Source organism: Akebia trifoliata, chromosome 7, assembly GCF_017979445.1.
Source record: "Akebia trifoliata isolate Shusen 1 chromosome 7, ASM1797944v1, whole genome shotgun sequence".
Lineage (NCBI taxonomy): Eukaryota > Viridiplantae > Streptophyta > Magnoliopsida > Ranunculales > Lardizabalaceae > Akebia > Akebia trifoliata.
The window spans coordinates 26,134,267-26,184,748 of NC_141381.1; the positions used below are offsets into that span (position 1 = coordinate 26,134,267).

General features: G+C 35.4%; 3 protein-coding genes and 2 pseudogenes across 5 annotated transcripts; 1 reads left to right on the forward strand and 4 right to left on the reverse strand.

Annotated features, from left to right (window-relative positions):
• Positions 1 to 1,509: 1,509 nt before the first annotated feature.
• Positions 1,510 to 2,696, forward strand: LOC147398608 (TLC domain-containing protein At5g14285 pseudogene; annotated as a pseudogene).
• Positions 2,697 to 5,058: 2,362 nt separating this feature from the next.
• On the reverse strand, positions 5,059 to 12,858 carry POLA2 (DNA polymerase alpha 2). Its single transcript, XM_086447865.1, has 16 exons — positions 12,783 to 12,858; positions 12,598 to 12,673; positions 11,941 to 12,072; positions 11,055 to 11,424; positions 10,873 to 10,968; positions 8,761 to 8,840; positions 8,253 to 8,328; positions 7,988 to 8,164; positions 7,057 to 7,161; positions 6,869 to 6,964; positions 6,704 to 6,796; positions 6,540 to 6,578; positions 6,380 to 6,421; positions 5,997 to 6,127; positions 5,779 to 5,905; positions 5,059 to 5,515 (listed from the first exon to the last, which is right to left on the reverse strand). The coding sequence occupies exons 1-16, from the start codon at positions 12,856 to 12,858 to the stop codon at positions 5,357 to 5,359; spliced, it is 1,875 nt and encodes a 624-aa protein (XP_086303991.1). The 3' UTR covers positions 5,059 to 5,356.
• Positions 12,859 to 15,544: 2,686 nt separating this feature from the next.
• LOC147398610 (lysine histidine transporter 2-like) lies at positions 15,545 to 21,857 on the reverse strand (annotated as a pseudogene). The gene is made up of 8 exons (XR_015179959.1): positions 21,696 to 21,857; positions 18,567 to 18,724; positions 17,066 to 17,451; positions 16,586 to 16,979; positions 16,379 to 16,484; positions 16,195 to 16,286; positions 16,027 to 16,095; positions 15,545 to 15,929 (listed from the first exon to the last, which is right to left on the reverse strand). The product of XR_015179959.1 is annotated as a lysine histidine transporter 2-like (transcript).
• Positions 21,858 to 33,855: 11,998 nt separating this feature from the next.
• LOC147398611 (uncharacterized) lies at positions 33,856 to 37,512 on the reverse strand. Its single transcript, XM_086447866.1, has 2 exons — positions 36,462 to 37,512; positions 33,856 to 35,461 (listed from the first exon to the last, which is right to left on the reverse strand). The coding sequence occupies exons 1-2, from the start codon at positions 37,167 to 37,169 to the stop codon at positions 34,148 to 34,150; spliced, it is 2,022 nt and encodes a 673-aa protein (XP_086303992.1). The 5' UTR covers positions 37,170 to 37,512; the 3' UTR covers positions 33,856 to 34,147.
• A 3,967-nt stretch (positions 37,513 to 41,479) lies between these two features.
• On the reverse strand, positions 41,480 to 48,450 carry LOC147398612 (uncharacterized). 2 transcript variants are annotated; one of them, XM_086447868.1, is made up of 2 exons: positions 46,753 to 48,450; positions 41,480 to 43,048 (listed from the first exon to the last, which is right to left on the reverse strand). In XM_086447868.1, the coding sequence occupies exons 1-2, from the start codon at positions 47,462 to 47,464 to the stop codon at positions 41,739 to 41,741; spliced, it is 2,022 nt and encodes a 673-aa protein (XP_086303994.1). In that variant the 5' UTR covers positions 47,465 to 48,450; the 3' UTR covers positions 41,480 to 41,738. The 2 variants fall into 2 exon arrangements, with proteins under 2 accessions (XP_086303994.1, XP_086303993.1); XM_086447867.1 differs by having other exon boundaries at positions 41,480 to 43,052; positions 46,757 to 48,445.
• Positions 48,451 to 50,482: the final 2,032 nt, after the last annotated feature.

Genomic DNA, 50,482 nt, shown 5'->3' on the forward strand with positions numbered 1-50,482 from the left:
TGTTTGATACAGAGGGTGTCTTTACAATTACATTATCTCCTAAGATAAACGAGATGTTTCAGACGATATTTTGAAAATCTTGGCAGCACTAGTAAAATTCAACTAAGTCAATCGGAATTTTGAAGATTTTTATTAAAATAATTAATTTTTTTAGAATTTAAAATTATATCATATAAATAAAATATGATTTTATAACTAAACATCTTCTAATCAATCTTATTTTATTAAAAAATATAATTATTTTAACTTAAAAATATATAAATCACTTATTTTAAACGGAGTTAAATGGTTTGTCTCATCATGTCAAATCGAGTTTTGAAAGCATGTGATCTACAAGCCAAACTAATGATTAAGTGAGACATAAATTGTTTCATTCAGATCTTTTTGATAAAAAGGCGAAAAAGATTATGGATTATTTAGGACTTGGTCGAATCATATGCAAAGCTCATTGTAATTCCACATATCCTGCCATTCTCCATTGATTGCTTACTTTGTCAACCCAGGATTATATTTCATGAAGAAGTTTTACACCAACCATCATCTATTCGTTTTTTCTTTAATGACTTATTATATGGCCTGTTATAACTGAGAGTCGTGTTGGGGGTGACATCATGATTTTAAAACTCGTCTAAGATCAAGATGTATTGCCCAAGTTAAATCGGTATCGTGACTAGACGAGACAAATGCACAAACCCTTTTGAGATAGTCGCGTATCACGAGATAAACGAGACAACAGGTTTTCAAACTTGAAACCCTACGCTCTCACTCCCAAATTGATTTTTCTACATCTTTTTTTGGTTTCATTTTTTAATAAGAATCATTTTTGAATTTTTTTAAATGGTTAAAAATCATTGTTTCAATGCTAAATGAGATGAGACGTATCGTCCGAGTTTACTCGATATCTGAACTAAACGAGACGAGATGTGAAACTGAGTTTTTAAAAAACATTGTCTCAATGCGATTTTATTACATTTCTGAAGTAGAGGTATGCCTATAATTGTAGATATTATTTCCTCGTACGACAAGTAAACACATCTATGATTATCTGCTCATCTCGCATCGTAAATGTAAAAATCGCAATAAATCCAATCTCACCCCAGCGTTAGTGTATAACTAACTGACTTACATGTTGTGCAATTATAACATTTTTTTCAGCTCTCCAATAATTGAAATTTTACACCAACCATCAATCATCAAATTAAAAAGATTCTACCAATTTTAAAATATCTTCTATCTAGTAAACAATTTCAAAAGGAATGGTGTATTGTAAGTAAAAGTTGGTGTGCCAATAGAATCACTATCTTCACTCTCCCCCAGTTCTGTCGTTCGTTTTCAGAAGTTTGATTAATTAAATGCCACGTGTAGCAATCTTAGTGGTTATAAAAACGAGTTTTAATTAGGTAGTTAGAAGTCAAACAAAAGCAAATATGGTGGACCCGATTTGACTCCCACGTGTCTTCCTTATCTCTCTAAGACGACAATATTCGACCTTTATCTCTCTAAGACCTCAGTAGAGCTAATTTACCTTTTCAGGCGTTTCGAAGCTCTGCGATTCTCTCAGAGATTCGGTGAAACGTTTCACAATAATATCTGGAGATTTCTGCAATTCTTCTTCTCTTCTCTCTTCTCTCTCACTCGAAACCCTAACTCTATTTCAACCAATTCGAAGTTTTTTGGATCGAATTAATTAGCTCTGCATCTTTCTTAGTTTAATTCAAGCTCGATTTCAAATTTCTGAATTTCTCCAAGACTTAAAAACCACATGAATTGTTTCTGATTCTTTGCGCCTCAGAAACCCTAAAAATTCCAAATTTCTCTCGAAATCTTTCTCAATTCAGCTCTTGAGTTTTTAAAGAAACAATCTTTCTCTGTTAAAACTCCATGGAATCCATAACCCCCACTCGTCCAACCCTCCCCATGTTCTTCTCGATATTTCTCATAATTTATCTCTTCTCCTACTTTGTGATTTTTCGAAATTGGAACCCAAAATACCGCTCAGAAGCTTCAAGTTGCATAATTTCTTTCTTCCATGGAACTCCTGCTGTTTTCTTAGCTATTTTTGCAATTTTGACCCAATCTCAACGTGGGTTTGCATCTCCAAACACAGATTTCCAAAACACGGTTCTTGAATTCAGTATTGCTTACTTCTTGATGGATCTCGTCCATTATTTCACCTTCTTTGCTGACGATCTCCTCTTCATTGCGCACCATTTAGCGACTTTGTTCGTGTTTGTGACTTGTAGATACTTGGTTTCACATGGGGCTGTTGGAATCCTTGTTCTTCTGGTTCTTGCTGAGGTAACAAGTGCTTGCCAGAACACGTGGACTCTCGCAAATGCTCGAAGAGCAGAGGTACCCAGTGCAGCTAAACTGTATGAATTAATGTCTCCTCCATTTTATGTATTTTATTCTGTTGTTAGAGGGTTTGCTGGGCCGATTTTCGTTTACGAAATGTTGGTTTTTTATTTGAGTGGAGAGGCAAATAATGTGATTCCAAGATGGGTTTGGGTTTCTTGGATGGTTGTAGTTATAATGGCCATTTCTGTGAGTATTTTGTGGGTTTCATGTCTTTGGTTGGAGTTGTATAAGGAGAGGAGTGGGAAATTGGAGAAGAAATTGAGCTAAAACATGAAAGGGTATTTGTTTGTTAGGTTACAATAATTGCTGAAATGAGCAATTTTGGGGGAATTATATGACATCGATTAGTTTCTTCTTTGATAGATTGTGAGTATGGTTGGTTCTAAATCAGAATAATGGATGATGGGTTTCATTGTGATAGCTCAATTTGTTTATATCTCTGTATTCTGAGCACAATTTGATGTAAAAAAAGATGTTTAGAAGCCCATTTGATCATAATACTAAACTAAATACTTTCGTTTTTTTAATGTGGGATTTTATACATAATAGAATTTGGTGATTCATAAATGTAGAAATTCGAGATTTGATGATAATATCTTCATGTTATGATTTTATATTGTTTTTAATAGTGCATTATTTTTTTTAAAAGATGTTGATGAGTAATTTTTGTTGGCATCATAACATGTATAACTATGTTTGAGAACATGTTATATTGGACATATATAATAAATTAAAATAATTTTTTACCTTTATGTTTCGTCCTTATTTCTTTCTCATTTTTTTCCCTGAAGTTTTCCCTTGCTGTTTTAAACCCGTAATCCGATTTTGTGACTATACCTGTGATTTTGTAACTGCCTGTTGCCTTACAAATTAAACATCAGACAGAGGAAAATAGAAAGTTCTTTGTTATCCTATAAGGACCACTTTATCATTCAATTAAGGAGATCATCTCTTGTGTCTGTCATGCCAACTGTTACACCTACGAATGATCTGGACCGGGGGGACAACAATACTGTTGTGTCTTGATTAATTTCGTATGGAGTCTATGCGTACTGCAATAATAGCGCGCACCAGCACACACACACACACACACACACACACAAGGTTCAGATTCCTTACTTGAGATGATAGATATGATGCACTTATTTGGTAGGTTGTGGTGTTATCTAATTTTCTCCCAATTGTTTTGTTTCTATTGCAATCATCCGTGCTATGTGTGATGTGTAAATATCAGAGAAAAGAATACTTGGCAGTAATTTATTCATTTCAAGAGTAAATCCAATAGACAATAAATTGAGACAAGGTCGATTGAGATGATTTGGACATGCAACAAAAGTTGATTACAACTCTTATTAGAAGGAACATATGAGTTGAAGGTTCTAGCGAGAGGAACACTCAAAAGATTATCAAATCCAACACAACAGAAACAAGATTGAATTTAGAATAATAATATATGAAAAAAAAAAGTCATTTGATTTTATTCATAAATAATTTTAGCTATATTCAGTTTAATGTAAAAACTTTTGTTAAAAATATTTAATTACAATTTTGTAATAAATATAAAATAATTAACTGCGTAGGCTTTAACTTATTCAAATATCAATGTGTCTTTCTTATTTAAAATATAAAGTAGTAATATTAACTAGTAACTAACTATGATGTTTTTCCTATATCAATATGTCTTTCTTATTTGAAAATATGTGATGGTTATCCCGTTTTGTTATTTTTTTAATATAAATAATTTGTATATATTAAATCATAGTTTTAGAACTTGTCGAGTTGGCTTGAAACTCGACTAAGCTGACTTGACTTGATTGAATATTGAGGTGAATTGGTCATAAAATATGAAAAAAAATCAACCAGCCAAGTTAAATAATTTTTTTTTAAAAAGTCAAGTCAAACTCAGTTGAGTTAGGTACAGAGTCAAAAATGAAATTGTATTTCTAAAAATCCAGATTTTTCTCCCCAAAATCCATCTAAAAACCCTTATTTAAAAAAAAAAAAATTCAGTATCTTCAAGCTGTTTAACGTATTCTACCTCATCCTCAATCCCTTGGTTTCAAACTCTTACAAAAAATCTTGATTTTTTAATCCAAAAAACCACCATCTTCAAGTTCTTCAATTAGACTCAATCCAAAGATTTCAACCTGTGAGATAAAACTCTTGATTATTTCAATGGAAAAGCCATCATCTTCAAGTTCTTTAACCAATTCAACATGTCTTCATTTGATCGGCTTCAATCGCTTGAAAAAAACTATGTTTGAACCCTAAAAATTCATCTTGTTTGCTATTAGAAAGGTTATATGAGATAAATATTAAACTTGACGATGGAGATTTTAAGGTTAAGGAAAAATCAAGGGCATTTCTCTGGATGAGGGTATTTAAGTTATAAAATATTTTAATTGGACTAGAGCAAGTCGACTCCCCGAATTTTCAAATTGACTTGACTCAATGGACATTCAAGTCAAGTTTAAAGTTTTAAAACTATGTATTAAACATTATTTAAAATATTCCATGCTGGTAAGGCTTACACCTCAAGGCACAGACCAGCCTAAAATATCGTCTCAACAATATAAAACATTGGTTCAAATGATAGATTATAAGAAAAAGAAATACAGATTCAAAATATGTAAACATTGAAAATCTATAATCAACTGATATGTTAACAAATAAAATCATACTAACAGAAGAACCAAGGGAGATATCCTCAACCCACAATCATCCACTCCACTTTAAGAAAAAAAACTTGCCTACTATTATTTTGTAAGGCAATCACCTACAGCAACCTTTTTTTTTTTTTTTTTTTTCCTGAAATGAAGAACTAAGTTGGCCAAGTTGAATGCATCCTAGATTAAATGAATCGGTTCACTGCAAGGTTGATTCAGACTTCTTTCCATACCCCTTTCAACGAACCTACCCTACCCATTTGTAGGCCATCTCCTGAATCACCCTGATGTACATATCAACTACATTCCTGTCAAGCCTTCATTCCAAAGAATTATATGCGGATAATAGAGGCATTTGTCGTGTCAGGACTCCCACGATAGTTAAGCTCTACGAAGGTACCCCCTCCAACACCCTTAGCTAATCTCCCGGGATTCACACCAATGCACTTTACTTGCTCTTCTGCACCTGTCCTTTCCCCAAGGGACAATACCTGTGGAAACACAAACAGTTATGCTGCAAATCCTAATATATGTTAGTTAAAACAGGCTACTAATTAAGAAAAATGCTTATAAAATATGTTATAAAATCAATGGATGGTGTTGGCGCACTTCATGCACGAACCATTATGTATGGATGGTGCATTATACGGAATGCTTTCCGTCTTTCTCATTCACTATTGATCGATGGAGAGAATGAGACACGACGATGGGTCTAAGAAGTCTTGAGAGTTTAGCACAGTTTTACGATCACTACCTTCACAAAAGGAGCCAGGTCTGAAGGCAAGATGAGAATATCTGGAATGGAAGAAATCTGTAGAGCTTCTGGAGCAAGAGAAAGATCTAGAGGAACATCCTCTGAGGGAGGATATAGAGGATAAAAGCTGTCCAAAAACAAAACAAGTATGTTTGAATGTCTGAGCTACTAATTATCATTTAAGTGTATAACTTCCCAGATTAATGCCTAATACGTGCCTGCGTTGGCCAAGTACATGTGTCGCAAGTCGCCCCATTCGATCCCTAGATGATCCATCAGCTGGGATTCGCGCTATCTCCTCTCCACTGAGCTGTTTTAGAATATCCACGGTGCAGCAACCTACCTTGACCTGAAATCCCAAAAAAGAGAGTACTTCAATTACAACCTACACAAGCTTTTGTCCATAAGAGTACAGTTAAGATCTCTTAAACATAGAACATATATGGACTCTAAACTCGGCTGACACGGGCAAGTCCCTGACTCATGCAATAACTCAACCATGAAACAGTTGACCACCCAATTCTCCAATCATGTTAGAAACATTGATTTTAACAAACCAAGGAAAAAATAATAATCAGATATCAGCGCACAAAATCCGTACCTTGTTTGCATTGAAACGTCCTGGATTTGTAAGACTAGTAATCTGGTCAAGAAAGTAAATTTGAATTTAGTAAGAGGCTGCAACTCTAAAGAATAATAGATGATTGAGTAGAGCCAATAGTACACAATTAAAATTTTCAAATCCAAGAAACAAAATGTACCATATGATTGAGTTCAGATGGATGGATATCAAATGCAGGCTGCAAGACCAAAGTTTATAAAATTTGAGAGTTAATATTCTGAATTAGATTCTATTTCCATCGCTAGTTGAATGATTAAACAAAAGGAATAAAATAAATTTAAGAAATCCTGCAATAAACAGCACCTGAGGGAAGACAAAGTCATGGCCAGCATCCCGTATAGATGGCACAAGAATCACACGTGCGGCAGAAGCCATATACTCAACATAATCTTGCAACTGGTTCAGGAAAGATAAATTTAGGAAGCAAAACATTTCATATTCAAAAGAATTAAAAGTTGGAGTACAAACCCTTCTTAGAATTTCAACATGAAAAATATCATCAAAGCTTCTATCAACGGTTCCTGTCTTAATCTCTGGATGTTCAGAATCAACAAACGGCCCGAGCTGCCAAAAGTTTCAAGGTGAAAACTACAACTTCTATAGCCAAAACAGAGAAAGATTCATAGGTTAACAAACTGAACCAGTTTGGGTCTCACCAGCATAAGCAATTGAGGCTGTTTTCTGCTTGCATAAGCAAGCAATTCTGTTAGAGGCTCAAATAACAAGTTGTCACTTGTGGTGTAGGGACCTGCTGCAATAACCTGTTGCCAATTTAAGAATCTATTCACACTTGGAAGTAAAAGAGAATATATAATGCAAACCAAAGTAGTAGGTCTTTTAATGTATACAATCAAAGATCAAAGATAAACAGTTGTATGAATCCAAAGAGGTCTATGTTCTCAAATCCCATCAGCCTAGATATTGTTAACTTCTAATAGACGTGTCTTTTTATTCAAATGTGTTATTGAGAAGCCGTAAGATACATTGGAAAGCTCGTTCCAAGACTACAACAGATGTTTCACAACTTACGTAGAAATTCTAATATTTGGAGTGTCAAAACTATGTTGAAAGTTTTGGTATAATAGGACAAAAATTAGAGGTATTAGAAAAATATCGATGTTACTTCAGATGGATAGCTAAGATTTGATACTTAGGCCTTTAGTTAGGTTTTTGGATTTTGTTTTATTATAAATAGATAGCTGCAAGAACAATGTAAGGAGACTTGATTATTGAATGAAATTAACCTTTAGGACTATTTCAGATTACTTTTTCCTAGATTTCCTTCCAAAAAATTTGACTTAAAAGATGATTGAAGTTTTATATGGTGTTCCATTATCAGCTTAGAGGCAGGCAATAAAATGTCAGTACCACAATTGCTTCTGCCACAATATTTATATCAAGCACATATCCAATGGTGAAGTTCATAAACAATGAGAAAGTACAAAGCAATAGAAAATATCATGGATACAAATAAATGACATTCAGTTTCTTTAATCATTCAAAAAGCGCATTAAGCTATAACCGTGTTGTATTTATTACCCTCTGATGGGATCATATAGGGTGTTAATCTAACACATATTTGCATACCAAAGATAGCTCAGTTGCTGTACTGGAAGGAGAAGCTGGCAGAAATTCCTGGTCCATAGCTTGCTTCTTAGCTGGGGGCAACTCCACATCAGGGGAAGATGACGAAGGAATAAAATCAACCACTTTTGATGCTATCAAACAATGTCCACTAGGATTGTGCCCCTCGATGCCCACCACCTATACCACTTCTGAAACTATTTTAGTCCTTGACCTAGCTAAGAATTTGAACCTATAAGTCATGGGATATCTATTACTAGCATTTTACCTGGCCTGGGAAAAAAGAAAATTGAGGTAATTTCTGTAAGTCGAGACGCACACGTTGACCCCCGGAATGCTCAACACTGTCAAAAGATCAGAACCCACGTTTAACAAAAAAGCTAAATAATGAACCATTGCAACAGGCATGTACAAGTGGTGTATCAGCGGTTTGTGACCCATCATTTGAAGAGTTCAACAACATCAATCTTCTAACAAAAAAATCTATTCCATCCGACAACTGGCATCACGTGTTCTTGGATCGGCACATTTATTATTTTTTATGACACAAGGGGAAAAATGTTTCAAACGTGATTTTGCTAAAGATCCAAAATGCAAGTTCATCCGACTGGACATACGTGCCACGTATCTGGCACAGAAGGGAGAACAACTTTTCCCCACCATACACTCCTTTAAGGTATTCCTAAAAATTAATATTCATGGATCTATGTAGTTATTAAATTACACTATACGATGTAAAGTACACACAAATTGGTGAGACAAAAACAGTTCAGTACCTGCCTTGTAAAAGGATGGACTTCTCATTTAGATGACCTTCTCCATCACAACAAACCATTCCAATTGAAAACACACTTTTCTGAAATTATAAATTCTATCATCAGTACAAATTTTAAATGTAAACCAACTCATCCAATTAACAGCTGGAGCAACTAAAGAAATGACGATCCTTGTTTGAAACCAAAAGTGAATATATATCTAGTCCAAAAAAAATAGCACATACGCTTAAGAAAGATAATTTGGATAAACAGAACAAAAATTACAAGTTAGCCACCAGTAAGAACTTAAAAAAGGCACCTGATTGCAGCAAAAAGTGAGCAAGGATTCCTAAACCGGGATGGATGGATGAATGGAGGGAAAGAAGCTAGTCTAGAAAAATAGATTTATTTGCCCACTTTAGGGACTTTCAGATGTACAGTGTGGAGTTTGTTTGTGTATTGACAAGGAAAGTCAACATTGTATGTCTACAAAAGATGGAGATACAATTGTGCCTCAAAGATGACTATGGCATCTCATACAAGGAGATGAAAATCCAAGAAATGGTAAGAAATAGTGGTAGTGAAAAGTTGGATAAATGGCATTAGAAGGGTTGAGTGTTAATGATAGACCTCTGTGAATTAAATTAGTCTTTAGAAGAATAGCTAACGGTATTAGAGCTTATGAATCCAAAGTAAGACTAGATGAGAGCACTAAAAGATGACTTTGGGAAAATATATATGGTTTATTACAGAAATTCCAGGTGGAGAGCAGATATTTAGAGGATGGGACCGAAATGGGCATGAATAGAAAGACAGCTAAGGAAATGAGAAAGTGCAAGAAGTACACCTAGAGCCAACGGAGAAATTCTGAGTAAATTATAAAAGGAATATAGGATTTGAACACAATTGAAGATACATCCTTTACTCATACTTCTTACTCGGACAACTAAAGGAGAAATTCTGAGTAAAGATGGAAAAATCTCCTTATGGTCTTTAGTGACTTTTAAAAAGCATAAGTTAAAATACGTAGAGAGGTAATATGGAGGGCAATGAAAAAAAAAAAAAAAACCCCAACGAGTACATTGTCATTATCAAAAATCATTTCTGCTAAAGTGTCAACTGTCCTAGGAAGAGTTGGTGGTGAAACAACTTAAAATTTGCAATGGGCTTGAATCAAGAACCTGCATTAAATCCATATATTTTCGCATTGGTTATAGATGAATTAATTGTTCATATTCAAGAGCAGGTTCCTTACTGTACACTATTTGCAAATGATGTAGTCGAATGATAAAGCTAAAGACGAAGTCAATGCAAAACTAGAATTAGGGATAAATAATATAAAAAAAGATTTTCAAATAAATAGGATGAAAACATGGTATATGCAATAAAAACTTAATATGGATACTCAAAGGAAAGAGACTTAATTGTGATTGATTGGCAAGGATGACATTTTAAAAAAAAAGCAACTGGGGCTTACACCATGAGGCCTCAAAACGAGACTTTCCCAACAACATGCCCTAAGGCATTTTACAAAAGCATAAAAGCTAGTGAGACACACTTTGTCCAAAAGATGCATGGATTGCACCTGTTATATGATTGCCACATAACAAACTGAAATGGAAATGTTTACAAGAACAATAGGACCAACATGCTCTATGGAACCGAATGTTGGACATCCAAAAGAACATGTTCAGAGAACCAGAGAATAATGATGAAGTTATAGTGATGGATAAGAGGAAAAAGTAGAAAGGGATAAATCATAAATGAGCACATTCAAAGGAATCCGAGGATGGCCCAGTAAGAAATAAAATTGAGACAAGTCAGTTAAGATGATTTTGATGTGTCTAACAAGACCAGGACATAACGCCCATGAAGATAAAAAATCGAGACCAAGGCTGACAGAAATGATAGGAAGACACATGTCATGACAGAAAATATAGTTTTTGTAGAGTTGAAGGGAAAAATTAGATTCATGTTACCAAACACAAATAGTTGGAACGAGTCAAAGATGGCGATGAACCCACAAACAAGTTAGGGGGAGAGAGAGAGAACTTATGAATCGGGGCCATTATAAGTCCCACCAAAAAAAATGCCGTAAAGAAGTGAAAATTCCCCAAATATCCAATCAATCACCTGTGAAGCCACTGTAGGGTCCATTGGTTCCTCGTAGAGTCCAGAAGCAACAAATGCAGTTGCGTGCCTTCTAATGCGATTCTCAAGGGAATTAAACTAAGTCAACAAAAAACTATTAGAAAAAAAGTGACAAAAACAATTAGATTGAAATAAATCCCTTTTGTATAGTTAGGATTGATTACCCTATCTTCAATTCTGTCGTACATGAACCTGCAACCAGGTTGTGGACACGATGCCTGAACTTCCAAAGAGCACCTTTCACCAGGCTGAACCCTCCTAATGACATCATCCTCGTTGTTTGCAAGCTCGTGTTCTCTTACTTCATTCTCTATCTCTGGCGACTTATTGAAAGTGGATTGCACGATAAACTTGTTTGTTCGTTGCCCAAAAGGGGTCATATGGTTGCTGGAAAGTTTTGATGGTTTCCCAGACGAGGCCCTAGTCCCATTCGTTCCAGGTGTTGAGTCAAGTGGCTCTGCATATCTTTCTTGTCGGTCTGTTGGAGTTCCTATAACACCCTCTTTGGTATCCTCATGCTCGTCACTTAGAATCCTATATAATGGGATCTTATCAATTGGATGAAATTGTATTTTTTTATGATTGTCTATTATACAAAAACTTGTTAAAAGTCAACATGAGAATAGAAATATTGAAAATTACAGAAGGGATGGAATCTATTAAGGATCTATAATGTCCAACCCTTAATCACGAATAGGCAAGCTCGCTTTTTTTTACTCTTTAAAGTGTGATAGAAAAGCTTAAATATATGCATTTAGCAATAATAATTGAGATTTATAAAGCTCTGATCCCTATCTCAATCTAAACACATGTAAAAGAGAGAGGTGACTTTATGCCCACTGCAATGGTGGTTAAAATGAAAGTTCACATTCTTGATGGACTTCACACAACACCATAAAATCAATCAAGAAAGCCTTATCAGAACTATTTGGGGTCTACAAGATGAATCCTGTTCCATCCCTCCACTCTATCCAAGGCCAAATCTTCTGTTGAGGTATCAAGCACAAAAATTAAAAATAAAATGTACAAAAAACTAAATTTAATGCTCACATGTCGACATCATTACTGGAGTAGATGTGCAGGTAAGGCTCCTCTTTAATAATTGCATCCTTTTGTACACTTTGTAGGTGTGACAAGAAACCATCCATATGAGCATTCTGTAACACCGTTCCGCTTAGTTGCCTGTCAAAATAATACATATTAGACAGCATGTCATCCCCAAAACACAACAATTTCCCTTTTACGGGTTCTAAAAATTAAAAAAAACTAAAAAATTAAATAAAAAAATCCTATTGTGTGATTGGGGCACGCCCTTTTTCGACAAATGAGCACCCACTTGTGAATTGGCAATAATAGTTAAAACGCATTTCATGAGGGAAAATTTCTCTGTTTCCATAAGAGAAGTACAGCAATTATAAAAAAGTGAGTGTTTCTCTTGATCACTTCAGTTTTGCAAATCCAACACAAACACCCCAAAGTCAAGCAGAGATTCATTAAAAATGAACGAACTTTTCTTCTTAGTTTTCTTTATATTAAGATCTCAACCAAGTTAAGTATCGATTCCTACCAAACAGAAAAACTACAAAATCAAGCAGAGATTCATTAAAAAAACCAACTTTTCTTTTGAATTAAGATATCAAACAAGTTAAGTATCGGTTCCTAGCAAATCGACTTTCTACCAAACAAATAGAGAACAAGGGAGTTCACCTGTTGAGATAGTAAACCTCCCAGCTTGATACGAGATCTGAAGGTCCAAGCTTGTAATTTATGCAGAAAGTGAGACCTAATAGAGGAGAGGAAGAGAGAGAGATGTGAGATTTGTAGTACTGTAGTTAGGGATTTTGAAGGAATTAAAATGGTAAAAAGGAAGAAAAATGAAGTAAAAAACTTACATTTCTTCAATATTTCCTCGTCTTTGTCGAGAGAAAAACCGCTCTTTTCGAATTCAGCTTTGATCTCTTCTTCCATGGCGATCTAGGATTTGAAATCTCTGAGTTGCAGAGAAGGAGAGAAAGTGACGACGAAGAGTAAGAAATGGCGGGAAATTTGCTTTGGGCGAATAAGTATGTGTCGCTAGGGCGGGAGAGTACATTTGTCAAATAAAATACCTCTACTTTTGAATATATTACAGAAGTACCCTTGGCAAAAAAAAAAAATTCCTTAAAAACTTCTAGTGCCGCACCATCTTTTATTCATAACACATCAATTAATGAAATTGGGCATCTAACCCATGGTTTCAAAACTCGTCCAAGACCAAGACATCGTGAGTTGTCTCAATATCACCGGCAATGAGACGAACAGACAAGTCAATGTATTGGACAAGATTTAAAATCCCCATTCATTTTTCTCATTGTTGAACAAGACGTCTTAATGTATTGGAAAACTCGTTCGAGACGACTCGATCTCGTTCACAAAACGAGTTTTAAAACCATAATATATAACCCCCAGTAAGAGTCCAATCAATTATCCCATTATACCTTGTTGAGAATTGTTTCTAGTAATTCTCACCAAATTACCCAACTCAAGACCCAAATCCCAAATGAGAGTCCATCTTAGGGACTTCTGTCAGTTTCAAAAATCCAATTCAATCAAGTGAGGAGTAAATATTCAAGAACTCTGTCTTTCTTTCTCTCCCTTTTAACAAACTCTTTTGAGAATGAATGAGGGTTAAGTGATTGGCTTTTGAGTGAAAGATTAATGTGTGTGATATTGAAAACTCAAGACAAATTATTTACCTCTAGCAAATTAATTGGGGTTTTGTTAACACGTGCCCCAAGCTGCATTGAATGCACCTTAGAAATTGAAATTCCTACCAAAAATGCCCTCAAAATATTTTTTTTTATCAAAAATACCCTCAAATGCTTATTTCCAAAGTGAATTTAATGTAGCTTAACGTGTGTCCCCACACGTTAACAAGACCCAATTATTTTATATGAAAGATATGCATTTTATAACTAATGAATAAAAGTTAGCAATACAATCCCTTTTCTTTTCATTTCTTTTATATTTTTTTAGTGGATTTCAATTTATTTTCAATCTTTTACCTTCCCCATGCCTTATTTTTCCTTATCAATGAGTATAATTCATATAATATGCATGCAAATTATAGAGAATTAATGTTGCTTGATAAATGATAAAAGATAATAGTGATTGAGTATACAAAAATCCATAATTTCAGATCTTCCTCGAGATCTAAACTTGATGAATCTTCTTATCCATTTGACTGTCTCTTCACCACAACCTTTCCGACGATCAAGTTAGTGTTAGTAAAAAAAAAACATCACATTTAAGTGCAATTTCCCGTTTTGACTTATCCTATTACATAATTTATCTCATCAATCAATCGTGTGGTTGAAACAATCTAGGGAATATTCCACGCCCCGGATTTTTCTAGAATAAGATTTGATTTGTTGTGTTGGAGATAACCTACCGACCCATGGGCATATTATGAGGACGTCCGACTTTCTGAGCTTACCTCGTAGTGGCAATTCTTGGATCCTCAGAACAACAGGTTCATACCTAGAGGTTGATCCCAAGATGACACATGGCACTATCACGATTTTTACCTCCTTGGTGATGCACCGTGTCAAAATCAAATATAAGGATGGATGGTTTAAGGGATCCTAGGTATTGTTTAGATAAGTTTTCTCAATTTAAATCCCTTAGAAGGCTAGTGCAAGTTATCTAATAAAATCTAACACCATAAATACATTCAATCCGATGATCTCCACTTTCATCATTGATAATCACCATAGAGAGACAATAAAATCGCACGATCCAATCGAATGTTCTTGGAAGAGATTATGATTGACTTGATCAGATAGGTCACATGCTTTGACAAACTCCACAATAATTAGGATTTGATATAGATGAACTTCCACAAATCTCCACGACGCGATGGATGGTTTATGATGATACGAACCTTTTAATCGATGAGATCAATAATTGATATTAGGTGCTATCAATCTCACTCCTTATTGAAAGGCACATGTGACTACAAGAGAATGTGTCACACCATAATCAAACTAGGGATAAGGATGGGTGGTTTAAGAGAAAATGGGTTGTATTTAAATAGATTTTATTTTAAATTCTTTGTAAGTTTTTTTTTTCAAGTTATTCAATAATTGATGGAACATAACTATTTTATATCATGTGCAAATGCATATTCATTCATCTCCCATCAATGGACATCATTACCATATATAATAGGACCTCAAATGCCAAGAAAGTCTGCAATTCATGTCCATCATTATCATTGTCGAGATTGGATTTTTTGTCCGTTATCGTTCATTATCACGATGGATGTGTCTTTCATTATCTTTGATTTATTTCATTTTCGTGGATGGTTGCCATAATGGGACCTCAAATGCCAAGAAAGTCCGCAATTCGCGTCCATCAGTATCATTGTCGAGAGTGGATCTTTTGTCCATTATCTATCATTATCATGGTCGATGTGTATTTCATCGACCATCAATTTTTGATATTTGGATTTTAAATATTTACATTATATTTAAATATATTTATTCATTATATTTAAATATTTGGATTTTAGAATCATTAAATATTTATGAGAGAGAGAGAGAGAGAGAGAGAGAGAGAGAGAGAGTTAAGAATTTTGAAATCCATAACAGCACCATTGCTAGAAACACACATGAAAGAGAAATATGTAATAAAGAAAACATATAAAAATGTAAATAGTAACATACTATGAGCCTATAAAAGATCTCCTTTTCCATTTGGTTCAATGGCCATATTTCCTTTTTCAACATAATCCACATTCCCAAACACCACAAATTAAACAAACCAAGGAGATCTCATAGATTAATAAACCCTGTTTGACTAATTATATCGATGGCCACTACCAGCATCTTCGTCATCAAATTCTGATCTTTCGGATGACCTCCAAAAACAGATCGCTTCCTCTGACACAGAGAAAATGTTCATGAGAAGAACTTGTAGTCCTTGGATTGAAGGATGATTTGCCTTAGCCCACCAATTGGTGATAGAATCATCAAGCAAAGACCGAGAATTATGCAAATCTGTAAACACACGAACCCAAACTATATCATCAGCATAATCATTCAAACGACAATGCAAACACACATAAAAGGGTAAACTATTTTGATTCTAACATACCCAGTTTGCAATCCAAGATAAGCTGAATTTTCTTGGCTTGTAGATCGCTAACCACATGACGCATGGGAGCTGCAAAACGGGATTCAAGAGAGAGATTTAACATTCATTTTGATTGTTATAGTAAGAAATAATTGTTCTAGTAAGAAAGGGAGAGAAATCATGGCTTACAAAGTATGTAGTTGGGGCGAAAGCGAAACCTCCAAAGAATCCAAGTAGTCCTCCAAAGAAAGGAAAGATTATAGCGACCAACATTGTAAATGCTGCATTCGAAGAAACACATAACTATATTAAATATCACTACTTTTCTAGACTTCACAATTGCTCAATGAAAGAAGAAGAAAATATTACTCACCAACATATAGAGTTCGTGCAATCAACCGGAGAGTGAGACCAGGTGGGAAATGCATCTTCTTCACCAATACGGTTTCCATCATGTCAAACACGGGCATCGCATAAATCTTAAATACACAAAAGTGAAAAAAACAGAAATGTCAGACAAAACATGTAATAGCATATGATAAAGGGTGAGATACGTGTCGGGAAGTATGTGAAACCGCACCTGATAACTTCCAATAACATGGACAACAACAAACATGTTAGCCATCACGATTAGCCAAGTGGGTTTCTGGAGCGAGATGAGGATGTTGTCCTCAACAGCGTTCCCAAACATCCAATACCCAATTAAAGCGACGGGGAAGTAACATAAAGCAACAACGATGTAAGCAACAACGACACCCTTCCACATAGGTTTCTTAGATGGCTTCTCGGGTGTAGAAGGGATAGTAGCTTGGATCTCCAAGACCACATTGTGCCCTGCATAGGCGAAAGCTACATCACCCAATCCGCTAAAGAAGTTAAAGACGGTTCCTGGTGTGGTCGTAGCTTTGTAGCTGTAGTCTACATTTGGTTGAACCCCCTTATGAACAGAAGCTGTCCAAGCAATCGTAGAATAACTGTCGAAAAACAAATCACAAACATTAGTAAAATAGAGAGAAATAATAAATCTGAATAGCACAGGAATATTTTTAATTAGTGATACCTTAGGGACATGACGGCTGCAGCCAAAGACACGATCGAGATAGAGTTGAAGTTGGGGAGTTGGGCGAGAACATAGTGACATGAGGCGAAGATCATGATGAAGTAAGTGAGTTTGATATCTTTGCAGGGATCTTTGCATACCAAATCATGAACCTTCTTCAACGATCTTCCTCCGTTACCATGTAAACTATGTCTACACCAACTTCAACAATTAGTTGTTGGGGTACAACGATCCATAGCCCAAGTTTTTCACCAAAGGCGTGCTGACCCAACTCGTGGTATCGATCAAACCGCTTCCCTGGCACCATCTCGTGCATCTCAACCATTTGCCATAACGTGTACAAAGTGATGACCCATGATATAACAAGTACAGCCACACCGGGACCCCTAAACATTAAAAAAAGATAATTTGATTAGCGTTCTAGACATCCTGCATATACACATTTAATAATAAAGAGACATGTTCGGTTTCATTAAAATGAAAAAAAAGAAGGGAAATCAAGTCCATGGGATAAATAGCCTCAAATTAATTGAAATCGACTAAAAAGCAGTCTTAAACACATTTCGGACGCTTGATTTGAGGTAATCTTCATGTTAATTTGTAGAATAAATTATCTAAAAAATCTGTTATGACCCCAAATAGATACGTGTTTAGCCTTTTGAATCGTTACCACCAACGTATTTTTGGTGTATTAGTTGAGTTCATATCATTTGGCATCAGATCCAGCATGACTTCTCGAGTTCAAAGCTCAGAAGGAGGGATTTTGGGGGAAAAAACTACCAAGGACCCAAAAAAAGATGGGTACCAAAGTGAAAGCCCACGCATAATGGGCTACCATGGATGTTGGTTACATTGTGTTTGTGGTATGTTATGACCCCAAATGGATCTAGGCTTAACTTTTAGAACCATTGACATCTAGGTATTTTTGGTGTATTGATTGAGTTCATATCAGAATCCAAATCGAGAAACAACCTCGAACAACCATCAAAACAATCCTATTATGCAATCTTTTTTAAACATCAAAGTATAAATATCTCTTAATTAAATCCATTAATTAAAAACACCAAAAGAAACTATCCTGATCAATATAGAAACTACAAAAACATAATTCTTACACAAAATAATGGCTGAAAACAAAACAATCTCATCTATCACCATTATTGAATCAATTCTATAAATTTACCATAGTTTAATTTATAGAACTGAGATTATAAACCCATAGTCGACTGAACAAGCAAAAAAAATAACCCTATTAAGCAATCTTTTTTAAACATCAAAGTACAAATATCTCTTAAAAAAGTGCAATTTTTTTATTATTTATTTTTATAAATCCATTAGTTGAAAACATTTAGAATCTACCAAAAAACAGGACTTTTACACAATAATAGCTATAAAAAAAAAAAAAAAAAAGATCCAATAACAAAACAATCTCATATATCAACATTATCTAATAAATTCTATAAATTTACCATAATTTAATTGATTTTTGAATCAAACATACCATCCAAGCTCTGACATGGCATAAGGAAGACTCAAGACGCCTGCTCCAACCATAGCTGTGACATTGTGAAAAGCAGAGTACCACCATTTTGCATCTCGTGAAGAAGTGATCGGAAGCCATTCATCGATCTTCTTCTCCTTATCGGATCTTGTGTCGGCCTGTGCAGCATTATTAGCCATTTTTCTAAATCAAATTCAACACCAACAAAAGCAAAACAAAACAAAAAAAAAAAGATCCAACACCCAAAATTCTTCTTCTTAATATAATCAAAAGAAGCAACTTTGGAAGTGAATTGGAAGATTTCAGAATTCTTTAATTGTGACAGTTTCCCTTTGAAAAGAGAATCTGTGAGTTAGGAATGTTGGATCGTGTATTTAAGTCAAAGAAGATCCGTATCTTTTTCTAACCGTTTAACGACCCATGACTACGAAATTACCAGACTATCCCTATATAAGGCAAAAACTTTGAAGCTGCCCGCCTCTTCAATTGAATTGAAGGAACCTTATTCTTTACATAACACGTGGATCCTCCGATCAGCCAATGTTTTCAAACTGATGACATAGTCCTTGACCTCGGTCTTCAATTATAGACTAATTAAAAATGATTGCAATGACCTCATCTTTTAAAAAAATGAAGTAAGCGGGAGAGGGGCGAATTTTATCATTTTGATTTAGTCCATAGGAGAAAACTGAGGTCAAAGAGGGAATGTTAGTAGTTCAAAAACATTGGGTATCTTAAATAAGTAATGATTCTCTGATGCCCCTCTACACATGCCTCCATCATAAAATCGTAGATCATTTGCCTCGGGATATGTATAATCATAAATCTTTTTCTTCTGTATTCCGAGACAAATGATATATGGTTCTATCGTAGGGGCATAGGGAGGCGTGTGTCTCATCTCAAATATAGAGAGCTGTTATTAACACACTAACTTTTTCTTACAAAACACCAATCCTTGTGAAATTAGAGAGTTATTTATCATATATATATATATGGCAGATTTATCAAAACATGCACAACTTTTAATTTATTTATCAAAATGGTACACTATTCAAAATATTTCCGAAAACGGTAATTTTACCATTTTCGGAATTAATTTTTTTTACCAAAACAGAAAAAAACAGTAAAATATATATTTTTTTTACCGAAAATACCCTTTTATTTTTTGACTGAAATTACGAACATAAAATTGATTTCATTAAAAAAAAAAAATTGTAAATACATATGATTGTTGGATTACCGAAAGTGAGTGAATCCTTTTAGTTGGATTTTCATTTTTTAAGGTTAAAATTGTAAATACATATGTAAAACAAAAAAAAAAAAAGGGTATTTTCGATATAAAAAAATACATTTTACTGTTTTGGTAAAAAAAATTAATTCCGAAAATGGTAAAATTACCGTTTTAGAAAATATTTTGAACAGTATACCGTTTTGATAAATAATTTTGAAAACTGTACCGTTTTGGTAAATTATTCTATATATATTGGTGTGTTAAAGTAAAAGTTGGTGTGTCAATAGCAACTCATCAAATATATTTTCCTAGAAAAATATAAGAGACCATGTGTCGCACAGAGGGGAAGGGTAGGTTCTTGCGAAGTTTTCCAGTGCGAGTGGGTCGTTAGTGACGGTGTTCTGGTAAATTGGAAAAGTGTTGAAAAGGTGTCCCGATTCTGTGAATCAGAATCCCCTTACTTTTAGGAAAAAGAAACTAAAAAACAAATTCTTGTTGAGGTTTTTTGAGTTGTATACGCCATCATGATTACTGGGCCCCACAACTAGTGGATACGGCAATTAACAGATCCTGATAAGTCAAATAAAAAGAAAATTGATCCAATGGTCTGAATTTAACCCAACAATCTTCTTTGTGTGAACTCTAATACATAGTGGGGTCAATATAAGTTATTTGTTGCCACGTGTACGACTGAGGCAGCATGATGTAAAGTAGAAGGAACTTGGGATTGTGCTCTAAAGTCTAAACCCGGGGTACATTAGAGAAAGGGACTTGACAACTATGACATGTGGAGAAACGTAAACAACGCTGTTCGTTTGTTCTAATTTATAAAAATAGAGCGAGAAGCACATGATCATAAAAATAGAACATATTTCTCTGAAAATAATTTCTACTTATAGAATGCTGAGTCAGCGTTACATTAAAATCAACCAATCGTGATCACAATATTGGTGGGCCATCAATTGACTTGGTCAAAGTTTTAAACCCTTGGGTGTCGGGCTTTGGCTTCATTTTAGCCACGTCGATCGTACTCGTTGATCTGAAATCTCAACTACTCTCACGGTGCTGGGAGCTACGATTCGAATATTTTTATGACACGTGGACACGCGTTTTCTAAGAGGCCTGTCCAGAGAAGACATTTAAAATGTCTGTCCAGAAAACAATTGATGAATGTTGATTGAAGATTAAGTTCCAACCTTATTAAATTTACAGGAAAATTCTCGGAAATAATATCTCACCAGAAATTGTGTGGCTAAGGTCATATCGCACATCTTGACGTGAAAGTGAATAGGATTCATTGATGTTTTTTCACTCGCATCTCGAGAAAAAGCATCTAGGATTCTCATGCACTTTCATGACAGGGTGTGCGATGTGAGGTCGGATCTCGAGGTCACTTCAACATTATTATTCTAAGAAAACTAGACAATCAAGAATAAGAAAAAAAAACAAAGGTATGTCATTTGGTCCAACGACGTTGGACACTGGAACGGCTGAGATGGAAAGAGAAATACAAGTTTCCTAAGTACAGGCTTTCTAAGGATTGGAGTCTATAGGGGATCTCTTCCCATCTTTAGCGATTTGTTGGATCTCTAGAATTTTTCAAAATCAAAAGGAATTGAGATTAAAACAGGATAAGACAGGAACCAAGATAGGTAAAACTGGGATAAAGAGTCTCAAAAACCCATTTAAATCTCTAATAAACTAAGATAACTTCAATTGCCACGCCAACTTTTGCTAACGCCACCCAAGATGTGCGCTAATTCTTCGGTGATTTTCATATGAATTGGGGTGGCATTAGCAAAAGTTAGCGTGGTAATAGAATCACTTTAACTATTAAGCGAACCAACCAATTCAGAACAAATGCAATTAGAGAGAGAGAGAGATGGGTCTTATCTTACCTTATTGGAGACATAATTGTTCTCATCAGGAGCGTGAGTTCCCATGGATGTAAAGATTTGCAGAAACACTTAGAGAAGAAAAGAACAGAGAGAGAGAGAGAGGAAAATTGGTTAGAAAATATGGAGGAGAGGAGTATTTAAAAAGAAAAAAAACCGTGTTTGAATCTCTGAGAAACTGAGAATAAGAGATCTTGAGAGTGACGTTAGTTTGACTTACAAAGTCTTTGCAAACCTGTATTTACTTACTAAAATCCCAAAATAAAGAAAAAATAAAAACAAATAAAAAAAAGCGAGACAAGACCTTTTAGCCTGGCAGGCAATAAAAAAAAAATTATTGAAGAAAAAATCAATTTATAATTCATCATTAAAATTGCCCTGATTTTATTTACAATAACCAAAATACCATTGTTGAATGGGTGTTTGGTTGTGGGTATAAGTCGAGAGGAGCAGCCATACTCAAAACCATATGTATTTTGCTGATATATATCGAGATCTGTAAACACCAAAAATCAGCCTATCCCAAAACTTTTAACCCATGTAGGACAAAACACATAGGGCAAATAGTAGGGTGCTGAACATTTTCATATATATATATATAGGGTCAGGATCCATGTACACATATATCTACTCATATATCTATAATATGTTTTGTCTTATTTGGACTAAAAGTTTCAGATTGAGCTGATTTTTTATGAGGATGATCTCTATGACAAGTAAATCGTCCTCACTAAAAATCAGTTAATTCTAAAATTTCTAACCCCATATTTATGAGTTGAAGAATTATGGACCATCATCTTTTGTAAATCATTTTTGACAAGGTTAAAAGTTTCAAATTGAGCTAATTTTTGGTGAAGATGATCTCCTCGTCATAGAGATCATACTCACCAAAAATCAGCTCAAGGCCCTAGATCCCTTGACTCCTAATAATGACTCATAAAAAAAAAACATGATCCCAACCCTTTAAATGCAAAATCCAATGGTTGAGATTTATCCTTAAGATAAGTATCTCTGAGATTTACGTTATCAAGGTACTCATAAATCTCAACCATTGGATTTTGTGTTTAAAGGGTTGGGATTATTGTTTTTTTCAGAGTCAACGGATTCCAACCCTATTTTTAATTAGCCCAAGAAATTATTTTAATACTTTATAACGTAAAGTATTTGATTTGGTTTGATTTGGTCATGTGCAAAGTAAGTACGGTGCAAGACATATGATCTAAAGAAGGAGAAGAATATATTTATATAAAAAAAAAAACTACTATGAAATAGTGAAAGTGAAAGTATGTATAAACACATTTGAATTAATAAAATACATGACTTTAAACATAATTAAAATGAAAGGATAAGATTAGTTCACATAGATCTAATTTTGCGATTCAATTTATTTATTTAAAGAGTCGTGCTAGAGTGACTTCAACTTGGAACGTCATGAAGTGCCATATGAGGTCCCAGCTTGAGGTTACTTCAGCATTATTCTTGTTTAAATTTTGAGTCGTGATGGAGAGACTTCAAGCTAGAACCTCATACCGCACTTCTTTATGTGAAAGTGGATAGTGATCCCTTGGGAATCCTTGTTTATTCTAACCATTATTTGGATGATGTAACTTTTTTTTCTGATCAGTTTTGTGATGATGATTATTGTTAGAGCAATAGGAACTCCTAGCACTTTCCAGAGCTTGATTGGTTGAGAATTTCCATTGTTGATTCCCAATAAACATTTTGGTTTGTTCTCGAGAAATAGAGCATTCCACCATAAAATTAGGAAATCAAAACGGTGGTTACATGCATTCGAAGAGACTAACGTCTGATGATGCAAGTCAACAATGCATGTTCAAGAAACCCAACACGAAAGAATGATCACTAACAAACTTTGATACGTGTTAAGACATGTATTGGATTGCCCTGAGAATTTTAATCTTATAGAGGCTAGGGGTGTCAATGGATCAATTCTAGTTCAGTTCCAAAGGAATCAAAACCATTAAATTTTTATGATTTATTTTCTATTTGTTTTGACTCTCGAATTAATGGAGCTGAAATTGGAATCGTCAAAAATTTTCTCCGTAAAGAATTTTGATTCTCGATTCCTATTGATTTTTATTGGTTTCAATTCTTATCATTTTGGCTTCAAAAGACCTAATTCTAATCGATTCCAATAAAATAACATTCATAACTGGGATTTTCAAATTTGATTTCGGTTTGGTTCTAATTAAATGGGTACGCATTGAAACTCCTAGTAGAGGCAACATATAATAATTTACAATCCAATCGGAGAGGCGATTTCATCAGGCCTTAATCCGATAGAATCGAGGGTTAGCTACTATATAAAGGATTAGACTCATGAGCAAATGCATTCAATTTTGGATCTAAGACATCATTACTTTGCCAAAATTAATATTGACCTGATCATCATATCACAACGAAAAATTAATGAAGCGGCATGGAGAAAGATGGAAGATTGTTCAATCATATTGGAAAAGGAATTTTGAGCCCATAATTCTCTTAGTTAGTCCCACTTATCTCTCTTCTATCGCAACCAAATGACTCTCTTGTGTTGAGTTTAGTCTCGCATCGGACACTCATTGCCTTGTCTCTCTCGTTATAAGCTCTTAGGCTGCTCTACTCATTACCAATTGGTTTTGAGTTGGACCCCCAAGTTTATCATGGTATTAGAGCGAACTTTTCTCTCCTCTACGTCATCCAGTTCATATCTCCACACACTTTGGCCCAGTCCGGCCCATACGTTTAAGACGTGTTGAGTTTAGTCTCACATTGGACACTCATTGCCTTCTCTCTCTCTCTCTATCTCTCTCTCCTTATAAACTAATGGGCCTCTCCACTCATAGCCAATTGATTTTACGTTGGACCCCCCAAGTTTATCATCTAGGAGGGACTATTGTCGTGACAACAATATCATACACAACCAAATTATGCATCAATTTCACTTATATATGTATGTCCTAAACATATTGGTTAATGAATATATCTTAACATTTTAAAAATAAAATTAACATATCTAGTCAGATCATTATAAGATTATAGACCATGGACCCTTTAAGGGGTGGGCACCCACAAAAGAGAATCTTATGGATTGATGCACTAATGGGCTACATGTACATCTCACACATCATATAATAGTTATGGTGGGCCACAAACCTAAATCAGTTGGCAACAAAGTTAACCTACCCTATTGTGGAAAAGAAAGACATCCTGTATTGCAAAAATTTACAGCCACTCAAAACTACTTTTATGGAATAGTTGTGATCAAACCAAATCAAATTTTCATTTTGAAAACCCCACAAGTCACAGTGAAAGCGAATGGTAACCGTATGATGTTTTGTTTGGCAAATCTCATTTTCACTCATGAATAGAAGGAACGGCTAAGATTAGAAGATATTTCCTATTAGAGAATTTCATGGATTTGTTTCTTTCTATTTCTCCCAATCACTCTTTAATAAAAGTTCCAAGCAGACCACATACCAATTTCATCTAAACCATCTAATCTAAAATCAATAAAGCAATTTTATTAAATAACATTAAATCTTGTACCATGTGTCCCATATCCGATATCATCTTAAATGCGGTAAAAAATTTCTTGACCCGGCTCTCATTCCCGAACCAAACATCTTCCTCTGAGTTCCATCGATTTATTTATGGATGGATACTCCTCGACAATCAAGTTAGTTAATAATTTGACAAAGTAACAAATAGATTTCATAGAAATTACACGTATTTACTTTCAATGGTACATCTTTTTATGGCGAGGTTGGTTATCTCTTAGTAGTCTTTTTGGCTTATTAGAGCCATTTTTTCTCTTATAGATCATGATCGTACATGTCGTCATTCCATAATTTGGATATCATGTTGATTTTGTTAGAATACCGATTTTGCTTGTTGTCAAACGTCTTTCTGAAGGATTTTTTTTGCCTAATCTATACATAGAAAATTTTATTGTTAGAGATTTTATTTGCTTGGAACGTGGGCAATTGTATTTTCGATTATGAGTTTGTCCATATCGATGGATGTTTGATTGCCATGCCCATTGCCCCGAGTGTCAAATATTTGATCACTCGATCAAATATCAGTATCACATCAACCTATTGACTCAAGGTTAATGATTTACCGACTCGATTTTGTTCACTCAATCTGCACTCGATCACTTGTGTATCTCAAAGAAAACGATCTATGATTCTGTGCCCTTATCACGTCAATCGAGTACAAATCGAGTGAAAAAAATAATTTTGAGTCAGAAAATCACTACTCTGGGATCAATGTCCCCATCTAAGAGGTAGGCCATCCATTGATTAATGCAGTTCCATCGGGGCCTAGTAACCAATCAAACATGTTTTATCAGTCCAATTTGAGTGTTTAATACATTAATATTCATACTGATAGGCACAATTATTTGAAGAGTCATGTTGGGGCGACACAGGATTTACCGTGATTCTCACAATTCTGATATGAACATGCATACATAACCATAGATGATTTTTACTCGTATCACAAGGAAACACATCTATGGTTATGTGCACATCTCTCGTCAGACTTGTGAGAATCGCAGTAAATATCTTGTGTCATTCCAATATATTCCTCATTTGAAATTTGTTACAGTTTTCTAAATCATATTTTATCCCCAAAATGACAATCGTTTTATTGTTTAAATGATCGATTTAATGTCCTCATCACGAAACACCAGTTGTTATTTCATTTTCCATGTGCGTTGACATTTAGAATGTGCTACAAGATAAAATTACGAGAATATCCCTTTTATCTAGTCAAAGAGTCTAAAACTACGTTTAGTGGGTCGTTGGATTGAGTTCAAATTCCTTCTATTACGTAAAGGAACGTGGGAGTCGACTTTTTATTACGTGTCATGTCGTCGACAAGCACACCTTTTTAGTCTTTTCACATGGCCCAAGTTTTATAATTTATAACTTTATATAGGGTGATTTAGACATACCACCCTACGTTTTGCTGAATATTATAAGTACCCCCTCTGTTTTGAAACTGATGACATGCTTCCCTTTAAAAGACTAAGGAGGAAAGATTAAAATGCCCTCTACTTTAATCTATAGCTCATTTTCTATCTTGCCTCATTTTGCAAAATATTTTAAAATTTTCTATCCAAAATTTCATCATTTTATACTTCTTCAAAAATTATATCTTACTTTGAGATTTGAATGTTGAAGACTTGAAGTAGATAAAATCTTAAGATAGATGATGAGAGTTAAATTTTTTATTCAAAGAGGTTGAAGATGACTGATTTTTGAAGAAAAAAAATATGGGATTTTAGTTAAAGATTAATGGTGAGGGTATTTGAGTATTTTCCCCTTAGTCCATTTAAAAGACTCACGTCAAGGGATGCATGTCATCATTTTCAAAACATAGAGAGGGTATATCTAGTATTCAGCAAAATATAGGGGTATGTCTAATTCACCCTTTTATATAAGGTTTTGTTAACATGTGTCCTAAGAACACACGTTAAGGGGCAATAAATATACCTTGAGGAATTGAATTTTGTATCGAAAATACCCTCAAACATATTTTTTTTACCAATATACCCCCAGATACTTATTCTCAAGGTGTATTTATGCCATCTATTTTTTGGAGGGTTTATACAAGCATCCTTGTGGCAGTCCGCATGATCTAAAATACAAATCCCGATTTTCAATCGATGGGATCATTTTTTTTTCTTCAATAATGAAAATCTGAAGATTGTCTATCTAATCTATCATTTTTTTATGTTTTCGAGCATTGTATTATGTGTCAAAGAGATTTAGATGCTCAAGTTAGATATAATACTTAAATTTTGAGAATAATCAAAAGATACCCCACAACATGGAAAAATCACATATTTAGGCTATCGAATTTTTCATTCTCAAATCTTTTTTTTCTATGGGTTGAAACCCTCATATTCATGGAATATGAGAGAAATTTGACAGTTCTAAGCCATCAAATTTGGGGAACATAACAAAATTTCAACAGTTCAAGTTCGTCGAAATTCAATTTCTAAAATTTGTAAGCCTTGTACAATTTAATTTTCTCGTAAAAATTTTCAATTTTCATGTAATGCCCTATTATAGAAGCCACCATCTCGATCAACTCCCAAATCCATCCTTGAACATTGTCAGGGCAACAGATCTGGAGTCAAGATCTTGTAGTATATCAACGTCACAAATCCCTAACAAGCGAGACAATATCTATTTATCATGGAGGGGAGAACATTAAGGTGCCACAAAAATTTTGAGTCTAACACAAATTCGAAGAAAGCGCAAGGATTCAAATCAAGACTTCTTGCTATCGTCGTTTTAGATAATGTTTGATATCGAGTTGACTCATCTAAGATTGAATGATCTCATCATGTTTTCAGATCAACTTGATTCAGCTTTTATTGACATTTTGGCCTTGACAAGGCCCTAACTCGGATCCGATTCACTTTAGGTCTTAATTTTGATTCATATTCACACAGGACATAATAAGTATAAGATGTATTTTATTGACTCAAGCTAGTCAACTTGTGAGCTACAAAGTTGACTCAACTCTGTCGACACCCGAGTCAAGTGTCCAAAACCACTGAAATTTATATATCATGGAGAAGAAATTTGGTTTCCTCTCACTTACTTAAACCTATAGAGGTGAAGTGAGAGCCCTCCTGACTTATTTTTATTAGTAAAAAAGTGGCATTTGGAGTAATTTTCCAAGATACGAGGGGCATAAAAAGGTAAGGAGCCATGAATAATACATTTATGAGAATAAAAAAAGGGAAAAAAAGACGCGAAGACTAAAATTAAAAAAATGATTGAAAATGGACCGGTTAACGGGTCAAGCACGCTGTTGTTGATGCTTGTGTACACTTGGCTTGCGTTTTCACTGCAAATGGTGTTTGAGAGTGGGACCCACCAATCTTTTGAATCTTCTTCACTAATCTTTGAATTAAATGAATCTTTTGTCTGGGTGCCTGTTTGGTGGGTCCAATCTATGTCCACTGAAGTGGGTTTATATAGAAAATTTAGAATTTTGGGTTGGGCCCAGCCCAAGCCCTATTAGGCCAAATGCACCTTTAATATCTCACGTGGACAAAAGAATCCAAAATCCCTCTTATCCAATTATATCTTTCTCTAACTCGACAAAAAAAAAAAAAAAAAAAGGTTGACTTTTTTGCCCTTTCACACCCAATCTCTCAAAGGTGTGGTGAGCTGGTCAATTTGTGCCTATTTTGACTAAATATTCCGTTTTTCTAACTATCTTGCAATTTAAGTGGAGTGTGGGACTCATTTTGGATATTTTCTTGTCCAAAAACATGTTGGCCCCACATTTTTTAGACCGTTCTCCTCCTTATATTTTTTATTTAGGCAATTAAGATCTACCCCTCCCATTTTTAAGTGAATATTTGAGATACCCCTGTATTTTCAAACTAATGATACATCCCTTGACCTTAGTCTTTACTGTTAGACTATCAATAAATGACATAAACACCCTCATTCTTAACCTCTACTTTCCCAAAATTCACCCACTTGTACGTCTATGTGAAAATTTTACTTTCCTCTACAACCTCAAGATTCCATCTCCTTAAGCCTCCACACATTAAGAAAACAAAGATGATAAATTTTTGGTAGAGAACTCATGAAAGATCAAAAAAATGAAGATCAAGGCACTTAGGTCATTCTATTAGTCACTTGTAGAAGACAAAGGTTAATGGTTTTGTCAGTCAGTTTGAAAATATTGGAAATATTCTCAAATATTAATCCAAACCCACAAACTATATTGTCTAAACTACTCATTTGCTTTTTGAAATTTCAACAAAGATTCAAATCAAGAATCTGTCGACTTCATCTTATAAAATTGAGTCAACATTCCTTCATTTGATCAATTTCTACGGCTATAGCCGCTTCACTTTTCGAATTTTGTTGACCACATCTATATATGCTTCCAACCCACTCTACTAATGAATTCCACTTAAAAAAACAACGAAGTAGATAATCGAAACCGCTAGCAAATTTCATTAAATTCAATATAAAACATAAAAATAAAGAAAATAATCGAAAATGTCGTTATTTAAAAAATTATTTGGATAACTCACTAAGTAACACGGCACAATTATTTCATATAGTGTTGGAATTTTCTAAAGAAATGGAAGTCTATGTGAATGACATGAGCGTTCTTGGCATTATCTTGATGATGGGTACACCTAAGAACTTTGATTTTACAAGTAAATGGTTTCTTATTCTTGTAAGTTAAATTAAGTGGTTGGTTTTGGATAGGTTCTTAAACCATGACATCATGGAAAGAAATTTATCACTAATTTACACCCATACATCATTATATATAATATGAAATATAGATGGAGGACTTAACAACCTTAATACCTACCAAAATCTAAGTATCCAAGCAAATAATTCAAGTGTGAGCTACTACTTTATGACTTTAAGAGAATTTTCTACTTATAAAGCAAGCAAGAAAAGAAACTAAGATGAAAAGTTCAAGTACAAGGGTACAATTATTTTCCTATTATTTATGATCAAATATTCTTATTTTAAAAATCAATAAAAGAAAAAGTAAATACTTGTTTGATGGTGACAAGAAAATGATGAAAATAATTATTTTATCGTTGACGACTCTTGCACTGAAACATAATAGAGAATTTTAAGCAACTATGTTGTACTTTTACATTTCGATTCGACTAAATATTATATTGGGTTTACTGAACTCATCAAAAAATTAACGAACCACAACGACTGGGTTCACAAATATGTCGATAGGTGATTTACTATAATTGACTAGTGAACCATACTATGAACTAATTCGCTTTGTATTGATTTGGGGGGTGGTTTGGGACAAATGAATTTCATAACTTAGGGTGTGTTTGATTGCAGAGAAAATATTAGTTGACAAATCATTTGTCAAGCAAATCCTTTTCTATTGTTTGGGTATAATAGGAAAACTTATTTTTGTTATTTGAATTGTATAAAAAAATCAAATAAATATTATTTAATTTTTTATATAATAATTATATAAAAATAAATCATTTTTTGGGGAAAGATTTGAATTATTACACCTTCAATTTCTTAAATTATTAGAGAACTATTATTGGCACCCCAAATTTTTTAGAGAACTACCATTGGGACCTTACATTTTAATTATTCCACCCCAATTTCTTAAATTATTTATCACACCCTAATTAAAGATTAAAACACATTCTTCAAACATTACAAGGGTTTGGCTCAAATTATAATCTCGACATTATAACATTCGTTCAAATAATTTTAGTAGTTGTTTACAATTATGATTAGGCTCGCAAAATCATAAACTTAAAAAAAAATAGATAAAATCTAGAAAATAATGATATAGTTTCTTTTGGCACTATATCGTTTACTTATTATTTTCTTTTTTTATTTGGTGTGCCAATTGCAGCTCTCTAACTTTATTTATAAAACAAATATTGATATAATTTAAAATTAATTAGTCAATTAGAAATTTACAAAAAAAAAAAAAAAGATTGATTTAGATAAATTTTTTTGATAAAATAATTAATTTTTAATAATTTAAATATTTATTTTATAAATAAAATCATGATTTTATTTTTTGTGTAATTTTTGATTTTGTTTAACTTTATTTATAAAATAAAGATCTATTTTGTTTGATTTGCCGTGTGCTAGCAAATCGTTTTCCAAGGGGAGGAGGGTAAGAAAGTGATTTGCCGTTAATGAAGGAAAATCAGGGGTGTTGGCAAATCGTTTTCAAAGGGGAGGAAGGTAAGAAAGTGATTTGCCGTTAATGAAGGAAAATCAGGGGTGTTGGCAAATTATTTTATGTGCAAATTTAAAATTTTTGACCTGTCAAACACTTGAAAATTGTCCTTTTCTACGTAATTTTAATTTTTTTAATTTTCCGTGCAATCAAACATACTTTTAAGTCTGACTAAATCCATTCTAAGTCGGGCTTGAGATGAAATGGGCTAGGCTATTCCTTTTTATGGGCCTCTAACTAGTCTAGATTAGCCCAAGTGTATTGGGAGAGAACGTGACTCATGCCGACAACTTACAAACGCAGAAATCCAGTAGTCTATCTTGGCACTATTGGGCTTTAGTAAAAGGTGTCATATTCCAGACCTTGTGTACAGGTAACTGCCCCATGATGAATCATACCCAGTCCAAGCCCAGTGTATTAGACCATGGGCCACTTGGGCTGAACATTATAAGCCCACAAATCTGCCATTAACAATTAGCTGGTCAACATTAATTTCTAAATACTATTTAGTATTCTGCTCATTTTCTTTTACTAAAAACTAAAACTGGTTATGTTCTTGGGATTTAGATTGAAGAAATTCTATTGGGAGGGAGCACATAGACAACCCACATAACAGACCCAAATTTAGTGGCTTATGTACCCATATTTCAAACCCAATAAGTAATCTATCCAGATCTTACTAGGGGTACAACTTGATCCGGTTCAAATTGAGAACCGAACCAAACAGATAGCTTTGGGGTGGTTTGGAATAAGTTGTGGTTTGGTTTGGGTTAAGAAAATGTAGAACTGATCAATTCGATTTAATTTTCAATTCAATGCTTGTATAGAACCGAACCAAACCGACAGCCGAACCGTTATAAAATAAATAAATAAATATAAATTTATAATGCATTATTTTAGACAGTCCATGAAATTTATTAACTTATCACGGATAGATTAATGCCTTTTTGTTATGGATAGATAAGCGGTTTATTATATGAAATTTCATGTTTAGACGTAGCATTCCCCATATATATATATATATATAAATATGCTGCTTCCAAGCACGTTTATAGGATATTGGCAATCCATAGAACTGAACCAACCGACCTTAGTTCAATTTGATTCTATGGGCAATTCGGTTTGGTTCTGGTTCTTATTTAGTAGAACCGACCTATGTTGGGTTTGATTTCAATTTGGATGGCTAGATCTTACTAGACCCATCTTGTTTGATCCTCTAATCTCAACTTGAATGTTTTGAGTTCCCAAGAAGCTCATTTCATGCATTATTCAGCTTGAATAACAAATATAAGAGGGAAAAGTAGACCTCAAGCTTTGCACCTATAACATTTAATGGGTTGAGATATTAAGTTAAATCCTTGCAAGTGAGAGTCAGGTTCCTTTACAAAAAAGGGTTGGATTAACCCTTAAAAAACATGGATTTGACCAAAGATTTTTACCCACTGAATAGCGAAATCCTGCAAATAAAGCATGTAGAGCAATGTCTAGGCTAGAATTCGTCGGGACTATTCCAATGTGTTCTCCTAGACATTGAGATTCTTCCTCTCTTTTTCAGATACAGCATCGAATTGTTAAAAAGCTAGTATCTAGGCTCCGTAAAATTCTTCCTATAGCATTAAAAACAGAGGAGAACGACATTGAATTTTCTGAAGATCGTCCATGGTAAATCCACACTTTCTGAGATACCAGTCCTATGAAAATTTGGTGAACTTGCTATCAAATATGAACACTTTTAAGATATCGGAAATCCGTTCAAGGGTTAGTCATAAAGGACTGCAACTACTTGTAATTCTAAGCTGAAATGAAATGGCAATCGATTTGAGTGGCTGATCCAAGCAAAGTAAAATTGGTTGCTATCATTCCATGCTATCTAAGAGTTAAATAGCACAAGCTTCCGACAGTTGCGCTCCACGGACCAACAAGCACATGTTCGAGCACTTTCTAATCTAAAAGATTGTGTTCTAACCATCCTATAGCACCCGACATTTGGATACATTTGATGGCTGAGATTTTGTTTCCCTCGAAAAATGCCCCTAGTTTAGGTTGGAAGCTCTGATTGGAGATTGGATAATCAATTTGGTGATGCTCATTGGAACATGCCGACAGACGATACACCGTTGACTCTAACCAGCGGGACACATATGCAAATGATGATATCCTCTTGAAAGTTCCAAGACTGGTTATGGGACTAAATTTGCTTGGATTTGAATTGGTTGGGCCTCTTTTCTAGGACTTGAGATGAAAGACTTCTTTTGGATAAACCAGATTATGGTATATCCAGACTCATCTTGATGATCGATTCTCATTAAGTCCCGATTGCTTGCCACGGCACAACTCTAGACCAACGTGGCAGCACTGTCTAATCTAAAATATGTTCTACCATTGATTAGCACTGAGCACTAACTACCCTATAGTATTTAAAGTATAGAGCTTTGATCAGACTAAGAAATACCAAGAGAAAAGTTTACAGATACATATTACATGCTAGCAGTCTTGAGAATTATCCATGAAAACATGGTTTAGACAAACAGTTACAAACTACCAAGTAAGTGATCTACACAAATTATACAAGCACACGTGCAATCTAAATGCAAATATATCTAATAACCAGATGTAGATCTCACCAAAATCTACTACGCTTAACTGGGCTTGGCTCAGATAGACGCTATTGCTCCAATCTTAACTACCCAGTGTTGCATCTTGTTCAATTATCTCATTGATAGAACTGAACGTTTATAGTTCTGGTTTGATCGCGACCCTCTACCCGGGTCATCAATGGCCGGGCCATGTGCGCCGAAACAGAAATACTGGTTCATCATCAATCTTTTATTAACTGAGGTTGATTTGTTGATCACGTCTGGTATTCCACCATTAAAAGGTTGATGATTAGAGCAAGATGGACCTGCGCTATCATCTCCCGTCAGTACACCCTTTAGTTTATCCACCGATGTAGGAGAAGACATTGATGATCGAGATAACGAACTTGTAGGTGATCGGGCTGGAAAGGTCAAATGCGGCATGGCTTGAATGACACCTTGCATTAGGCCTGCAGCGAATTTTTTCTTGGTGGATGGACTTGGGAGATTGCTCCTGACCGAACGAGTTCGTTTGTTGTTAGGAAGCACAGAGGACTTTGAGAATCTTTGTCGGAGTGGAGTCGGGGTGTCCTCCAAATCGCTCCATTTTTTATACGATCCCACTGAATCATCATCTCCCAACTTCTTAAGATCATTGTATTTCTTCACTTTTCTCTGGGGCCACCAGAGGAGAATTTTTAGATGCCTTGCAGCATTATTTATGGAACCTGACTTCTTATTACCCGATGAGTCAAAGTGACTCAGTTCACTCGAGCACGAACTCATCCCTACACTACAATGATCACCACCGGCATCTGATGTTTCAATACCCATGTACAAGAATATCTCCGAATCCGGGATTCTAAATGAAGTTCCGGGGCTGCTTCCAATACCTTGCGTCCTTAGGTGAGAAACGATGGCACTTCTCACCACGTAATCCTGACAATTGGAGATGCCTCCGGCCGAAATCAACTGCTTGATCAGTATTTCTGACGATGCTGATCGTGGCCTCTGGCTGAGGAGATCAAGTGGGGTCATGCCATCTGCATCACGAATGTTTAGATTGATCGATGGAACAGTCATCAAGAGTTCCACTAGATTAGAATGAATGTTTCCGATAACAGCCATATGAAGAGCGGTTCTACCATCGTTGTTCCTCGAATTGATGACATCATTCATGTTCACAATCTTCCCGCATAGTAACTGTTTCATTAGCTCAATTTGTCGGTCCAACCTTCGGAAACCGGGGGTTTGAAAACCAGCGACGGCCATATGGAGGAAAGTGTCGCCAGCATTGTTTGTTAAAGACGTGCATGAGGGAGATACGATGATTAGAGCTTCCAGCACTGATAAATGGCCCCTGTAAGCAGCCACATGCAATGCTGTGTTCCCCTGACTGTCTGTAGAGGTGATGATATCGAGCGATGCAACTAGATCCTTAACTACCTGCATGATTGAACTAGATTGGTTAAGAATGGAAGAACAACAAAGTAAAAAATGACATGTTTTCTAAGTCAGTAAATAGAAAATGTGAAACTTGAGAAAGTAGAGGTATCAAGAGAGTTCTTGGGAGGGATCCAACTCCATGATGTTCCCCAAGAGTTTGAAAATTTCCTTTACAAGCCTTGCATACAATTTACAAAACTCAAGTTGTTTATGGCCCTAACTTCGGATTATATCTTTGGAGGTATGTTGGACACAAGTACATTTACGAGGCCCAGGGGTAGTAGAAAACAACTTAGATTTTGTGAGTTCATCGTCTGGATTGTAGCATATTTGGGTGTTTCAACAAAACAACTTAGATTTTGTAATTCTTGAGATAATTTATTTAAGTAGCTTATCTGTCAAAAACAAAAAAAAAGTTAAGGGCTTCGACAATCCTCGTATTGACTGCAGCCTTTGCATGACAGGCAGATTTTTAAATTTAAGTGTTTTCTATACTGCCAGTGTCCATTGATCCAGCTCTTTCAAGCTGTTGAACTAGTTAAGATTTCAATGGCCATCAACTGTCTAGGCCACCATGGAGTTGGGAAGTTTAACCAACACTGGCACCCCAAATGGGGGGAATATAAGGCTTAAGTCTTGTAGATAGCAATCACTACCAACAAACAAAAGGTCCCTATTTGGGACCAACCCAAATTCAGACAGGTCCATTATACGATGTTTCAAAGTCAAAAATCAACATTTTGGGATTATAGCAACCATACATATAGGAGTACAACTGTAAACCCAACCATCGTTTAAGTACTTGATCTTCCAGAAATAGAGATATACTGGAAAAAATGGCGATTCCCCGATCAATAGTTGAATTAATATGTTACCTACTAACACTAATCAAATAAAGTGCATAACCATGTATAACACAAATGTGAATCTATCAAGGAGTAATTAGTTCTACAACACACAAGCTAACTTGAAGTGGAAAATTTTTGGCTAAAAATCTCACCTCAACCTGTCCTCTACCAGAAGCTGTATGCAAGATAGTAGAACCTCGAGCATCTCTATAAACCAATACATCAGAACAATCTACAAGAAGCTCCTTCAGGATCTCCAAATTCCCACCTCTTGCTGCAGCATGAACAGCTCTATTCAACATTTCCAACTTAAACACTGACGGAATCTCCCCCAGTTGTTCCTCTAATTCACCTGGGCTGCTCATCAGACACCTCGGTGACACCGAGAAATCGAACAAAAGCCTAAAAACCTCCGAATTCTTGCTCCTTGCAGCAGCATAAAATATATCAGTGACACCATATTCTCCTTCTCCAAATACAAGCAGTGGGTCTCTTTCGATCAATTCACGAACAAAACCCACGTCGCCAGCTGAGGCTGCAGTGTACACAAGCCATCCACCGTAGCCAGCTCGGATGAGAGAGTTACTCCCTCTCTTGGTTTCACATTCAAGGAGGAGCTTTCCAGCAACTTCAGAGCGGCATTTTGCAACATCATCAAATTGGGCTTCGTCATCCCAAACAGTTTCAAGGCGGCGAATTCTGCGAAGGGAGGTTAGCTTGATGAGGAGGTTGGCGTCAAGGTGGAGGAGCTCGCGGACCAAGTCATAGTGCCCATTCGCAGCCGCCCAATCGATAGGGGAGGCAAACCACCATTGGTCTCCAGTGCTCTCCCATCGCAGAGGAAAGTATGATGGAGGCATTGGGTTTCAATGGGGTGGACAAATTTGGGCTCAAAAGGAAGAAAAGAAGAAAAATTAGAAGAAATAACAATTTTCATGGGAAACTAAGAAAAACCCATTTGAGATTAATATGAGAACAAAACCTCACAATTCAAGAAGACAACTGAGATGAGGAAAATATGGAGGTTTTTAGTGAAAATTAAGAGAGACCCATTTGAGATAACATGAGAACTAAACCCCCACAATTCAAGAAGACAACTGAGAAGAAGAAAATATGAGAGTACACATTACACACTAAAGAAAAAGTGAGAAATTGTAGACATGAAAATAAGTCATGTGTGGGCTACTACTTTATGACTTTATGAGAGAATTTTACTCTTAGAAAGCAAGCAAGAAAAGAAACTCAGATGAAAAGTTCCAAGTACAAAGGTACAATTATTTTTCTATTATTTATGATCAAATATTCTTATTTTAAAAATCAATAAAATAAAAAGTAAATACTCATTTGATGGTGAATAGAAAATGATGAAAATAATTATTTTATCGATGACTCTTGCACTGAAACATAATAGAAAATTTTAAGCAACTATGTTGTATTTTCACATTTTGATTCGACCTAAATATTATATTGAGTTTACTAAACCCATAAAAAAATTTAACAAACTACAACTATTGGGTTCGCAAATATATCGATAGGTGGTTTACTATAATTGACTAGTGAACCGTACTACAAACTAGTTCGCTTTGTATTGATTTGGGGGGTGGTTTGGGACAAATGAATTTCATAACTTATGGTGTGTTTGATTGCAGAGAAAATATTAATTGGTAAATCATTTGTCAGACAAATCCTTTTTTATTGTTTGGGCACAATAGGAAAAATTATTTTTATTATTTGAATTGTATAAAAAAAATCAAATAAATATTATTTATTTTATTTTTTGTAATAATTATATAAAAATAAATCATTTTTTTTTGTGTGTGGAAAGATTTGAATTATTACACCTTCAATTTCTTAAATTATTAGAGAATTATTATTGGCACCCCGAAATTTTAAGAGAGCTACCATTGGGACATTACGTTTTAATTATTCCATCCCAATTTCTTAAATTATTTTTTCGCACTCTAATTAAAGATTAAAACACATTCTTCAAACATTACAAAGGTTTGGCTCAAATTATTATCTCAACATTATAACACTCGTTCAAACAATTTAGTCGTTGTTTACAATTATGATTAGGCTCGTATAATCATAAACTTAAAAAAAATATATCAAATCTAGCAAATAATGATATAGTTTCTTTTGGCACCAAAACTTTTACTTATTATTTTCTTTTTTTTTGGTGTGCCAATAGTAGTTCTCTAATTTTATTTATAAAACAAATATTGATATAATTTCATATTAATTATTCGATTAGAAATTTACAAAAAAAAAAAAAAAAGGATTGATTTAGATAGTTTTTTTTTGATAAAATAATTAATTTTTAATAATTTAAATATTTATTTTATAAATAAAATTATGATTTTATTTTTTGTGTGCTTTTTTATTTTGTTTAACTTTATTTATAAAACAAATATCGATTTTGTTTGATTTGCCGTGTGCTAACAAATCGTTTTCCAAGGGGAGGAGGGTAAGAAAGTGATTTGCCGTTAATGAAGGAAAATCGGAGGTGTTGGCAAATCGTTTTCAATAGGAGGAGGGTAAGAAAGTGATTTGCCGTTAATGAAGGAAATCAGAGGTGTTGGCAAATCACTTTCTGTGCAAATTTAAAGTTTTTGATGTGTCAAACACTTGAAAATTGTCGTTGTCACGGGAATTTTAATTTTTCCTAATTTCCCGTGCAATTAAACATACCCTCAGGTGTGACTAAATCCATTTTAAGTTGGGTTTGAGATGAAATGGGCTAGGCTCTCTCTTTTTATGGGCCTGCAACTAGTCTAGGTTAGCCCAAGTGTATTGGGAGAAAATGTGACTCATGTCCACAACTAACAAATCCAGAACACCAGCAGTCTATCATGGAACTATTGGGTTTTAGTACAAGGTGTCATATTCCAGACCTTGTGTATAGATAACTGCCCCATGATGAATCATACCCAGTCCAAGCCCAGTGTATTAGACCATGGGCCATTTGGGCTGAACATTATAAAGCCTATAAATCCGCCATTAACAATTAACTAGTCAACATTAATTTCTAACCTATTTGGTATTCTTCTCATTTTCTTTTACTAAAACTAAAACTGGTTATGCTCTTGGGATTTAGATTGAAGAAATTCTATTGGGAGCACATAAATAACCCACATAACAGACCCAAATTTAGTGGCTTATGTACCCATATTTCAAACCCAATAAGTAATCTATCCAGATCTTACTAGGGGTACAACTTGATCCGGTTCAAATCGAGAACCGAACCAAACAGATAGCTTTGGGGTGGTATGGAATAAGTTGTGGTTTGGTTTGGGTTAAGAAAATGTAGAACCAATCAATTTGATTTGATTTTCAATTCAATGCTTGTATAGAACCGAACCAAACTGACAACCAAACCATTATAAAATAAATAAATATATAAATTTATAATGAATTATTTTACACTGTTCTTGAAATTTATTAACTTATTCAGGATAGATTAATGACTTTTTTATTTTATTTTTTATGGATAGATAAATGGCTTATTATATGAAATTTCATGTTTATGGCTTATTATATGAAATTTCATGTTTAGACATTAGCATCCCCCCCACCACACACACACACACACACACACACACACACACACACACACACATATATACAACAAACATTTTGGCAAAACATTTTTCAAAACATGGGTTAGAGGTTTTGGAATGGGCTGATTTTTGGTGAGGATGATCTCTACGGTGAGGAGATCATCCTCACCAAAAATCAGCCAATTCCAAAACTTCTAGCCCCAGTTTACAAGTTGAAAAATCGTGGACCGTCCATTTTTTGTAAACCATTTTTGATGGGGTTAGAAGTTTTGGAATGGGCTGATTTTTGGTGATGATGATCTCCTCACCGTAGAGATCATCCTCACCAAAAATCAGCCCATTCCAAAACCTCTAACCCATGTTTTGAAAAATGTTTTGCCAAAATGTTGTTGCTGCTGAACATTTCCCATATATATATATATATATATATTTTAAATTATAAATGTATTGCTTCCAAGCAGGTTTATAGGATTTTGGCAATCCATAGAACTGAACCAACCGACCTTAGTTCGACTTGGTTCTATGGGCAATTCGGTTTGATTCTGGTTCTTATTTAGTAGAACTGACCTATGTTGGGTTTGATTTCAATTTGGGCCCCTAGGTGGCTAGATCTTACTAGACCCATCTTGTTTGATCCTCTACTCTCAACCTGAATGTTTTGAGTTGGCTAGATCTTACTAGACCCATCTTGTTTGATCCTCTACTCTCAACCTGAATGTTTTGAGTTCCCAAGATGGCTCATTTCATGCATTATTCAGCTTGAATAACAACTATAAGAGTGAAAAGTAGACCTCAATAACATTTAATGGGTTGAGATATCGGAAATCTGTTCAAGGGTTAATCATAAAGGACTGCAACTACTTGTACTTCTAAGCTGAAATGGAAATCGATTTGAGTGGTTGATCCAAGCAAGGTAAAATTGGTTGCTACCATTCCATGCTATCTAAGAGTTAAATAGCATAAGCTTCCGACAGTTGCACTCCACGGACAAATGAGCACATGTTCGAGCACTTTCTAATCTAAAAGATAGTGCTCTAACCAGCCTATAGCACCCAACATTTGGATACATTTGATGAGCACATGTTCAAGCACTTTCTAATCTAAAAGATTGTGTTCTAACCATCCTATAGCACCCAACATTTGGATACATTTGATGGGTGAGATTTTGTTTCCCTCGAAAAATGCCCCTAGTTTAGCGTGGAAGCTCGGATTGGAGATTGGATAACCAATTTGGTGATGCTCATTGGAACATGCTGACAAACGATACACCATTCAATCTAACGAGCGAGTCGCAGAAGCAAATGATGATATCCTCTTGAAAGTTCCAAGACTGGTTATGGGACTAAATTTGCTTGGATTTGAATTGGTAGGGCCTCTTTTCTAGGACTTGAGATGAAAGACTTCTTTTGGATAAACCAGATTATGTCGAGATTATCCAGACTCATCTTCTGGATGATCGATTCTCATTAAGTTGCGATTGCTTGCCATGGCACAACTCTAGACCACTGTGGCAGCACTGTCTAATCTAAAATATGTTCTACCATTGATTAGCACTGTGTACTAACCACCCTATAGTGTTTGAAGTATAGAGCTTTGATCAGACTAAGAAATACCAAGAGAAAAGTTTACAGATACATAATACATGCTAGCAGTCTTGAGAATTCTCCATGAAAACATGGTTTAGACAAACAGTTACAAACTACCATGTGAGTGATCTACACACATTATACAAGCACACATGCAATCTAAATGCAAATATATCTAATAACCAGATGTAGATCTCACCAAAATCTACTCCGCTTAACTGGGCTTGGCTCAGATAGACGCTTTTGCTCCGATCTTAACTACCCAGTGTTGCTTCTTGTTCGATTATCTCATTGATAGAACCGAACGTTTATAGTTCTGGTTTGATCGCGACCCCCTACCCGGGTCATCAATGGCCAGGCCATGTGCGCCGAAACAGAAATACTGGTTCATCATCAATCTTCTATTAACCGAGGTTGATTTGTTGATCGTGTCTGGTATTCCACCATTAAAAGGTTGATGATTAGAGCAAGATGGACCTGCGCTATCATCTCCCGTCAGTACACCCTTTAGTTTATCCACTGACGTAGGAGAAGACATTGATGATCGAGATAACGAACTTGTAGGTGATCGGGCTGGAACGGTCAAATGCGGCATGGCTTGAATGACACCTTGCATTAGGCCTGCAGCGAATTTTTTCTTGGTAGATGGACTTGGGAGATTGCTCCTGACCGAAAGAGTCCGTTTGTTGTTAGGAAGCACAGAGGACTTTGAGAATCTTTGTCGGAGTGGAGTCGGGGTATCCTCCAAATCGCTCCATTTCTTATACGATCCCACCGAATCATCATCCCCCAACTTCTTAAGATCATTGTATTTCTTCTCTTTTTTCTGGGGCCACCGGAGGAGAATTTTTAGACGCCTTGCAGCATTATTTATGGAGCCTGACTTCTTATTACCTGACGAGTCAAAGTGACTCAGTTCACTCGAGCACGAACTCATACCTACACTACCCTGATCACCACCGGCATCTGATGCTTCAATACCCGTGTACAAGAATATCTCTGAATCCGGGATTCTAAATGAAGTTCCGGGGCTGCTTCCAATACCTTGCGTCCTTAGGTGAGAAACGATGGCACTTCTCACCACGTAATCCTGACAATTGGAGATGCCTCCGGCTGAAATCAACTGCTTGATCAGTATTTCTGACGATGCTGATCGTGGCCTCTGGCTGAGGAGATCAAGTGGGGTCATGCCATCTGCGTCACGAATGTTTAGATTGATTGATGGAACAGTCATCAAGAGTTCCACTAGATTAGAATGAATGTTTCCGATAACAGCCATATGAAGAGCGGTTCTACCATCGTTGTTCCTCGAATTGATGACATCATTCATGTTCACAATCTTCCCGCATAGTAACTGCTTCATTAGCTCAATTTGTCGGTCCAACCTTCGGAAACCGGGGGTTCGAAAACCAGCGACGGCCATATGGAGGAAAGTGTCACCGGCATTGTTTGTTAAAGATGTGCATGAGGGAGATACGATGATTAGAGCTTCCAGCACTGATAAATGGCCCCGGTAAGCGGCCACATGCAATGCTGTGTTACCCTGACCGTCTGTAGAGGTGATGATATCGAACGATGCAACTAGATCCTTAACTACCTGCATGATTGAACTAGATTGGTTAAGAATGGGAGAACAACAAAGTAAAAAATGACATATTTTCTAAGTCAGTAAATAGAAAATGTGAAACTTGAGAAAGCAGAGGTATCAAGAGAGTTCTAGGGAGGGATCCAACTCCATGATGTTCCCCAAGAGTGTGAAAATTTCCTTTACAAGCTTTGCATACAATTTACAAAACTCAAGTTGTTTATGGCCCTAACTTCGGATTATATCTTTGGAGGTATGTTGGAGACAAGTACATTTACGAGGCCCAGGTAGTAGAAAATTTATTAGAAGCCCTAGGTAGTATATATATTTCTCTTAGGAAAACCCTAAAATTGTATTGCATCTTCGTGATTCTTCATCAATAGAAACCATTTTCCCCGCCCGGGGAAGTAGGCAATATTTCCAAACCATGTAAATTGTGTCTCTTGCGTGATTGAATCTTGTTTATTGTTTTTCTCTCTTTTTCGTATTGTTTTGTGAGTTCATTGTCTGGATCGTAGCATATTTGGGTGTTTCAACAAAACAACATAGATTTTGTAATTCTTGAGATAATTTATTTAAGTGGCTTATCTGTCAAAAACAGAAAAAAGTTAAGGGCTTCGACAATCCTCTTATCAACTGCAGCCTTTGCATGACAGGCAGATTTTTAAATTTAAGTGCTTTCTATACTGCCAGTGTCCATTGATCCAGCCTCTTTCAAGCTGTTGAACTAGTTAAGATTTCAATGGCCATCAACTGTCTGGGCCACTATGGAGTTGGGAAGCTTAACCAACACCAACACCCCAAATGGGGGGAATATATGGCTTAGTCTTGTAGATTGCAATCACTACCAACAAACAAAAGGTCCCTATTTGGGACCAACCCAAATTCCGAAGGGTCCATTATACGATGTTTCAAAGTCAAAAATCAACATTTTGGGGTTATCGCAACCATACATATAGGAGTACAACTGTAAACCCAACCATCGTTTAAGTATTTGATCTTCCAGAAATAGAGATATACTGGAAAAAATGGTGATTCCCTGATCAATACTTGAATAAGACTTTTACTATGCATACAAACATAAAGAAAAACAACAATTGCTGAATTAACCCAATCATAACAGTATAGCTTAAAACTTGCCTAAACCTGTAAATGTACTAACATAATAATGTATTAACAAAATAACCTCAAAATGTTATGCACTAATAAAGTAAACATGTTTCGAGGTCGAGGGTTCTTCTTAGAGTTCACCAATTGTTCAAGAGTATCCCAATAATATTTGTATCGATGTCATCAACAATGTCTCAGACTGGGGATTAGAGCCATAGGTCACTTGGTTTGACATATTGCAAAGCAACTTTGATGTCGTGGGTTCAAGTCCAGCTTACCCATTGAAAAAAAAATGTCTCGGACTGAGATTTCTTTGGACTTAAGCAGTTTGGAGAAAATTGGCAGAGGCAAGGGAAGGTAAGTTGAGAAAGATTTTGCAACTGGAACATTATTATAACCATTACAAATTTGTTGCAAACTCGTAGTTGCAAGTCAGTACTTTGTTCTTTTCCTTTGGTGGGTAATCTGAAATTGAACTTTTGAACTCGTAGTAGCATCAAAGAACATCAACTGATTGATTTAGCACCAGTTTTCACAACAAATATCAGCATATATCTCCATCGAAGGACAGTTACATCTTTATGAAGTGGATCAGATTCTTCTGTCCTTCCTAGAGACGGTTTAGCACCCCAAAACTTAATTCTTCTGTCCTTCCTAGAGTGGGTTTAGCATCCCAAAACTTAACATATACACAGTTGAGAAAGAAACACAAGACTATCAAATTTCATCTTTGGATGTCATTCGATACTAGATTCCTAAAAAATGGGTATTAAACTTCCCATGTTTCTTACTAAATAAACATGGTAATCCTCAAAAGGATTACATTCTAACTACCTTGTCAACCCACAAAGTGGAAACAACCATTCATTATTATTATTTTATATAAGTATAATTTTATTAAAACCAAAAAAAAAAAAAAAGAGAGAGACTGGAGGACGAGATGGCCCCCTTACAAAAGCAAAGTAAGGGAACAAAAAAAAAAAAGGCAAAAAGCTAAAAAGCTACAAAGGCAACCAGCCACAAGGCAAACCAAGCCCTTGCAAAATTACAAAAGGCATAGTTCAACAACTGAAAATGCATGTATGTCTTCCAAACCATGGGAACTGACAACTTAACCTGGGGAGCTCACTTTGTGTTTACAGACTACCCTATCGATCAACTGTTCACGATAGGTTTACTAAATGGAAGCTTGTTAGAATAGCTTGCCTTTTTGTAACTTCATCTCCTTGGCACTCATCTCTTTCTACCCACGAGATCCTGGTACCTGTAGAACATGTACTTCAGAACTTCCTGAGGAGATCTTCACGTTCAGTGGAAGAATCTATGCATCTCCACCGTTTCTTTCTCAAATTGCAAAACCAAAGAACTGATGGATATCGTGTTTAGCAATTTAAAATTTTAAGTTTACAGCAGTGAACTCGGTCATTCTTTCATCTTTATTTTTGGACTTTGTTCATTAGTCTTGTTTTCTACCCATTTAAAAATGATTCTGGGCTCTATCAGATATATCTAACTGGCTCATTTGCCCCACTTGGAAATGAGAAAGGCATAAGGGTCACCCTAAGGGACTGACAAATTTCATTTACTAGGATCTATTGAATACTTAACAGCATCCAGAACCCTTTCTTCCCTGGTTCAAGGTGTTTCTACTCCCACATGTTAACAAAGACACCTCTCTCAATTTTGATTACTAAACAGTGCAGCATCATACGTATTACCTAGTATGATTCTCAAACTATGTCCATAATTGGGTGACCCTTGACACAATAATCTCTTCTTGAGTGCTTGATAAATATTTGAGGTTTGGTCAACATCATGAAAATGGTGGGCAGATCTCTGAACAGCTCAATTATGTATGGTTCCTGCCACTACCATAATACTCAAGCAAGAATAAGGACCCCATCAATATCATCTCTCTCTTATAGTGAATATTGGGTTTGGAAACAAGAATCCTACTTCACCGTTCAACTCGTCTTAAGCCATATCTTTAGTTCGTATATTTCCTTGCTATCTCCATCCATGTCAATTTCAGCCTTCCCCATGCTTTATCATAGTCTTTGACTTGCACCAAAGCTCTGCTTCTCACAGGTATCACATTAGCACTCATTCTCACTAGTAACATTAGCTTTTGTTGGTCATGCTTAAACCATCTCAATCACCTTTCTCTATTTTATCTATTATTTCCAAACTCACTCAGTGCACTCAAGTTATTGCACCAATAAGACAGAAAAGGGTTAATGAAATATTATATACAGCCATGAAGACATAAATTTAATTGAAAAAACACAAAAAAATCTAAACTGAACACAATTGACATCACTGCCTTCTTGAAACCCATTCACTACCAATTTAACAACAGTACAAGCAACCACAAACCAAACATTTCTAAATGATAAATATCATAAACCAGTATCACAGAATTATTAGCAAAGATATATCCTCAATTAATATGTTACCTACTAACACTAATCAAATAAAGTGCATAACCATGTATAACTCAAATGTGAATCTATCAAGGAGTAATTAGTTCTACAACACACAAGCTAACTTGAAGTGGAAAATTTTGGCTAAAAATTCTCATTAAAATGGGGGGGGGGGGAACTCACCTCAACCTGTCCTCTACCAGAAGCTGTATGCAAGATAGTAGAGCCTTGAGCATCTCTATAAACCAATACATCAGAACAATCTACAAGAAGCTCCTTCAGGATCTCCAAATTCCCACCTCTTGCTGCAGCATGAACAGCTCTATTCAACATTTCCAACTTAAAAACCGACGGAATCTCCCCCGGTTGTTCCTCTAATTCACCTCGGCTGCTCATCAGACACCTCGGTGACACCGAGAAATCAAACAAAAGCCTAAAAACCTCCGAATTCTTGCTCCTTGCAGCAGCATAAAATATATCAGTGACACCATATTCTCCTTCTCCAAATACAAGAAGTGGGTCTCTCTCGAGCAATTCACGAACAAAACCCACATCGCCAGCTGAGGCTGCGGTGTACACAAGCCATCCACCGTAACCAGCTCGGATGAGAGAGTTGCTCCCTTTCTTGGTTTCACATTCAAGGAGGAGCTTTCCAGCAACTTCAGAGCGGCATTTTGCAACGTCATCAAATTGGGCTTCATCATCCCAAACGGTTTCAAGGCGGCGAATTCTGCGAAGGGAGGTTAGCTTGATGAGGAGGTTGGTGTCAAGGTGGAGGAGCTCGCGGACCAAGTCATAGTGGCCATTCGCAGCCGCCCAATCGATAGGGGAGGCATACCACCATTGGTCTCCGGTGCTCTCCCACCGCAGAGGAAAGTATGATGGAGGCATTGGGCTTCAATAGGGTGGAAAAATTTGGGCTCAAAGGAAGAAAAGAAGAATATTTAGAAGAAATAACAGTTTTTATGGGATACTAAGAAAGACCCATTTGAGATTAATATGAGAATAAAACCCCACAATTCAAGAAGACAACTGAGATGAGGAAAATATGGAGGTTTTTAGGAAAAATTAAGAGAGACCCATTTGAGATAACATGAGAACTAAACCCCCACAATTCAAGAAGACAACTGAGAAGAAGAAAATATGGAGAGTACACAGTACACACTAAAGAAAAAGTAAGAAATTGTAGACAAAGTACTGCTTTTAGAAGGAAAAGAGGAAAGACCCAATTCAATTCAAAGCAGTAAAATACATAGAAGACTAGGAACCTTCAGAATATGCCAGAAGAAACAAAGTAAAACCCAGGAATCTAAATCTATTAGAGCTCAAATAAGGGAAAAAAATACAGAACTACTTAGCAAGAAACAGAACACACATTAAAGCTTACACAAAGAGAAGAGATAAACCTGTAAAGTGATCCATTAGTGCTCATGGAAAGCACATGCAGAAGAACCACCAGACAAAAACATGGGAAGATAAAGAAGACCCACCAAAGCTAAGGTCAAGAACACAGTGAAAAAACTATAAAACCCATTAGAAAAGGAGGCAATCAAAGCCATTAGAACTCTCAAAGAAAGAGAATACAGAAAAAAAGAAACAGACCCTTTATTAAGGCAGTGGTGGAGTAGAAGGATAGAGTTTAAGGACCATAAACTTTAACTGTACTCCGAAGATTTAGAAATGAATTTTTATTTTTGGTGGTTCATGATTAAGAAGAAATCTTGAACTGTAGAGAGAGAAAGGAGTGAAATACTGTTTTTGTAGAGAAAATTTTTGGAGGGTTCATGTAATCTGTAATTTTATTTGGATTTTGTTTCTTAGATTTTGAGGTTTATCTGTAAATCTCTTGATAGATGGTGACTTTGACAGCCCTCGATGCTGGGGGGGATAAGAAGGATGCACTTGGGTGTGGTGGACGGTATGAGTCACACTCCAGTCCTCCCTCCCATTCCCATAGATTATAGAAAAAAGCTTTCCTTACTACTTAGTAAGATTTTAAATCTTACTAAGGATCGTTAAGCTCAAATTATTATCACATGGGCAATCCAACACTCCAGCCCTCACTATTTCATGAAAAACCTCAAATTAAAAAAATAATTGGAAAGACAACATTTTTTTGGCTTGATCTAAGGTTTGAAGGTTACCAAATTTTCATCCAACCTCAAACTTAAAATTAAAATTCAATGATGAAAAATAACTTTCTTTGATTTTTTTTTCTTTCAAAGTTCATAGAATTTTTTCTTCTACGACACAGTGATATCTGATAACATTTTCAGACAAGGTGAAGACTTAAAAACTCATTCGAAACAGAGATGACGTGGGCGAATTATTTGATATTAAAGACAAGTGGGCACATAATCCATGATTCATTCATCAACTGGATTTTAAGTTTTAGATTTCTTTAATAATTATAAGATACAAGATAAATATTTATTATCGATATAAAAAATAAAAATAGAATTTTGTGGTATAATGTTTACTACTCTACTTTATATTCAAAAGTATATTTATTTAAATACAAATTTGTAAGGAATCAATATTCAACATATCTCATTCCCTAGTCATTCTAGTCATTGCAAGTTCATTATAATCTGAACAAGTTTGAATTATTTGAAAATGAAAATTTTTGTTTATGTCGAGGTATCCCTGTAGACAACAAATCAGTCCCGTTTGTCATCCCGTGTATCAGGATTTTGTCTAATTCATAGACCATGGTCTTCTCCAAAAATGAGTCCTGGGGCACGTATAATGCCAACACATCACACACACTACACAAGTGAGGGTGTGTCATCGTGGGTAGCCCATGAGGAATTAATGCTCATATTGACTATCGAATTCATGACCTATGGGCATTAACCGTTTATCGGTCGAACATTGCCATTGAGCCAACCCCTTAGGGTTTAATGTGTGTCACTACTTTTTTCATGGCTATATATAAATTTACAAATTTTCTATTTTTGTAGAACAAATGAATATTTCATTTATCTAAAGAGTTGTGATAATATGATACTATGACACCCCCCCTCCCTACGCCCCCATCACAGAACTGTAGACCATTTCCTCGGGATATACAAGAAAAAGATTTATCATTATACGTATTCCAAGACAAATGATCTACGACTCTTTGATGGGGGCATTTGTCAGAGAGGGGTGTTAGAAAATCATTATTCTTATTTAAATTTTGACTCACGATTTTGAGTTCAAACTCAAATATTTACTACCTCCCACGAAATACATATTATCATATTAACTCATTCGAAAAGTATGAGATGAACTGATTCCTAAACTAGATTAATTTTGATAAGTAGATTTATGATTATCCAACGGTGCCGAAATATGATGGTTTCTGTGGGCCCAAAAAGTGTGTGATATGGCATTATTGGGTCGAGGTCAATGTATTCAGTGGTTCCGGGGCTTTTGCATGTGTGCCACACAAATTATCTTCAATCAATCCGATGGCTACGATCATCTATCGTTCGATTTTAACTTAAGGGTAGTTTGTGGGCCACTTATGGGATTAAGAGTCAATTATGAGGTTTAGACCATGGTATCTTGATATAATTTAGACAAACTTTGTATAAGATTTGAGGGACCCATTTGTTTAGTGGGTCCAGACATATCTACTCCATGTGCTCTCCAACTGCTTGGAAAGATTTCTAAGTGGTGCCGTTTGTTAGGGAGACAAACCATAGGCCCAGAACTTTACACCTGTCCACTCATTTAAAAATTTGTTGACCAGAAGGCCCACCTTCCAAGCCCATCAGCCATTGATAATGATCGTCTCAACCCACAAACTTCTGATTGGTGATTGATGGTGCTTTATATGATTATGATGGGCTAGAGGTCAACGAATTCTGCTTCAACCAAATACTGAAGAGACCATGTGCTACATCAGATAACTACCCACTT

What these genes read in the sequence shown, in the direction of transcription:
- POLA2 (XM_086447865.1), bottom strand. Translation starts at nt 12,858, where the DNA reads ATGGAAGAAGAGATCAAAGCTGAATTCGAAAAGAGCGGTTTTTCTCTC. An exon ending in GAGGTTTACTATCTCAACAG is followed by an intron (nt 12,073 to 12,597) that starts GTGAACTCCCTT and finishes TTATTTTGACAG; the next exon opens with GCAACTAAGCGGAACGGTGT. An exon ending in ACCTGGCTCCTTTTGTGAAG is followed by an intron (nt 5,516 to 5,778) that starts GTAGTGATCGTA and finishes GTGTTTCCACAG; the next exon opens with GTATTGTCCCTTGGGGAAAG.
- LOC147398611 (XM_086447866.1), bottom strand. Translation starts at nt 37,169, where the DNA reads ATGCCTCCATCATACTTTCCTCTGCGATGGGAGAGCACTGGAGACCAA. An exon ending in CTGGTAGAGGACAGGTTGAG is followed by an intron (nt 35,462 to 36,461) that starts GTGAGATTTTTA and finishes TCAATCATGCAG; the next exon opens with GTAGTTAAGGATCTAGTTGC.
- LOC147398612 (XM_086447868.1), bottom strand. Translation starts at nt 47,464, where the DNA reads ATGCCTCCATCATACTTTCCTCTGCGGTGGGAGAGCACCGGAGACCAA. An exon ending in TAGAGGACAGGTTGAGGTGA is followed by an intron (nt 43,049 to 46,752) that starts GTTCCCCCCCCC and finishes TCATGCAGGTAG; the next exon opens with TTAAGGATCTAGTTGCATCG.